Genomic DNA, 55,219 nt, shown 5'->3' with positions numbered 1-55,219 from the left:
ACTATTTATGAAAAATAAAAAATAAAATGGAAGAAACATGTCTGTCATGACTGACTATCTGTCAAAAGTGATTACTTTTGTGCCTTCTTTATGTCATGCACCAGTCGACCCAAAATGCCACTGTGATGTCGAATCGCCAGCCAGTAATACCACTCAATCATCTGTAGGTGTATTTTGAGTGATTCTTTTGTTCTATTACCTCTCAGGCGCCATATTTGTTGTTTGTATGACTGCCATGCCCGCTCTATGTGCTGGGTATGGGCTCCAGTTTGTGGGTTCACAAAATTCTGCTTATGGCAAACACTAAATTGTTTGTACCCATACTGGGCAAGGCGGTCCTTGTAAGCGCGCCACTCATCAGAGACAATGTTGGCATTCCTCCTGACATGCCTTCGGATTTGGCGCAAGAGGGTTGTCCCGCGGCGGTTCCTCACTAGTTTCAGGATGGGTGTCCTAGATTCCTCCTCCACTTCCAACATCCCAAAGACCCAGGTGTGAGAACGCCTCCAAGTGTTGCCGCAACGGCCACGATGATACTACAAACAAAAAAACAAAACAAATACAATGTGACATAATGTTCTTTGTTGTTTTGACTATGTGGTTATGTAACCCTCATACTCCTTTAAGAAATACTAATGTCGTGCAAAACATTGCAATTTGATCTGATATCAGATGTGACGGGACAATCAATATAGATATAATGTATGTGCTGATTAAGATCATTGCATTGAATAGTGGTTGTTGTGATTATTTATTCCATTAGAACGGGCCTGAACTGAAGCTGTGGAAACCTACTTAATATGTGACACCTCCCCCTCCTACGCTGCCACTCCCATCTCGGCGCGCCTTGGTCTACCAAACTAGGGTCCATTGTATCGAAAGTATCGTCCCATGTAATTTCATTTAGGATGGTAATCATTTTGCACCAAAATGGAAAAGGAAAGTAGGATGGGGTGGGTTGTGAACAAACACACTATCTACTGCACCTTTCGTTTGTGAGCAAATTTGCTTTCATCAATCGCAACAAATCGATGGCGACCTCCAATCCTCATCCCTCTCTTCCTGAGGCGTTTGACGGCAGCCACGCAAACCTGTGAAGACAGAAGTAAAAAATCAATATACTACAACGTAATTGAAAAATCTTTTCCAAGTATGTTAAATTGAAGTACAGTACTTATGAATGGAGTTCTATGTGTATTATACGTAATTCTTTTTTTTTAATGTATCAGCTATCAGCCACTGAATAAGTAAAATATAGTGTTAATTCTGTACTGTAAGTCTTGTGGTCTGTGACTTGTTTGAATCAATATTGCATCATTCACCAACCTCTCTGAGTTTTTGGGTCATTCTGGACAATGTCCTTGAGCTTGCTGCTATACCATCACAGATCATGTCCAGTTGTTTCAACCGCAAACCTTGTGCAAACCTTAAGAAAAGTAAATTATATTGAAGACATGCTGTGAACTAATACATAGGTAATTAAGTAATATACACATGGGGCTGAAACAGGGAGCACATCCCAAAATTTTCAATCTTTCTTGACATTCAAATTCAGCATGGTTTTGAAATTTCAAAATAAAGTTGGTTTAGTTGGAAATTAAGGTGCAGACTCTTCTGGCCCGCAGCCTAATTGCTAAAGCAGATATTTAAGTTTTTAGTTACAGTATACTACACACTATTCCTCTCAGGAAGAGCAAAGCATTTAGAATATACTTGGTAGTCTGAAAATTCATGACCTGATCCAGCAAAATGAGTCACAGTGACCCAAATTTCAAAATTGAGATTTTGGTATCAATAGAAAGGGGAGAAAGTAGGCTTTAAAATGATACCCTAGTCAAAGTCATACATTGGATAGTTTTTAAGATATGACGATTTTAATTATGGTCTTCCACTCACTGCTTTGCGTTCAAACAATTTAGAACGTTTCATTCCGTGAATCTGGCGTCTGTTCCGTACCATGTGATTACACGTACCTTGTAGAGGCACCATTCAATGACCCTCGGAAGGCAGAATGTAACTATTCAGATGATGTTTACAGCTCGTCTCTATCATAAACGGTTCAGAAGATATTTCATGTTTTGTAAAACATCTGCAAGCGTTAGCATGCTACTACGTTCGGTTTAGCATCGCTGCTACCGCTCAGCTTAGCATCTGGTCCCGTACTACGTTATTACACGTGGCTACCCTTGTCATAAATGCACCATTCAAAGACCCCCGGAAAGCAGAGAATCTCACGATTCAGATGCAGTTTACAGCTCGTCTCTATCAGATTCAGAAGTTATTTAGCCTAATGTTGTGCTCCTCTGTAGAGGGTTAAAAGTTGTAAGTCAACTTTAATCGTCATTTACGTGCCTTTCCTCAATTATCTGGACTATGAAACTTTGGGAGATTGTTTTTGAATGTCATTTCTTTGAAATTAGCAAAACATGCATTAACAACACAGAACCAGATAACAGAGTCACAGCGCACATATTAATTTCGTGCCTACCTGTGTATGAATTCGAGCCATTTTGCCAAAGGAATGTGGGATTTCGAGAATATTGTTCCATGTCGTACTGCCAGTGGGTGGTTTTTATGAAGATTGCAGACCCTAAAGAAGGAAAAATTATCACCAATTATAGCCTTGACTAGTCAGTAACGTTACTGATTATGATATTTTAATAGAGCCCATCTTACCTGCGAAATCCATCGCTGCATCTAGATTTCTTCAGATGCATCTTGCCATTGCATCTTGCGCAGGTTATATTGCTTTTCAATAGTCCCCATTTACACATCCATTTCACAGTTTTTCTTTTGTTTTCTGTAGTGTCGGGGCGCCGACTGTTTCTTAAAAGTCCTCGTAATAATCTTGTCATCGTGCTTTACTGCCTCGATGTCTCCTCTCTACCCACAGCAGCACAGAATAGCACTTACAATTGGGCGGCAATCTTGAATTTACCGTAATTACACCAATACTGTCGTAATGTCAATTGTTGAAGAAATTTTAGAAAGTGACACGATAACAAGCCATGCATCATTTGAATAATTTCCTCTTTTGCTTCTCTTATCTGGATGCATAGTTTGTTTTAAAGTTGTACATGAATGCGTTAAGTCTTCAGTGCACTGCACTGCAGGTATTGGTCTATTACCTGCTTTACGGTAACAGCAACACTAACGTTACTCAGCAGAAGTTCCAGACGGTTCCACAGGACGCTTGTTGAAGACGACAAGAGGGAAAAGAACTACTACGACTAAAGCGAAGTTCGAAAGAGAGGTAATTCAAACGAAGCATATTATAACTTATTTTTTTGTAAATACACGTATATCTCTGGCAGCTGTCTTCCTTGGTCAGTATTTGGTAGTTCATTGCTCACTATGTTAACGTTAGCTAACATTAGCTAGGTAAGGACAGGGCCTGAATTTCTGCGTGGGGTGTAACTTATTTAAGCAATATCACACGAGAGGGAGTGCTGTTGTACTGTATATCAGCACGGCTGTGATTCGGTCGTAGGCACGAGGCCGCAGGCCGAGTGCCGCAGATAATCACACCGTGTTGATATACAGTACAACAGCACGACCTCGAGTGTGATATTGCTTTTATACAACAGTGCTACGAGCACATTTTATTAGTTAACAGTAATAAGAAACAAGAGATTATGATTTGTTTGTTTAGTAATCATTTATTCGGCTCCGCCAACACAAATAGTTCCGCAACTGAAGGGAGACAAGGCTGTTGCCAGGCAACACATATACAGTACATAAACATTCCTAGACACAAGCTCGCTACTCTGTGTCAGAGCGATATCAGCACACCTGGTTTGCGCTGATGTATCCAGGCCTCTTTCCTTCCCTTCGTCCTCCTCCGAGTCTGATGATGACCATTCATAGTTCAAATCAAATGTTATTTTTGGAAATATGTCCATCTTTACCGTGCAAAGTTTGCCACAATCTAAGATAGGCTATTTAACAGCTGATGTAACGTTAGCTAATAACGGTTATTAGAACGCCCGTACAGCGGAGTGATTATGTCTGTAAAAAGTCGCAGTGCTGTTATACTGTATATCAGCACTCATGGAACGTCTCTTGTCCAATCAAATTGCTCGGTTGGGACCGGTCGGAACTACCTGTTGTATAATGTGCAGTTGTGAGTAAATGTTGCCGTGCTGCGTTTTATCAACTGATGTTACAAAACGTCTCTCATTCAGCAGTCCTGAAGAGAGAACTTCCAGTTAGCTAGAATGCAAACTTATCCCATTTTATAGCCTATTCTAGATTTTAAGAGAGGTTGCGAGATGTAAATGGCTTGCTTTAAACCGTTTGATTTGGTTTTACATGGAGTGGTCGTGTTTTTTCCCTTTTTTTTATGCTGGTCTAGATGGAAACTCGTGGCAAGACGAGAGGTGAAGGGAGCAGCAAGACTGAAAGACCATCCAACCCTAACCTGTGTTCCTCTATGACTGGTGAGTTTAAAAACATTAGAAATCATTGAATAAATAAATAGTTTTCCAATAATTTTGAAGCCTTGTACTGTATGAGGCATGTACAGTAGGTACTACTTCGTTGTGGCCGAGTTCACGCGAGAATCACGCATATACTGAGCTTCGAACTCATACTAGCGGATGATTCTGCTTACTGAGGGAGTTCCTCTACCAGGGGAGCTATACATCAGTCATAATGCTCTCATGTGTCTTATTGATCACCGACCCGCTGCCCCAGCTGACACACATCAGCGCCTGGCCATACGTGCTGCTGTTGTGTCTTCAACCTAAAAACTGAAATTTATAAATGTTTTCGTTGAGTAAAAATCCTCGCTGAATTATGGAACTGATAAGAATCATTTCTTAAATGCTTGTATGGACGTTGAAACTTCTGTAGGCTGTGCGTAATTGTTTCTGCCTCCGCTTAGCCGTGGCTGCAGCGAGTGAGCGAGGAAAATCACAACCTCAGATGTCTTTAGGGTATCAGATATTATTATAGGCTATTCTTATATTTAAGCAACATCCAGTCAGGCCGTGATATAGGCTCACGGGGGCGGACTGGGACAATAATTCAGGTCGGCAATTTTACCAATTAACAAATGTTCCTTAAAAAATAACTAATGTCCATATTTTAGCTCTACTGTAAAACAAAGAAAGCACAATTGATTATCCAAGGTCACCCAGATAATTGAGGTATCCCACCGCTGTGAAACAGTCAGTCTGAATCAATCTGATACGGTTTAGCAGTCCCCCTCTCCATTCACTCTACCTGTAGCCTAAAACAGCGCCACTCTCCATTGCAGCTACATTGCGGTCAAATGTAGAATTGTCCCAAAATCGTTTGAGCTGCAATTTAGTACTATGCTTCCACCTAGTGGCTACAGTTGTCACTTACATTTCACGCGTTGCGTGAATCTCGCTCCCCGCGAGTGAAATGGCCACTTTGAAGTAGTACCTACTGTATGTATAAAAGTGGTATCACCTTGGCAGCTCATACACTTTTGTGTGTTCCATATAATAAACATTACATACATGATCCCAGTTTCTTCAATACTATGGATAACAATAGGCAACGTCTTGTAATGGTTTTAGGCTAGATAAATTGATTTACATGACTTAGGCCAAAAGACAGAGGGATTTGGAGTAATGCATCTCAACATTTTGGGTTATCTTTAAATTCCTAGCTAGGAGATTTGACTACATGTCATTCTGTTGGTAGTGCCACCTCAGGATGATCAATCTGAAGATGAGATTGGCATGCAACCGAAGACCAAAAAGGCCACAGTTGGTTCTTCCCTGAAGGAATCACGTAAGTCTTGTGCATACTATGGAAGTTTGTGCAAGTAAAACAGTAATGCGTCTCTAAATTTATGGGGAAAATTTCATATTCAGCCTGAAGCCCAATTAGGAGTTTGACTAATGTTGTTTCTGTGTCTGTTGGTAGTAAAAATTCAGGATTCTCTATCTGAAGATGAAGTTGGCAGGCAGCCGAAGACCAAAAAGGCCGCAGTTGGTTCTTCCCAGAAGGAATCACGTAAGTCTTGTGCATACTATGGAAGTTTGTGTAAGTAAAACAGTAATGCGTCTCTAAATCTATGGGGAAAATGTCATATTCAGCCTGAAGCCCAATTAGGAGTTTGACTAATGTTGTTTCTGTGTCTGTTGGTAGTAAAAATTCAGGATTCTCTATCTGAAGATGAAGTTGGCAGGCAGCCGAAGACCAAAAAGGCCGCAGTTGGTTCTTCCCAGAAGGAATCACGTAAGTCTGTATAGAGGGTATGCACATGACGTCACGGTCGCTGTGGAACGCGCACTGAGTGGCAAAGGTGAGTGGCAGACGTGGTAAAATTTTAAATCAATGAAAGAAACGGGGCGATTTTCTCCGAGCCCATACAAGTCTGACATGTCTGACTTTGTCAGCATGTACAGCAGGCATGAGCTAACTGTACTGCAAAAAATCTTGAGGATACGTCTCACTGTGACCGAGTTACATTCAAGAACCTGCTTCAATGAGTAGCCTATAAAGTAAATTCACTCCAGCGGTATTTTCCGATCGATCAGCTGTGTTTACAGTTTCAGGTGGGGGGGGCGCTGGTACGGATCACTGTTGAGTCCTTCTGACCTCAGTTTGGTTTGATACTACACATTTTACCTGGTTTCTCTGTGTCCACCGCTATCCTTCACCACGTTAGGGAGGTTTGTTTTGCCACTCAGTCCGAACGATTCGGGGCGTTGCCCAGGGCAACGTGACGTAAAGTCATACCCTCTATTGTGCATAATATGGAAGTTTGTGTGAGTGAAACAGTAACGCGTCTCTAAATTTATGGGTGAAATTTCATATTCAGCCTGAAGCCCAGTTAGGAGTTTGACTAAATGTTGTTTCTGTGTCTGTTGGTAGTAAAAATTCAGGATTCTCTATCTGAAGATGAAGTTGGCAGGCAGCCGAAGACCAAAAAGGCCAAACGTCGCAGTTCCCCAAAAAAATTATGTAAGTGAAAAGTTATTAAAGACAATACCTTCCCCTAGTCTAGACTAGCAGACTAGCATGGTGAAATGTTGTCTGTCTGTCTTTCACTGTCAGTGTATAGTCAAAGATAGAATAGGGAGAATTACCAGAATACCGCCATCTATTGATCAAGATAGGCAACAACAACATAAAAATAATTCCTGCTGTCGGTTGCCAGACTGTTGCTAGGTAAAACACACCATTGCTATGGACGCTGCTCTGATCAGAAGACACAGAGGAGGAGAACTATGCAGAATATTTACCTTGTGTTTCGTTTTTACCTTCATATAACAGCTTTGGATGACTTGTAACTTGTTACAGGGAGAGTGGAGGCTCCTTCCACATTGTCGCTGAAAACCAAATTTGCGCTCAGAGTCTCTGGTGTCACAGCTCTCGTCTCGGTGAAAAAAAAAAGCTCTCGTCTCGGTGTCATTGCGAGTCTGTGACATAAATAACCTGTAAACCCTGTTTATGACACTACACAAACACAGGTAAAGTGAAAAAGGAGACCGCACACTAGTAGTCTGCTCCCGTGACAGTCACTCACATGTGATGTTTCGGGCCTTGGCCCTTCATTAAACATCAGACATGTCTGATGAAGGGCCAAGGCCCAAAACGTCACATGTGAGTGACATTAAACTGTCACAGGAGCAGACTACTAGTGTGCGGTCTCCGTTTTTACTTTACCTGTTCCTTTCTTGGTGGTCCAGCACCTAGTTTCTGAGAGATTGTTGGGGATGTGGGTCCGTGTACATTTCGTTAGTTTGATTTTTCCTTCAAAACGAACTGTCAGAAAACGAAAGTAATCCGTGTATCATTCGTTCATTCTACTTTCGATTGGAAATCAAAAATCAAATAAACGAAAAAGTGACAGCTTATTTTGTTTTTGAATCCAACACAAAAAACAAAAACATGTCTGGTTTTTCATATTTCAATTTTAGGCTCAGATCAAAAATACGAAATTGAAAAACGGGGAGCAGGACTGATTTTGATTTTAATATTTAATTGGTCGGGTTTACATGACCCGGAAGTTTGGCGATATCAAAGAGACGCAGTCACAAAGATCATTCATAGTGGCAGTGAACATCCAAGGAGCTGGAGGGTTAAACATCAGTTCAGCGACAAGTTAAAAAAAACTCACTGTAGCCTATATTCGTGCAGGAGCGGAAACACAGCCGTTGCGCATGCAGGGGAATGAACGGACCGTTCATGCCTGGTGTACATCCCAGTGCCCCGTCGTGCAGGAGGAATATCTCCGTACACCGGGCATGAATGTCCGTTCATTCCCCTGCATGCGCAACGGCTGTGTCTCCGCTCCTGCACGAATATAGGCTACAGTGAGTTTTTTTTTAACAAGCAAATCATACTGTCTACTCTGTACAGTAATAAAGAGTGTACAGTGTCCGGTCTTGTCGCTGAACTGATGGTTTACCCTCCAGCTCCACGGATGGTCGCTGTCACTATTGATGTTTTGGACTGCATCTCTCTTGATATCGCCAAACTTCCGGGTCACGTAAACCCGACCAATTAAATATTAAAATCAAATTCAGTCCTACTGCCTGTTTTTTCATTTCGTATTCTTGATCTGAGCCTAAAATTGAAATATGAAAAACCAGACATTTTTTCGTTTTTTGTGTTGGATTCAAAAACAAAAAACAAAATAAGCTGTCACTTTTTCGTTTTTGATTTTTGATTTCCAATCGAAAATAGAATGAATGAATGATACACGGATTACCGATTCAATCGTTTTCGGACAGTTCGGTTTGAAGGAAAAATCAAACTAACGAAACGTACACTGACCGATGTGCGTGTCTATCTCTATTTTCACTACACAAATACAGACATTGTAACATGTGATAATCCATCACTCCACCGATTGATTACTAAAAAGGCTTCGTTGAAAGCAAGCGACCAGGAGCAGGCTCAGGAAAACAGCGGAGAAGTGAGCCACAATGGCGGCTCCTGGCCAGTACGATGTAAACAGAATGTCTCTAACAGAAAGTTATTGTCGAACCCAGTAAATCTTTTTCAAATAATGAATTCAGAGTAAATCAATTTTTTTAATGGAAAAGCAATACTTTTATTCTGCATCCCTCTAAATGCTCTGTAGGTATTTTAAAATAATATGGCTTTTAATAAAGATTATCCATATTCAACCTATAACCTCTATTATTTAACCATGTTTAGGAAAGGCTTTCTAAACTTTTTCTGTTTATTTTAACATTTATTCTCTCTCAAATTATGCAGTGTCACCAACGGGAGCATTATTAATCACAAAATTGAAAGAGGAGAACAAATTGGCTAAAATGAAAATACAACACCTGGAGGAGCGGGTGAAGCACCTGGAACAGGCTAACATCGATCTGAAAAAGGACAAAGATTTTCTGCTTGGTAGATTTGACGAGAAGCCAGGTACAATTCACACACTTCAAAGACCATAGCATACAGTAAATGTATACATAATATATGTATATATATTGTGTGTGTGTGTGTGTGTGTGTGTGTGTGTGTGTGTGTGTGTGTATACAGTATGTCATATATACACACACACACACAGTATATTATTTACTTTGCTTACTCTATAGTCTCTCGACATGTTCATTTCCACAGGTCCTTCTCACAAGAGTGTAAAAAAAGAAGTCATCTTTACCTCATCTACCTCCTCTGAAACACCCTCAGCCTCATCCTCTGATGGGTCATTCTTCTCAGAGGAAGAAGAGGTTAAGGTAAAGGAGAACAAGAAGAAGAGGAAGACCAAGAAGCCAATGAAAACCTTAGAGCCACACAGTCGCTCAAGGAGTAAGTGGAGCTATTGGCTTAACAGGTTTTGCTCTTAAAGAGGAATCCCATTCATTTTTCAGTCAAAGAATCTATGGGGGTAACACAACTGCAGGGGTGAAAAGTAATGAGTTACATTTACTCTAGTTACTGTAATTGAGTAGTTTTTTTGTGTACAATAACTTGAGTAAATATTGTTGGAAGAAATTTACTTAGTTACATTTTAAATAGCTTCAGTTACAAAGTAAACAATTCATTCAGATCCATTCAGATCCAACTACACCAAAGTACACCCCCCCCCCCCCCTTGGGAGCAGACAGGAAAGACACTAAAGAAGCAAGTGTGTCTGAGTGTGTGAGGGAGTGAGGGAGAGATTTTTAGGCTATCTATTTTTATCTTTATTTTATTTTTTTATCCCTGTGGAACTGAAATTGGTATCGAGTATTGAAAATTTTCCTGAATATGAAATGAATGTTCGAATGGCTCTGGGCAACTGCACCCAGTGAGCAAAAATGTTCTAGATCACGTCTTTTAGACGTCATTTAAGGACATCCAAGACGTCTAAAAGACGTCCTCTGGGGAGCCAGAATGAAAGTTTTTTATACGTCTTTTCTGGACGTTGTATAGACGTTTATATAGCATTTATTGACTAATTCTGGCTGTCAGTGAACGTCCAGATCATAGCCAGTATGAACATCTATTCCCAACTAATTCTGGATGTTAGTGGATGTCTAGATTATGGCCTGACTATTGACATGGCCAGGCCATGATCTGGACGTCCATTGACAGCCAGAATTAGTCGATAAATGACGTTGAGAAAAGACGTCCAGTCAGGCCATAATCTAGACATCCACTGACATCCAGAATTAGTTGAGAATAGATGTTCATACTGGCTATGATCTGGACGTCCATTGACAGCCAGAATTAGTTGATAAACGCTATATAAACGTCTATACAACGTCCAGAAAAGACGTATAAAAAACTTTCATTCTGGCTCCCCAGAGGACGTCTTTTAGACGTCTTGGATGTCCTTAAATGACGTCTAAAAGACGTGATCTAGAACATTTTTGCTCACTGGGCAGTGTCAGAAGGTCAGAATCAAAAAGATGGTGCCAGGAGGAGCTAAAAAAAAATGAACTAAGTAACTTTTACTCTGAGTACATTTTAAATGAGCTACTTTTTACTTTTACTTGAGTAGATTTTTACACCAGTACTTTTACTTTTACTTGAGTAAAATTTCATCTAAGTAACTACTTTTACTTGAGTAGATTTTCTTTGTACTCTTTCCACCCCTGCACAACTGTAGCTGAAACCTGACCTAATTGTTCATCAACATTATCCTCTTGTTTGAGGTGTCTGTGTACTAAGTAGTAGTAAAAAAAGAACAAGAACATTTGGCACTACATAAATCAAGTCACAGCTAAAGCTTACTTCATGGAGCATATAGCATAAAACTGAAACTTAAGGCCATACTCTCCATTACGTCAGCTTTAGCTGCCTGACCATAACTCAGTGTATGTTGCACCAAAGGTTGTCCTTGACTAAGGATTTTCATAGTCGAGTCTGATTTGTCAGATTTTGCCCTCAGTCGACTAATCGTTGATTCATGATGTTTATTGATTCATGATCTCATTTGCATTTCTTTCTGCTACAGAAAAAAAGAAGAAAAGAATAAACAAATACTTCAGTCTCATTATAATATAAGAAAACATAAATTCTGTGTAAAATCAGATGTTCAGCACTGCAGCAGGGAGCACCCCTATATATTCAGAATCCTTTTTCCCCCCCCACAACCACATTTTGCGACTATTTGACGAGGTTCAGTCGAATCAGACTTCTCCGAATCGAATCGTTGAATAGTTGCCTATTTGAATAGTATTCAAATAAATAAATATGAATAAATAATAGTATTCAAATAAATTTTCTTCTTTTTCCTATGGACCACATGTGATGAGCTTGAACAATGGGGCTTAGGTCTAACACCAAACGTCTCCTTTAAGGAAATCAATCATAACTAATTCAAATTTTGTCATCTTCTCTTCCAAGTGACAACCATTGATGGCGTGGTGCGGCGCTACAAGAGGGCTCTCAAGAGCTTCAAAAAAACTGGATCCATGAAGCGAGCCTTTGAGCATTTGGGGGTGGACCGGAACACTATTGCAAGGACCGCCCCAATCGCTGAGGTCAACATCATTTTCCCAGACATATTTGAGGGTTTGAGTAAAGATAGCCATGACAAAATGTCCATCTTCACAGAGAGGTGCAGGGAAGCCATAACAGCAGAAATGGCGAGCACACTGACGCACAAAAAAAATGCAGGTGAACTACTGCCGATCACTTACAAAATGACCTAGTCATTAGACAATTAGTCAATAGTTTTTATTGTTGTTCATGTTTTGTTAAGAAACTTTTTCCAGTATTTGTGTTTGCTTGTTTTGTAGCAATGTTGCAGTTATTGCAGGCCCAGAAGTCACAATGTATGCCAGCAAAAGCTGGTTAAGTTTGATTTGAGTCATTAGACCTCTAGATTTTGAGTTAAGTTTGATATTGTTGATAGCTACTGGTCAGGAGCAGCAAAGCATTCTGTAAGGGTGATCAAAAGCAGCTTTTACCCATTAGTTCAAGTAAAAATGGTGAGGGAAATACATGCAACATGTTCATGGTCAGTAATCATGACATGAGTGTTGAGTAGAAGAAGTTTCTAAGCACATTGTAACGTGTATAGTATAATGTTGTGACCTTGTGTCGTGATAATGATGATGATAGCCAGTTCATATGTTCATGAGAAAATAAAATTGTCAATGATGTTATAATAAAAACATTGTTATAATGATGTCATGACAGTCAGTTTATCCTTCATGATATGTTAATGACAGATCAAAATGCTACCACTTTACTTTAGGTCAAAGAATTTTGTCATTACATTGTCATAATAATGTCATGACAGTCAGTTTATCCTTCATGATATGTTAATGACAGATCACAAAATGCTACCACTTTAATTGAGGTCAAAGAATTTCTTCATTACATTGTCATAATGATGTCATGACAGTCAGTTTATCCTTCATGATATGTTAATGACATCACAAAATGCTACCACTTTACTTTAGGTCAAAGAATGTTGTCATTACGTTGTCATAATGATGTCATGACAGTCAGTTTATCCTTCATGATATGTTAATGACAGATCAAAATGCTACCACTTTACTTTAGGTCAAAGAATTTTGTCATTACATTGTCATAATAATGTCATGACAGTCAGTTTATCCTTCATGATATGTTAATGACAGATCACAAAATGCTACCACTTTAATTGAGGTCAAAGAATTTCTTCATTACATTGTCATAATGATGTCATGACAGTCAGTTTATCCTTCATGATATGTTAATGACATCACAAAATGCTACCACTTTACTTTAGGTCAAAGAATGTTGTCATTACGTTGTCATAATGATGTCATGACAGTCAGTTTATCCTTCATGATATGTTAATGACAGATCAAAATGCTACCACTTTACTTAAGGTCAAAGAATTTCTTCATTACATTGTCATAATAATGTCATGACAGTCAGTTTTTGGTATTCTGTCAAACATCAATAACCAAGTGCTAGAATTGGTCTTTAACCTTGCACAGCTAATTATAATAATCATTGTCAACTTGCCATAAACACAAAAACAGATGCATATTTCGTTAATGTCAGGTTGTCGTGACAGAGACATTTTCTAATAATGTCACTTTGAATAATGTCACGTTGTCATAATAAGGACATCTCAAACAAATTTAATGTCAAGTTGTCATGACAAAGACATTTTCTAATAATGTCACTTTGAATAATGTCACGTTGTCATAATAAGGACATCTCAAACAAATTTAATGTCAAGTTGTCATGACAAAGACAAATTCTGGTTATGTCACCTTGATTAATGTCAAGTTGTCATAATGAAGACAACCAAAATAATGTCAACTTGTCATTACCAAATCGAATGACACTTAATGACAACAGTCATAAACGTTTAATGACATTGTCATAATGTTTATGACATGTTTATGACTGTGTCATGTCACTCTTATGACTGTGTCATGTCACTCTTATGACGGTACCTTCAAGTAAAGTGTTACCAGAAGTTGTGCGCTCGCAGCAGGACACATAATTTAACTTAATGTGGCCATGAATAAATTAATTGTTTCGCATGTTATGTGTTGGCTAAATGCAAATCTTGAGTAGGTCTACTCTGTTTTCTCACATTTAAAAAGGTCTTTGTACAGAGACAACATGAGATTTGCTTGTAGCTACAGCACCTAAAAAACCCACTGTAACCTATTTTCATATGCACACCCAGCCTCGGTTTCAATAAAACACACACTGGCATTTTATAAATGCGATCAGTGAAATATATGAAAACAATATAAAACACAGTTTAAAACAACAGTTGTTGTTGCTCTAAAGCTTCATATTTAAAAGCAGCTCAATGTAGAGCCGTCAGAAATTAAAATCAGCCTCCTCTTGTCATATTTGCAGCAACACTGTTGCTTCAGGCTGTGATCAGGCTTTTTTGTATTGCTCATACTCTCTCCATTAAAACAACCTGCTCCTCTTGGCTGAAATCAGCCCGTTGTCGCTCCATTTAGTGAGGAAGTGAGCCTCCTTCGCAGTACAGGCCTAAGGTCAGACTCCTAATATATGGTTAAACCTTTGAACATATAAAACAACTTTTGAACAGTTTCATCTTTATCATTTTGGTCTATTTTATGGAAAATTAATGCCATCACTTAACTGGGTTGTGCTATTGTCTAAATTGTGCACATTTGTCATTGGGTCAACATGGTATCATGTTTCCCACATGAAACTTTTTTCAGAGGAAACATCCAAGGGTCCTGTTGGTGCAAGAACTATCCAAACCGTCTGATGAGAGGGAAGATGAATCACCAATCCCTTCATCTCAACCTGCTTTAAAACAAGCCAGGCTGATACAGAGCAAGTGCTTTAATTTAAGTCCTGCTTCAAATTTGCATTAACTGTTGAAGGTGTTGTGTGAAAGTTAACAGATACGTTAAGATGATGAAGAACATTACAGTAAGTGTACTGTATCCAGCTGTTCTAACAGTAAAAAAAAAAAAAAAGTTACAGAAGTTCAGTCTGGTTGAGTCTTTTATTATGTTGTTTTTATATAGTCTTAAGTACTGCTGAAAGGTTTATCACACTATGGGTCTTAAAATGTGAATATGGTTAACAGTTGAGAGATTTCATTCAAAATTAAGAAAAGTAATCAAAATGTAATCAAATGTAATTAGTAACATTACTTTGAGAAATAAATTGAAATAGTTACACTACTATTACATTTTCAACAGGGTAACTTATAATTGTAACCAACTACATTTCCAAAGTAATCTTCCCAACACTGCGTGTCGACTGACAGCGAGCATGCAACATCATTCTCTCCTGCATTGTGACTCATAATATCTCTACAATGGAAGGGTTACTCATTCACAGCCCCAAGGAGATGGCCCTGACCTTCCACTGGCAGCACTGCAACCTGGTGGACGCTCAATGAAAGACACTCTAGTGAACCATTATTATACTTAGGATGTTTTGATCAATAAAACCCTAGCATGCTGACAAAACAGTTTTGTGTTTGCCATTTTTTTCATCCAGTGAGATATTTAAATAGCCCAAAGCGCTAGTTATCGCCAGCACCAGCAAATTCTGCAATGCTGGTCTTTGTATTGTGTGTTAATGCAGATAAGAGAATATGAGACATATACAAACTGATTTCAACTTCACAACTTTTTCACAGGTCTGTGTTAATGAAATGTTGTTTTACTTTGACTAACGGATGGAAGACTATCAAAAGACTGCAAATCCAAATATCTGAATTGTTTTTTTTACAACCAGGGCAAAACCAACAAGATCAAATTGATCTGGGATAGCAGCAAAAGTGACACAGAAATCTAGATTAATCTGATCTGGATTAAAAGTTTTGAAATACTGGGCCCAGAGGCTTCTCTGTTGTCAAAACTATAGCTGATGGGTTCCGAGATTATTGAAGACATGGTACCTCGAAAAAGTATTTTTTCACAGCATACATTTTGATTTGTCAATTTAAAAACTAAAAAACATAAGCACATTTTATTATTTCTACCTGCTTTCCCTAAGCCTTTGATGATCTAAAAAGGTAAAACACAATAAACACAGAATGGTGTGGCTTCTCATGTTTAATTTTTTGGAATAAAGTTGTAGTAATAAAATATTTTATACTAACAATGAAACGAAAATAACCATTTGTCATGTGAAAGATGTCACTGTAGTTACTAAATCAAAGAGAATAATCACCGGTCTCTATTTCCCATCAGCTTAAGAAGATTTTTATTGTATTTTTGCACATTGTTGGTGGGAGGAAAGGCACATATTCAATAATAACCCGTTTGCTGATAAAATGTTGTTCTTTCGCAGATTCATTGATGACATCATTATGGTATTCACAGGTAGTGAGGATGAGCTTGAGGCATTTAATGTTTTTGTGAATGAAACCTATCCTAACTTAAAATTTACTATGGAATACAGTCTTGAAACCATTCATTTCTTGGATCTTCTCATCTCAGTGAATGAGAACAGGAGTTTGGATACATCGATCTATCGTAAAAGCACTGACAGAAATACAGTTTTACATGCTGAAAGTTTCCACCCTGATCACCTCATCAACAACATCCCTTATGGACAATTTATCAGGTTGAGAAGAATTTGTAACAACGAAGGGGACTATCACGCTAAGGCACAAGAAATGGCTGAACGATTTCTACAGAGGGGATATGATAAATCTATGATTTACAGTGCTATGGCAAAAGCCAACAGAAGAGATAGAGAAGAATTATTAAATCCTGCTACGACACAGTACGAAAACGTAAATGTAAATACCACGACCTATGTTTCTGAGTATTCCACAGTATCGAGACAAGTCAAACAGATCATCACTAAACACTGGAAACTACTTGAATGTGACCCCAGTTTGAATCATCTATCCTCGTCCAGACCACGCTTTTGCCATAAGAGAGGTAGAAACATAAGGGACATGGTGGTCAGTTCTATGTACATGGAACCCACACAAACCAATTGGCTGTCCCAGCAAGTTTATGGCAACTATAGATGTGGCAAATGTGCGCATTGCGCCAACACATGTGATACTAAATCATTTAATCATCCCCACTCAGGAAAGAAATACAAAATAAAAGAATTTATTAATTGCCTTTCCACCCATGTTGTTTATGTGTTGATCTGCCCCTGTGGGCTTATGTATGTTGGCCAAACGAAACGCAACTTAAAATTGCGCATAGCAGAACATAAAGCAGCCATCAGAAATAACAACCTGGATTACGCCATCGCCAAACACTACCAAGATAAAAATCACGGCTCTGCTGCCTCCCTCAGGTTCATTGGCATTGAAAAAATAAAACCTAACCCAAGAGGAGGTAACATTATAAAACAACTACTGAGAAGAGAGGCGTTAACGAACTCTCCACTGTCGAGCCATATGGTATGAATGACTCACAGGACTTGAGCTGTTTTCTTTGAACTTGATTGTTACATTTATTGTTGTGGTGTGATACATTGTACCCGCTGGGTGATTGTGATTACGTTGCGCCACTCATAAGCTGGGTGATTGTGATTACGTTGCGCCACTCATAACTTGGCTTTCTATTATATTATTGTATTCTATTGTATGTGATGGGTGTATTGCTTCCCTTTTTGATTTATTTGAGTGTTGCTATATTGTACATATACATCATATGATAATCACGAGTGTTTTTTAAAACTTTGTTGCCATCTGTTGATGGTTTGGGTCATGTGACCGAAGGTATATGAACACACCCAGCAACGCCAGAGGCGAACCTGACGACGCTGAAAGCGAAACGCGTTGTTCATAATAAAAGTACATCAGCAGAGTCTTATCAGTGTGCGGTGGCCGTCTTTTTCTAAGGATGTGTAGGAGGTTTGGATGGATGGGTCAAATAAACCCATGACTTTCACACAGGAGACCACTGTTTTTGTCATGTGAAACCAGGTCAATGTTGACTTATTTTACTTTAGTTTGTTAACTTAAGTACTTGACTAAGGCCACATATGCAAGTTACATAACAAGTATACATATTTTACTAAAGCGCACTAATTTTAAGCCAAACCACAATATTTTCCCTAAACCTAATTAAGTAGTTGTTTGGCATATCAAACCTAATACATATGTAAGCCTACATTGGAAGTTTATTTCCATTAGATTTCCTGTGAACACTTACTATTTCGTTTGAAAAGTTTGAATGTCACAAGTGCAAACTGACATGCCATTCCAACCAAATCTGATGATACAGGGTTACCTAGAGCATCATAGTCTAGGTCAGGGCTATTCAATTGGCAGCCGCCGGGCCGGATCCGGCCCACAAAGTAATATTTACTGGCCCTTTTAGTGGAAAAAAAATGCTGGCCGTATAGTGGCCGATATGAGCTGCCCTCTCATCTCCACGCAGCACAGTGTAGGATTACTGTGGCCGCTCCACAAGGTGCGCGGCCACAGCAATCCTCACTGCGCTCCCGCTACTTCTTCATGTACTTTACGTGCTTGATGATGTTCTGATAAGCTCTGCCTCATTGAACCATCACAATGTTGCTTTCTACTTTGAAAACTTGGAAAGTTGACACTATTTTGATAAGCTGTTGCACTCTTCAGACTCGTGGTGTGAGCGGAACCGGACTGGTACTTTTATAATAAAAATGCCGCTGTGTGTCTCCGTCCAAAATCCACTGCGCCCGCACTGCCTGCTCGCACAGATCCGCTCATGCTCACATGCGCTGATGCAGGTCGAGTGTCTACCAGAAATATATGCAGAGACAGCGCTCCTTCAAAACAACATCAAGCCATGCGTGTGTAGTATTAGGACGTGATGACACATGTACAACCGGCAATTGGGCCGGGGCCCGTTTGAGCTGGAGCAGTGTGAGTGTAAAGCAGCGGGGGACCCCCTGTGGGGGGGGCAATCGTGCTGAGGCACGATACGGATCGCGCCCTTAGGCAGCCTTTGTTAATTCAATAAGGTTTGTTTTTTGATTGTTTTAACAATGTAACACAATTGTGGGTAGATTCAGAATAATAGAGGGCAGTCATTTTCATCATTTTGAACTCTGCCTCTCCTGGGACAAAGTGGGAATGATCCATGCACATATTGTAGAAGATAAGAGCCAATAATTGGACATTTTCACATGATCACAACATTTGATCATTCATTCAGTATGATAGTGTTGTTGACACCCCTGTTTGATCTTCTTTCACTGTTTGTTGCCTTTCTGTTCCATCTTTCATAAATTAGGCGTTATCTAGCCATTTGCTGTCCCTTGTCGTCAACACGTGATTTTGAAACAATCTGCACTATTAAAACTGAAAAGAGAGAGATTATAAGTGTAAAGGAGGAACTGGGGATATTTGTGAAGAGGGTAACCAACAGCTCTGAAATAAACAGTTTCCCTCTGACTGTTCCAGTAATTATTGGCCCAGTTTCCTCCTTGGAGAAAACCAGTGGAAAGCTGTAGTTGTACTGGGTATCACACAGGTGTAGATGAGTGTTTACCGAACGAAAGTTCAGAAAAAAAGGTTTCTGGAAAACGCCATGGAACTCAACAATTACCTGGGTAAATAACGCCTTCACAAATATACTGCCTGATAGCTACCAGTATGTAGGGTTGTGCATGAGGCGCATGAAAGATTGAGCTGACTCATTCAGCGCCATTATTACTCTCAGCACTAATGTAGACTACCATCATGTGTAGAAAAACACTGCTGTGTGATGAAGAAAGGTTTGTCACAGCTGCAAAATAGTTTGCTTTCTCCTCGTCTTTTCTATGGACTTGGTTAACCCCTCCTCCTCTCACAGTGCAATCACTCTCACTGAAATGGCCTCCTTTGTTTTTTTCTTTTTTCTTTCACCATCTTCATCAAAGCCTCCAGATGCCACTTTCCATCACCTCTATTCAACTCTGTTCACTCTTTGTATGTTCAATTTAATATTCAAGGAAGCTGGTATTGTACTGTAGTGTACCAATCAGTCAAGAGATGACAAAAAAACAGCATCAGTGTTAGTTCAGACAAACCACGAACTCAAGCCTGCCACGAACCAAAGTCTGTCCAGCTACATCACCTAAGAGCACCTCGTGTCAAGTGAGCAGTTGATTCCCTTCTACACATTCAACTGGTAAATCTCATACAGCATGCCTTATTTAAGCTGATTTAGCCTGCCTACCTTTAATGGTTCCTCTGCAAGCCACTTCACTATCCACCTCCAACCCAGCTCCTCCTTTTCAAGTTGTCTCTAACTTAATCAATGTAATTTATGTTGTCTTTGATGCTAGCTCTGTTCTGTACACTTTAGGGTTCTTACTTCTGCTGCTGCTGCTCTCTCCGCCATGGGCTTTCCATGTGGGCACATGGAGGACAAGGAGGTTTGCTCTTCCCGTGGAAGGGCAGGGAGGTCCCGCAACAGAACCATACCACCAATATATTATTATTGAAATGTATTATTCTAAATGGAAAATAAAGTTTTATTTTATACTATGTGGTAGTGATGTCCAAATGAAGCTTCGTGAAGCATTTTCTTTATTTTCTGAGCCCAATAGATGGCGCTCTCTGTTCAACAAAGGGTTGAAGGCCGATATATTTCCATTGCTTTCAACCCTTTGTTGAACAGAGAGCGCCATCTATTGGGCTCAGAAAATAAAGAAAATGCTTCACGAAGCTTCATTTGGACATCACTACTATGTGGTGCTGACTGAATAATGGATGACATTACATTAGAATGACAAATTGACAAAGTGAAACAGTCCCAAGTGCAAATCTCTCATCATTCCTTTGGTCCTCCTGCTTGGCTTGCTTGTTCTTCTTTGCCTAAAGCAACTCTCAAACTTACTCAACCTCCAATATTACACCAAATGCCATACAGGTGACTTAAAGGGGCCGTATTATGCTATTTTTTTAAAAGTTAATATACATTGTAACATGTATTTCGGAGTGGATCATACTCTTATTTTCACCCACTTTTCAACGGGTGATTCTGACGGGGTGTAGCCATATGCTAATGAGATGACCCCTGACCCCGTTCCTCCTGAGGAAATGTTTATGTCTCTCCGGCCCGTGCTGTCCATGTCTAGCTTGTTGCCAGGTTTATGATTCTGCGCTACAAACAAACAGCGGTCCTGCCATATCCTGCAGAAGTTGACACCACGGATGCAGGAGGATGTTTCTGAATGGTTAGTTAACATGCAGCAGCGCTAGCCACAATGACGCTAATGCTCTATAAGTACATTTACATTTACATTTACATTTAGGTCATTTAGCAGACGCTTTTGTCCAAAGCGACTTACAATAAGTACATTTGTCAAAAGAAGGAAACAAAGAAACCACGACGTATCATTGCCGATGCAGTAAGAGCTAAAAATAGAACAAGTGCTAGGTCCTCATCTGAGTAAAGTAGTACTTCAAGAGTAACAGTGCTACGATCCGAGTTTTTTTTTTTTTTTTGCGGGGGGGGGGGGGGGGGGGGGTCGAGGGAGGGTGTTAGTGGGTCATGCTATGTAGAGTCGAGGTGAAGTCTGAACAGGTGAGTCTTGAGCCTTTTTCGGAAGATGGCAAATGACTCTGCTGTCCTGACATTGGTCGGGAGTTCGTTCCACCACTGAGGCACCAGAACAGAGAAGAGTCTGGACTTTGCTGAGCGACATTTGTTTGATTTCAGCGATGGTGGTACCAGCCGGCCAGCTGAAGTAGAGGAGCGGAGTGCTCGCTTCGGGGCATGAGGTTTGACCAGTGTTTGAAGGTAGGCAGGTGCCGTTCCATTGATGGCCCTGAAGGCCAGTGTCATCGTCTTGAATTGGATGCGTGCTGCAACAGGGAGCCAGTGGAGGTCACGGAGGAGGGGGGTCACGTGGGAGAATTTGGGTAGATTGAAGATAAGGCGTGCTGCAGCGTTCTGGATACGCTGCAATGGTTTAATCGCATAGGCCGGGAGTCCGGCCAGGAGAGAGTTGCAGTAGTCAAGGCGGGAGATGACCAGTGCTTGGACCAAGAGCTGCGTTGCATCCTTTGTGAGGAAGGTCCGAATCCTGCGGATATTGTAGAGGGCAAATCTGCAGGATCGGGCCACAGCAGTGATGTTGGGGGTGCAGGATAGTTGGTCATCGAGGATTACACCCAGGTTCCTCGCAGTTGAGGAAGGAAATACTGTGATGCCCTCAACAGTGACCGACAGGTCCATGTGAGGGCAGTCTTTCCCTGGGATGAAGAGGAGTTCGGTTTTATTCAGGTTAAGCTTGAGGTGATGTGCAGTTGTCCAGACAGAGATGTCAGCCAGACAGTCCGAGATGCGAGTTGCAATGTGAGCGTCAGAGGACGGGGGAAAAGAGAGGAACAGCTGGGTGTCATCAGCGTAGCAATGGTAGGAGAATCCATGCGATGTGATAACAGAACCTAGTGATCTGGTGTATAGTGAGAACAGAAGCGGTCCTAATACTGAGCCTTGAGGGACACCCGTGTCCAGAGAGCAGGGTTTGGACATAGAGCCATTCCATGTGACCTGAAAGGTGCGGTTTGTCAGGTATGATGTAAACCAGGTGAGAGCAGAGTCGGTTATGCCAAGTTCAGCCAGAGTGGAGAGGAGAATTTGGTGGTTGACTGTGTCGAATGCAGCAGATAGGTCAAGGAGAATGAGAACGGAGGAGTTGGATGATGTTTTGGCGTCTCGCAGGGACTCGGTCACAGTGAGGAGGGCCGTCTCAGTGGAGTGGGCAGTCCTGAATCCTGATTGGTTAGGGTCTAGGAGGTTCTTCCGCAAGAGATAGGATGACAGTTGGTTGTAGGCAGCACGTTCCAAGGTTTTAGAGAGGAATGAAAGAAGAGATACAGGTCTGTAGCTTTGGATAACTAATAAGTAACGTATCTGTGAGCTATTTTGGCAACAAACAATATCAAAAGTAGTGCCGTGTTGTTGACAGTTCACAGTTGCATGTTTTCCAAATTGGGATGTAACATTATATTTAAACGGATGAAAATCCAATGAAAACAGTGTCCTGTATGAGGGCCCTTTGTTTCCATCACATTAACGGGATTAAAAACCTGATCCTCTACAAGACAAGGAACAGGATTTGGTCAGTATCATGTCGTCCTCCAGAATTATGTACTGGATTTTGAATTATATGCTGTGTGCTCTGTTTGATAAACGCTCCATCTCAACATTATGTGCTAAATTTACTGTTACAAAATTCAAACATGACATTTACTGCTCATCCACCTCAACTTGTCAGCAAAGTACGTCAGGTTACCATATTAACAAGATTTATGTTGTTGAAATGCTCAAATGATGTAGTATATTCGTTTAGGTGGCCATGTGGGAATTGTGCAACAACGCCTTAAGACACCGAACATGTCTGCTGCATGGAGACACCACAGGTAATGTTACTGTTTGCTACACCAAGTTGTCTGTTGAGATTATTATTCACATAACATGACGATGATCATGATTGACACTAGGTAACAAGATGGATGCAGCAGCTGGAGGAGGAAGAGGCTTGCATGGTGGAACATCCTGGTTGGAACCGTCTGCCTGAATGTTCTCTCTCAAAAACGCATTAAATATATATACAGCTGGTTATGGTGCTGTCAGGTGTTTATCAATTGTGTTTTATAAAAGTAAATTCCTCTATGCAAAATATTGTGCAGTCCTTCTGACCGTTACTTCAGTAATATTAACCATAACACATTTTACATTTACTGTAAATACTTTATTGTCAAATTAATCAGCAGTTGAAGTTCACAGTTATCTCAGGACACTTCACACATTGAGCAGGACGAGAACACACTCATGATTTTCAGAGGCAATACATTTTCACAATAACGCCCTCGTCATATACACAACATCACTGCCAACCAGGGGCCCGTTTCAGAAAGCAGGTTCAACAAACTCTGAACCTAACCCTGAACTCTGAGTTGACCAACTCTGAGATGGGCAACACTGAGTTTTCTGTTTCAGAACAGCAGTTTTTAATTAGTTCAATCAACTCTGAGTATGTAAACTCTGAGTTACGCGCGTGCCTGCCGACTTTACAAAGCCATCATCAATGGAGCTCAGATACTACGATTCACCATGGCAACCGGGAGAGCGTTATTAGATATTACTTCGTGTTTATGTAGAAAACGAGCTTATCCTGAGAAAGTGGAGCAACGCAACTGCAGCAAAGTAGAGATAGTTCGCACGGCAGACAATTACTGCCCGATATAATGTGTATAACTGTATGAAACAGTCTATTGATCTAAAGGTGATAATTCTTTATTTTCAACTTCATAGAGGGAGCAACGCTGCCTACAGTGCAGGCGACGGGGGTTTGACTCCCGTAGTTCACAAAGTAGTGCAATATATAAATAATTATTTTCATATAGGTGTAATCCCCCCAGGTACAAAAAGAAAGTGGCTTCAGGTGAAAATTAAGCATAAGAATATTGCGTAAATACGTAGACTAAGGCATATGATTTTAATCATATTTCACATATTAAACAGTAAACATAAGCATCTATTTCAACACAGAAATGTCTTTAAACATTTCATAAATCTCCTGTTCGCAAAAAATTCGAAAGAGCTCTGCAAAGAATGTCCGCGATATGAAATGTTGGAGAATATTGTTTAGATATGTGATTGGTAGGAAAGGTAATCAAAATTCTCTCCCGACCCAAAGCTGCTAGAATCACTTTTATTTGCATATCAATTAGGTTGACGAGGAAAGGACAGCACATTTTTTCAGAGTTGGTTCAGATTTCGGAAAAAGGCGGAGACATGTAGGGCGAAACGTAGGGTTTGTTGAAAAAAACCTGCCAGCGAGCAGGTTAGGTTCACGGAGTATGTTGCCCGGGTAACTGACTCAGATTTACGCTGAACTGGCTTTGTGAAACCAAAAAAACAGAGTATCCCTCATCTCAGGGTTAACAAACTCAAGGTTTTCACTAAACCTGCTTTCTGAAACGCGCCCCTTGTCTATGCTCTAGGATGTTTTTAAACTGCTGCTACTGAAAACAATTAGAAGGCTTGATGTGAATCTGTGATGTCAAACCTTTTATTTCCCGTTATTGTGTAACCTCCTATTTCTCTGGCTACATATATAAACACAGAGGTGACACAGTGATACAATCATAAACACACACACACACACCATCATCATACAGTACAGAAAAGAGCCAACACAAACACTCACACTACATGTAAGTGATAAAAAATCGGCAGTTCTTCAGCACAGGCGCTATTTGTCACTTTGTATTTCAACGCCACTTGGTTTAATCTTGGCCTAAGGTGCTGAATGTATTAAATCCACGAGAATGTACTCTCACATGCTCTGCTGTTTTTCTCCAAAACAAAAGCAGATGGGCACTTTTCATATGTGTAGGCGAACCTCTCTACATGTATTTCACATTGTGGAAAAACAAGCCCAGAGCTCCCTGACAGTCGCTCCAGTAGCCAGTCACATTGGTAAAACATGTTTTTAATCTCAACATTCCTTGGTATGGCGGCTCAAAATAACATCAGTAAAAGACTAAATTATATGCATTTTCTTCAAATAGCTCTCTTTTTCTTCACAAGCTGCATACAGTAATTAACATTGAGTAAAAATAGTATGTGTTGCAAGCAGGGTTGGAATTTCGTCATTTTAGGGGCAAGGGCATTTGGCCTTCACACACAAAGGCCATTGAGTAAAATGAGATGGTTTTACCTTTCAGATTAATACCATAACATCCTAAATTCATAACAAAACAAGTATGTATTAAAATATTTTAACACCAATATCAAGTTAATGTTACATTGGATTTTTTTTAAATAACATCTTACAAAGGAATTATTACTTGAGAGCAATAAAACATTCTGTATATATATATATATATATATATATATATATATATATATATATATATGCACGAGCACATGTGGGTACACGGGTACGCAATGTGGACATGACGTAGACTTTAATCGTTAGGCAGTCCCTCTCATTATTGCTCAGTGTTTAACGCAGATCTCCCCCCGCTATCAAGACGTTTTATGACTGAAAATACTGTTGATGACTGTGTAGGTACTTTTATAATAAAAATGCAGCCGTGTGCTAGGGATGCACGATATTATCGGCAAGGTATCGGTATCGGCCGATATTGACATTAAAACGTATTATCGGTTATCGGCTAACACGCCGATATATTAAACCGATAAATAAAGACGGCTGCTTCCTTGATTAAATCAGATTAAATGCCCGAGGGCGCAAGGATTGCGTGCGCATCGCGACACGTCTATTATGTTTGTGTAGGACTCAATAACCACACCGTGTAGCTCCGTTCGTGTCGCTTTACTCAACTGCTGCACACCTTACATTTTACGACACTCCGTACATTAACGCTGTAAGCCTTAAAGGCACAGTAACCTGTCACTCACAGTGCATAACATAACAGAGTCCAACAGGACCCAATACTGAACGTTTTCAGACATAACAACTACTTCAACTTGCAGCAGAGCGAGGGAGAAGTTTAAAATGTCAGCAGTGTGTACGTTTTTTAAGGTGTCGGAAACGGATAGCAAAGTTTGTATTTGCAATGATTGTTCAGCGTCGGTGATGTGAGGAGGAGCCAACACGCATTCTTTTAACACGTAAGTCGCAGTCGGCAACATTTGTTTGATCATATTCACTGAAGCCGACACTATACGGCGAGTCAGAGTTAACGCCAATCGCCCCTCAGGTGGAGACTGATTGTCCCACTGTGCACGGAGCAGGGAACGCACACGCACGCTCGCCTACGCTGAACCTTTCCGCGGTGTGTGAGCCTCCGCAGGTGAGGCGGGGGTGTAATCAGCTGAGCGGGGCAGGAAGGCATTGTGTGTGCACGCTGAGTCGACGGAAGCTTCATGAAGAAGCGGCCAAGAAACGGGTTTGCTCAGCTGATCTGTGAGCGTGAGCGTGCAGGGATGTTATTCATAAAAATGCACTGTTAAAATAGTTCAGTTAAAAGGGTGTGTTAAATAGATTATGAGGTAATTATTTGGTAGAATATAAGTAAAACTGTGATGCTGTGTGCTGTAAAACCTGTTAAAACATGTAGTTTAAATAATTGTACTAGTGTACTCCATGCCGTTTATCGATGAGAGAAGACACGGGCCCGTTCACAGAATCTGGTTCACGCACACTGACGAGCACTCGATGGGAGGGAGCGGAGGAGCTCGGTGGTAGAGGGGAGGCGCGTGACTGTTGTAAACATTCAAAATGTGACTCGATCTGCCAGACTTGCCGACTGCACTTTTATTGTCCATTTGAAGAACCGTCATCCGTTACAAGTTTGTATATATTTATATATATATCGGTATCGGTATCGATTATCGGCCAAATGAATTATAAAATATCGGCATATCGGATATCGGCAAAAAATCCAATATCGTGCATCCCTACTGTGTGCTTTCACTGTCCGCTTGCTCAGCTCCACTCGGCTGGCTGTAATTAAGCTGATGAACGGTTGATGTTTTTCTTGGATGTGATGTTGATAATTCACCAGCGCGGCTTGCGAAGTTGCGCAAGTTGTATTTTGGAACAATCACAGCAGAGCAATCGCTCTGATCCACAGACACGGGACTAGCCTACTGTGCACACTAGGGTGGCTGTAATTCCATAAAAGCCCACCTCGTGTCACTAGCGTTGTTTACACCCAGTTTTCACTGGGCATCGAGGCCAAAGTGCGGCCATGGCCGTTGTGAAATTTCCACTGGTTGCAAGCACTAGTTCTACTTAGAAAACTGCAGACAAAATATTTCTGTGACCTGATGTCTCATTTCCAGGGTGTCTAATATCAAGGCTCTGGCAGTGGCCCTCGGCATCGTAATACCAACATACTAGGCACCTTTTAGTGTCCAAACGATTTCAACTAACTATTGCAAACCATTGTTATCATTATTATATGCTAAGAAAAAAAACAGACCTAATATTAGAAACAATAAGTCTGCTTAAGGTGGGAGGGGGGGTTGTAGAATGGGACCACCAAACAAGTCTTTTACTCGGGGGACTGATGTCCGAATCCCAAGTGAAACCTGGGCGGTCAATCTAAAACAGTGTGCACTGTTTTGCTACAGTTTCTGGGTTGAATCATGGTCGTTAGACCCATTGTTTGACTATTTAAAATCATACACACATATTTTGGCATGAAATTGCACTTGGCCTTTATGTCAATGTATTTTGGCATTAAAGGGGCCCTATTATGCTATTTTTCCACAAGTTAATATAAGTTATTGATGTCTCCAAACCTGGTCTTTGAATTCCTCAACTGGAAAAAACCCACTTTTTCAAACGGGTGATTCTGTCGGGGTGTAGCCTTATGCTAATGAGATGACCCCTGACCCCGCTCCTACTGAGGAAGTGGTTGTGTCTCTCCACCCCGTGCTGTCCGCGTCCAGCTTGTTGCCATGGTTATGGTTCTACGCTACAAACTAACAGCGGTGCAGCCGTACCGCTTCGAACCGGACTCCGACCCAGAACCAGGACCAGCTCCTGTAGAAGTTCTACGCCGCGGACGCAGCAGGACGTTTCTGAATGGTTAGTTAACATGTCTGTGTAACGTTTTGGACGGTAACTCGATGTGTGTTAGCGTAGCTAGCGCTAGCCACAATGACGCTAATGCTGCATTCTTCGCTCTATAAGTAACGTATCTGTGAGCTATTTTCGGCAACAATTAATATCGTTAGTAGTGCCGTGTTGTTGACAGTTCACTGTTGCATGTTTTCCAAATGGGGACGCAACATTATATTTAAACGGATGAAAACCCGATGAAAACAGCGTCCTGTACCTATGCGGGCAGTTTGTTTACATCACATTAATGGGATTAAAAACTTGATCCTCTACACATACAAGGAACGGGATTTGGTCAGTATCATGTCGTCCTCCAGAATTATGTGCTGAATTGTGAATTATAGGCTGTGTGCTGTGTTTTATAAACGTGATTGTGCTCCATCTCAACATTACGTGCTAAACTTACTGTTACAAAATTCAAACATGAGGTTTACACCTCAGCTTGTCAGCAAAGTCCGTCAGGTTACCATATTAACAAGATTTGTTGTTGAAATGCTCAAATTCTGTACTATATTCATCTAGGTGACTAAGTGGGCCTTCAGACACCGAACACGTCTGCTGCATGGAGACACCACAGGTAATGTTACTGTCTGTTACACCAAGTTGTCTGTTGAGATTATTATTCATATAACATGACGATGATCATGATTCACACTAGGTAAGAAGACGGATGCAGCAGCTGGAGGAGGAAGAGGCTTGCATGGTGGGACATCCTGGTTGGAACTGTTGGGGTTGTAGCAGGAGCAGATTTGGTTATCAACAGTTAACTATCAATATCAATATGATTATCGGTATTAATAATTATATTTAATATATTATCATGATATAATCATGAATAAACGGGGCACCACCCTGGGATCAGGGAAAAGATAACCTAAAACTGTATTCAGTCTCAATATGAAGGTTTTATACTCACATGCCAATCATCGTGATCATTGGCATAGGAGTACAAAACCAATCGAACAATTAAAAAGGCGTGAAATTCAAGCACTAGCCTTCACAACCTGCTGTTATCCAGTGACATATACACAACAAGCACAAGAGACCGCTAGTTATAATATAATAAGATTTATTAAAATCAGTAATAATGATCACAATCAATAACACTGCAATTAACAAAGCCTTATTACCTAACTACCTAACACACAAAGCTAAGCTTAAACAAAGGGAGATACACACGTGGAGTATGTGTGTGTGTGCGTGCGTGTGTGTGTGTGCGTGCGTGCGTGTCGAGAGAGAGAGAGAGAGAGAGAGAGGGAGAGAGAGGGAGAGATGGCTATGGGCGGCCACCGGATGGAGCTATTCCTCGCGTTCAGGGGCGGAGCCACTGAGGTTCGATGGGGTAGCGAGAGAGAGAGAGAGGTGGAGCTATTCCTCGCAGCGGTCAGGGGCGGAGCCACTGAGGTCTGACGGAGTAGCGAGAGAGAGAGAGAGAGAGAGCGATAGCCGTATGTAGCCACCAGATGTAGCTATGTCCCTAGCGCCCGCCGGGAACAGCTGGCTTAGGACACGTGTGTGCGGTGTGTGTGTGTGTTAGCGGGGCACAAACAAAGAGAGAGAGGATGCGCGAGCGATATTCGGAGGGACAGAAAGCGTGCCGTTATCACACGGGCTCGCGTGAATAAACTGGCGTTTATTCCGCGAGACCGGTCTTTTAACTGATAGTAGAGGCTTTCTGAGCTCGCGAATATGGCGGAGGTTAGTCGGAAACACTGTTACAGAAATCAACCCAGCGGCGATCACGATCAGCATTCAAATACAGCAGCACATGAACCAACGGACTCGGCGGTCCGCGATCAGAACTTAAAACACATTAACAAGAATTACAAGCATATCCTACACTATCACTTGTGTCTCTGCCCAGACTGATAGCCTCTTACTGGTATCGTTGCGTAAGACGATGACGGCGTTCCGTAACGGCGGTGGTTCGCGAGTCCCCGGCGTCAGCGGGGGACGTGATGAGTCGGCTTCGTCCAGACGAGAGCGGAGCGGGTTTCCTCTCGTTGATCAAACTCAAATAAAGAAAACAGTCCGTGTTTCTTTCTTCCACGGACGGCGATATAATCGCGGCTTGGCGATTTAGTCAGCTTACTTCAGACAGCGTCTGGTAGCTGGAAGGCAGGAACCGGCTTGGTTCCTCTTGTTGCAGCGGTGCGCTGCGGGAGGGGGTCGCCTCCCGTTGCAACGTGGTGTTGCGCCGGTTGTAGGAAGAGGCCAGAGTAGGAGTCGGAGTAAGAGTGAATAAGAGAGCGTTCTCCGGGCGGCTTCGGTTTATAAAGCTCAGGCCGCTCCAGGGGACCCCCTGGGGCGCCCGTTGTGACGTCACATTCCTCACCTGGGTGAGAAGTGAAACTAAAATGGCGGTGTAGTTTTTAATCCCCTTTGTCCCTTTGTCCTGGCCACATGTGTAGGCTTCTGTAGGCCGCATTGTGTAGTCCTAACGGTTAGGTCCCAACAGTCCCCCTTTTGGTCTGAAGGTTGAGGTGTGGGACGCAACCTTCGGAGCAACATAAGGGCCGAACCGTCCATGTATTCCTTGAAACATGTGGGAGTCCAAACAGTCTGTATATTCCATGGAAAAGAGGTTAAACAGTTCATTCAGGTTAAAGTCCATGACTTTGATGGAGGCATTGTCTGGGCAGAGATTGAGGCAAGGTCTGGGCAGAGATTTCTACGGTCTGGGCAGAGATTTCTAACCATCTATCCTATATCAAACATCTGTTAAGACACAACTTTCACAAACATCAACATTGTCATTACACTCAGGTAGTTTCAAACAGGACACACCCCAACTATGAAACGGAACGAAGGAGGAAAAGGAAAGTGAGGAAAAGGAGAAGGGGTTAGTGGTCGTTTGGTTTACTCCTGGAGAAGATTTAAGTTAGCCATATTTACTATGTTGTGGCTCAGGGCTGTAACGCTCCATGTAGCCAGAAACAGAGGAAATGTCAGAGGCGCTGTCATTATCTGAGTTGTCATGTTTGTACACTGCTGGTTCACGTGACTGAGACAGAATTTCGGAGTAGGGCTTCCTACAACATGACGATGATCATGATTCACACTAGGTAAGAAGACGGATGCAGCAGCTGGAGGAGGAAGAGGCTTGCATGGTGGGACATCCTGGTTGGAACTGTCTGTCTGAATGTTCCCTCTCCAAAACGCATGAAATATACAGCTGGTTATGGTGCTTTACACGTAAGAGGAATACAGCAGTCTGTTGTTTGGTTATCAATTGTGTTTTATAAAAATAAATCCCTCTATGCAACATATTATGCAGTCTTCCTGACCATTACTTCAGTAATATTAACCATGACACATTTTACAATTACTGTAAAGACTTTATTGTCAAATTAATCAGCAGTTGAAGTTCGCATTTATCTCAGAACACAAACGCAAACTGTTTGTGGCCGACTCTGCAGGGTCATATCAAGCTCTTCTGAAGTCAAGGAAGAGCTGCCCTCCAAAGTATCCTCCTCCTTTACCGGGTCCAGGCGAGCTCTCTGTGATGGTCTCCTTATTGGAGTGGTTGTGAAACAGGTCTGGAACCATGGCTGTGCCAACACCAAAGTCCTTGCAGGACACAGTAGCTGTAACAGAGTTGTATGGAGGAATGAAACCCATGATATCACATAATAGAAATACACATCTGCACGACTACTAGTAGTTGCTGTTAAACCTGATCTCAAGTAGGCTACATGTCAGGCTACACACCTTTACTTGGGTAAGGAGCCTGTAGTCCTCCTAGACAGGTGACTGCCAACAGTAGCTGTGGTGGGTCGCTGTGGGACGCTGATGTGAGCTGCTGCTCTGTAAGCAGACAGACAGTCAGACAGACAGACAGTCAGAGTTTACCACTACATCTGAAGTGTGGAACACATTACTATTTCACTATAACTGATGTTGTGACGCACCAATAGCTCGTAAATCCCTTCGTTAGCGGTTTGGTGACGTCGTCTTTGCATCGGCGTGTATAAACAAACAGATCAGCTGCTCTTGCTGCAGCATTCAAGCTACAAAACGTTCCCAAGCAAACTGATGTCTAGCGTTATTTTACAGGTTTGGGCCCCCGCAGTACTACGTATCGTTAACGGTCCTCAATATCAATACAATGGAAGCTTTTAACGCAACACGCCAATGCTAACTTTAGCGCAACACGCCAATGCTAACTTTAGCGCAACACGCCAATGCTAAGAAAGCAACGGTAAACTGTAACACGGCATTACACAATATTTAGAAACTTACCGCTTCAGTGTCTGTGGTTGGCTCTCGGACTGTCGGTACTGATCCAAACTTTAGCCTCAGGTTAGAGGCATATCCTGAGCTGTAGCGACCCATGTTGTCAGAGCTCCTGACGGTGAAGTGCGTCTCACACACAAACACACATTTACGGACGCGTGAGCGCACATTTCCATCGTAGATGTTCCGACGATGCCAGTAAATATCAGCAATTGGACTGCCAACTCGCTTTCCGTTGATTTTGGCATTTTGGTTCACTGGTTTGTATGTACATCACACTGACAGCCAACAGGTATGGGGATTATGTGGGCGGGACCACACAGGTGGAGCGATTCTAATGAGCCGAGATGTCCCATATAAGGCACAGCAAAATTCGGTGCTGACGTCATTTAGTGGACATTCTGCAAACCGTTCGTTTATCGGGAGGATTTCTTTCAAACTGAGAAAGTGAAATAGGGAGTAGAGTTCTCAACGGGCCTGAAAATTACAGCCCGACCCGACCCGGCCCGCGGGTTTTTAAACCCGAACCCGACGCAGCCCGACACACCAGCATGAATTGTCGGCCCGAACCCGACCCGAACCCGACCCCCCGCGCGCCTGCATTGCTTTCCTCATACACTTGTTATCACGATCAGACAGACAGCAGACGTGAATTCAAATGAAACTTTATTTAAAATTAAAAGATTTAACACAAACAACCGAAACTTTAAATAGCCTATATAAATAAATATGCCGTAAATAAATATTAAATTAAATCTTCACACAATATAAAAAGAACTCAAACACTTCAATCAGGCAACTATTTCACACCACACATCGTAAACACTAAAATGGACACACAATAGGCATCTAAGTGGAGGTTTATAAGGCATCGTGGAGGAACAGTAGTGCGTCCACAGTGGATGGACTGAGGCGCGTCCTCCTCTCCTCAATGGTACGGCCAGCCACACTGAACAGTCTCTCGCTGCTGCTGCTGCTGGCTGGCACACAGAGCACCTGCCGCGCCAACTGAGCCAGTTTAGGATACAATTTTTTTTTTTTTTTTTTTTTTAATGAAATGTGTTTTATAAAAAAAGGAAGCCCGAAGCCCGACCCGACCCCGCTCATTTGCATATTTTTTCGGCCCAGACCCGGCCCGAAACTTCGGGTCCCGTCGGGTTTGTCGGGCTGGGCCGACCCGTTGAGAACTCTAATAGGGAGATGGTGGTCTTTTCTGATACTGTGGGGACTTATTGACACCCCAGGGACCCATTTGGGTTGAAAAACATGGAAAAGTCGATTTTTCATAATAGGGCCCCTTTAAGTCAGACTTGGCATGCTATTATGAGTGTATGAGTGACAGCGAGAGGAAGTTAATAAACATAATTGTGCACTATCTGGTGTTCTCAACAGCAGGGGGCTTAAGGTGATGGAGAGTGTTACCACCTTGGCTTTCAGCACACACCCTGACACTCGGAGAGCACTATGAGCTCATTATCTGCACATATGCATGCACACACACACACACACACACACACACACACACACACACACACACACACACACACACACACACCACACAGCGTCTTCCACAATGGTGGCATTATACTGGTAACGTTGTACAGAGAATTAATGAGAACATTCTTCAAGTCTATAACCTTTACCTGAGAATGTGTGCATGTGTGTGTGTGTGTGTGTGCGCATATACCTCACCAGTGCCAGTCGTCCCAAGTGACAGGTGGAGAATAGTTTGTCATTCAGAAAGAAAAATAACAATAGGTGTTCACGGTTTGCCAGTAAATTGAATCTGTAGTGGAATATTTAGAAAAAAAGAAAGAAAAAGAATGCTTGTTCTGCTCCTTCCTTGTATTAACGCTGGTATTTGATGAACAGTGTTACTGCCTCATCAACTAGACCCACTGCAATGTAGTGTTGTGGAAAAATGAATCTGCCCAATAAAGATCAACAACCAGGATCAGCTTTTTCTCTGAGGTTTATTCCACTAAGTATTCTCATCTGCAGAGGAGGTTCACCCCTGCCTTCTGATGCAAAGGTTCAGAATCAGCAGGAACGACCCTGAGTCTAACAACAATCTCCCTTTTAAGGAGGAGGAACCATGGACAAAGGACGGATCATGTCCTATCTTACAAAGACAAGATGTACAGGCAAGGTCAAGATTTACAGAACACAGGTCCTGAAATTATCTTATGTCAATGTGGCACTCATGTTCATATCATCTACAAACAGGCATTCATTTTCGTCATAGCATAACAGTCAGATGAGGAGATGCGGATCGAGTCAGCCTGACAAATATTCTGATTATAAAGTACAAACATCCAAAATTCCCATTACAGTAGTAATGGAAATTGTCTGATTGACATACTGCAATCCGCTTTAGTATTTCAACAAGTAAAAGGTTTATTTTAGTTTTCCTCTCAATAAAGAGCAAAGCTGATGTTCAAGTAAAGCTTCAAGTCTAAAAGAAAATGATTTGAGGAAACAGTATGGCACAAGCTCCTCTGACTGTTTCCATCCATCCATCCATCGTCTACCGCTTTATCCTGTATTCAGGGTCGCTGGGGGGCTGGAGCCAATCCCAGCTGACATTGGGCGAAGGCAGGTTACACCCTGTACATTATGCCAGTCCATCGCAGGGCCAACATGTAGAGACAGACAACCATTCACGCTCAGGCTCACATTCACACCTATGGGCAATTTAGAGTCATCAATTAACCTATTCCCATCCTGCATGTCTTTGGACTGTGGTAGGAAGCCAGAGAACCTGGAGAGAACCCAGGCTCACACAGGGATAACATGCAAACTCCACACAGGAGGAACCCAGGATCCTCTTGCTGTGAGGCAACAGTGCTACCCACAACACCACCGTGCAGCCCTGTCTGTTTCCAAATGTAGATTATTGTTGTTTAATGACATGCATGTTGTTGGACATGCATGGTTTACACATTAAGTGAAAATAATTGATGTTCTCAATTATTTCTACACGACTCCCGCAGAGGACAGATAATGGTAAGGTGATTATTTCTCAGTGACTGCAGTTCTCAGTAGCACCACAAGAAGTCTTTTTTTATGTTCAAAGACTTATTAGAACTGAACACAATAAACACTGACACCTTTTAAAAGACCAAAACACAGAATGAACCTGACACATCATAATAAACACAAACACACAACACATCATCACAACATATATCAGCCGGCCTGACAACCAAAATAAATAACATTACATTAAACAATATAATAACATAGCATAATTAAAAAGAAGAGGAGACGCTTGTTCTAACTTAATATATACAAATTAATTTAATTAATATGTAAAAACACACCTACAGCCTCTCATTATGAAAAGCAAACACTTGAAATTCAACACTCAATGCTCTTTTTAATTAAATACAGACTTCTTACCAGCCTTCAGCTTAAATGCTTCCCACCTTTTTTTTATTTTTGCAATATATGCTTCCAGATTAAAGTGATGTTTGATAAGCATTCTAAATTAATTGATAGGGAATAAATCCTAGAAGCATTAAAATGAATATGTCCCTTAATATTCATAATATAACTGTTTTAAGTCGCACCTGCGCTAAGCTTCTTACACTTTGGGTGAGTTTGCTCGCATCTTCCCACCTTAACACCTCAACCCACCAATTAAGACATTTGGACTGTAGCATCAGCCAAATGAACAATCTGAGTCAGGGAGTTGCAACAGCCGTGGGGGGCCGCCATTGGTGCTCGAGGTCCTCCGGAGTGCTCCTCTCTGAAGGTTTTGTCATTCAAGACAGCTGAGGTCAGTCCAAGCAGCAAATTGAAGTGTGTGAACCAACCGCCCTGTCGGTGCACCTCTGTAGCGGGGCTCATTTCAGACCAAATCCCTCCTTTGTTTCCCAGAACTTAAGGAGTTCTTTCAGGTTGAGGGTTATACAGCTGGTTGCTTGGGGCAGGGAGGCCAAATTACATTGTTTTGCCCAGTTTATGCATTGGCCTGTAGTTTTTGTGTAGTTTGTGTGCATCAGTGAGGAGTGAGATTTTGGCCTTGCATTACTCACTCAAGTTTTATGGAAGGATCATTTGTGCTAGATGAGCTGGAGAAGGATGAGCTATATCTCCATGTAGACACCAACAAAAGTAAACATAGTAACATACTCTGTACTAATGTGATGTTCTATCGTAAAGCTCCTGGTGACCACAGCCGATGATTTTTGTATCCAATTCTGATTCAGTGACAACACCAGGAGAATCTCACAGCTGATGGGCCTTCGCATCGCAGCATCATGCAAATTTCTCACTCGAGTTGAAATAATTTAACTTATCATATAATTTCAACAGAAATATACAAATTGTGCATATTCGCCTCATTTGAGTCTTTGCATTGTCTTTGTATACTATAGTACTATACATCCTAAGTGGCTGGCTAACACTTGGGAGGAAAGTGCTTTAAGTGTACAATTTTAGTGTACATTTTGTGTCATAGGTCAAATTCGTGATCATGTTTTTTAGGCATGAACATGACTTATGACTACCTATTTAGAGTTGAGCTGAAACGGCATTTCAAGATTTTTTGTTTTCCATATCGTGACGTATTTTGAAGTGAAACAGGATAGGCAGATGGGACATGACGTGTGGAGGAATTTGATTGAAAAGATTAGCTCACCACTTTCTCCAGCTCTGTGCTACTAAAAGTTACAGATTGATTGATGGATGGATACCCTGACATTATTGGTTGAAATGTGTTGCTACTAGCCAATGTAAGCATGTAGGCGGGTGCATATATGAAAAAAAAACACCTAACCCCAAAATAATTCTAACAAAAGGTTTTTCAACTGTTTTTTGTAGTATTAGGTGTCCTTAATAACATACTAAATTTTGACAACTATAAAGGTGTCATTTTCAAGTTGGCGTCCAGGATGTGTAGGAAACCCTTAAAATAGCTTAGCTCCTTCAATATTTGACCTTATCAAGTAATCTTGGTATCTTACCCCATGTTTTCTGGGTCTATGAATCCATTGGACTTATCTAAATTGCAGTGACATGATCACATACTTGAACTACTGTAAATTACTGTAAGGTAACTTTGTTTGGGGTGAACCAGAGATCGATTTAGCCGGTCATGTAAGGGCGAGGACACATCAGACCAAAGATTGGGCATCGGAGAGTCTGGATAGGTTGGTGACATGAGTAACATGAGTTGAAATAATGCATAATAAGAGTAATAACTAGTAATGCTAACTAAACTAATGCTAACTAGTGGATTATGTGCAATGTAATGACAGCTAGCTGCTAGTTTGCTAACAACAAATAGATTAGGCTACAGACTAATCTGAGGGGATCCAAACTCACACACAGTTTTGATCAACATGTGATCAATGTATTGCACTTCCTTATCAGCTCAATTCATGTGCTGCCATTGCACAGTCATATGCAGACTTTACTGTACGCAATTATGGTAAAGCAACAGTTGTTTTTGATGGTTGTAGTAAGGATCCTTCCATCAAAGACAACACACATCAGAGACGTGGTGCAAACACTCATCCCATCGTTAGATTCAATGCAGAGACTTAGTTTGTGGGAAGAAAGGATGATTTCCTTTCCAGATCTTCCAACAAACAAGGTCTTATCAATCTTATGACCGTGGAGCTGAAGAAAAAGGGCTGCACTGTTATCAATGCATTAGCTGATGCAGATGTGGACATTGTCAAAGTTGCAGTCAAGGCCTCAGAACATCAGCCAACAACCTTGATAGGAGGATACAGACCTACTCATTCTTCTCCTCTACTATGCTGGGATAAACAACAGAGGCCTCTATTTTTGCTCACACAAGTCCAAAGCTAATAAAGTGTACAATAGTGAGATGAAACAAGTCTTGGGTAGTGACTTGTGTTCCCAGTTGCTGTTTATACACGCCTTCACAGGATGTGATACAACGTACCGCATTTTTAGTGTTAGCAAACAGACAGCATTCCAGAAACTTGTGAATGGGGACTCAACCATCCAGTCCTGTGCAAATGTGTTTCTGCTCCAACATCAAGCAAGGGATGTCATAGAGGAACATGGGACCAAGGCCATGGCAGTTTTGTTTGGCGGAAAGAGTAACGATTCACTTGCCTCTTTGTGGTACAACCTTTTTATCAAGAAAATTGTTACCGCCAAATCATTTGTTGCTCAAGAACGTCTGCCTCCAACTGAGTCCTCAACCAAATACTACTGCCAAAGAGTTTACTTCCAGATCATGGTGTGGATTGGAAAGGAAGCTGACATGAACACAGTGGATTGGGGATGGAAACTGGTGGAGAACCGGTTCCTGCCAGTTATGACCAGCACGACTGCTGCCCCAGAAGACCTGCAGATGATCCACTGCAATTGCACAACTGCCTGCCGATCACAACGTTGCAGTTGCAGGGCATATGGACTACCTTGTATGCCTGCTTGTGGACCATACCAACTTGAGAATTCTGAGAATCACAATAATCCACCTCTATGGGAAGAAGAGTGTGACGACTAATGGTAAATATATATCAGGCATGAAAACGGGTCAGGGGTGAAAAAGGTGAGAAGGGCGCGCAGACGGGCGCGCGGACGGACACTGTAGGGCGCCTGCGAATATAATAAATATGCATGCCAGCCTGTCACTTAGTCTAACATTTACAATAAATATATGAGGCACAATGTGGTAAGGGCACCAACATGGCTTAATGCATTCTTCCATCATGATTGACAGACAAGATTTTTTTGGGGGGGCAAATAAACCAACCTAAGAGTTTTCTACCATTATTGAAACAAACCATCAACCTGAAATGCAATTTGCGATTGCAGACAGAGCATGCCAGAAAAAAATATGTTTGATTTAGAATCAAAGTTTCCCTTTTCCAATTTCACAGTAGCCAAATGAGTTGAGTGGATGTAATAATAAGCCAAGCACAGGTTCTGAAAAAATATTGTATTAAGAAGTTAAACAATAACAACAACACTATACATTTTTACATTTCATCATATTTCATCATCATATTTTCTTTTTTTTTGCTTGGAGCACCAGTGTCTCCATGGCCCGCTTTCGCTGTGTTGCCACATGTCTCAGCCTTGCCCGCTTCTCTCCTTCAGCAGTCTGTTTCTTGGCTTGCTGAGCACTGCCAGTTTCTTCAGAGCCATACTTGCTCTGCTGCTGCTGCTGTTCCTTCTTGTTCACCTTCTGCTGGTGTTTATATGTGGCTGCTGCAGAGTTAATGTTCTTGCACATTGTTCTGTCCACCTCCCCAAACTTCACGTCCTCCCTTCTAAAGAGCTGCATGGCTGTCTTCTCCCTTGACTGCAGGGTGTACTTGACTGTCTGGATCGCATTAAATGTTTCTACATTCATGTTGCCACTCCTTTGGTCAATCACATCATTCATTAGACTAAACGAAGACTCAACTCTTGGTCCATGAAAGATGGAGAGGCAACATTTAACCAGCGCACTCAAGGAGGGGTACTTATCTGGCTTGTCAAAGACATGACCCCACCATTCCACGATGCTCTCACCCTCCTTGAAACTGGGGATGGTCAGGTCAACATTGAACCGCACAAGTTCTCTCTGGATGTCCTGGTCTGCTGGCAAAAGGTGCTTCAGCATACCACTCAGTCTGCAAAGAAATGGATGAGAATTTGAAATCAATGCAAGAATCCCAAAGCACCTGGTAATATGGCAAAACAACTTTAAATGTTATTTTTACCTCTTCAACTGGATGGTTGCCTGTGAGTGGCCTCTCAGAAGAGGGTCCAGAGCAGACAGGGCTGTCAGAGTCGGACTGGCCAAGGGGAGCTTCTTCTGGAGGTACACTGCAGTGGTGACGTAGGCTTTCCTGACGTCTGCTAGGAACGGCACCAACAACTGACACAAAACACCAAAGACCATTATTTGAAGTCTCAAAAACAATTGAGAAAAAGGCCGATGGACGGACCACTTCCCCTTCAGCCTTGTCAGTCCTCCTCTCACATCAGGACCTGGAAATACAAGTAATATTAGAAAGAAGCACTATAACCAGTGTTTCTTTTCTGTGATTTACCGTTAGCTATTCAAGCTCGAAGCTAACTTCAGTAACAATATCTAGTTAAAAGTAGTGTTAGCTAATAATTTTCCACCGGGAGCTTTAGCTGGCTAGCAGCTAACGTTGTGTTCGCTCACTGTGTTCAATGACTCCATTCGTCAAGCTGCAGTTAACGATAAGTAAGCCTATGCCAACAGAGCTCCTGGCTAACTTAGATATAGGCTACGAGAAAATATAAAAATTATTGAAACTATCACTCACCAAATTCTTCTAGCTTCTGGCGGTCTGCACTCCGACTCCTCAACGGGCACGCTCAGGTCAGGCGGCACGAGCGAAGCGAACTGCTGCTTGGCTTCCGCGTGCACGCGCTGGCGCGCTCACCCCCCCAAAAAAAAAAATTATCATCGAATCTACACGATTCACGTAGGTCACCTGTTTTGGCTTCAAAACGGCGAATTTCGCCGAAAGGTGAGTGATTTTCATGCATGATATATAAAAGGGCAAGAAAAATATATAAAAATATAAAAAAACACAAAGACATGAAAGGGGTTAGCGGTACAGAGCCTTCACGTAGCAGCCCTGTTTTGACTAATTTTACAGTACCACAAAGTTCTAATTAATTTATTCTTTGTTGGAATTGAAAGAATGGTTATGAACCACAGAAACCACCAATACAAGGCAAAACGATATGAGGGAAATTGTACTTATTTTTCACATTACCTGGTTCACATCATACCTGACAAATTGCACCTTTCAGGTCACATGGAATGGCTCTATTCCAAACCCTTTTCTCTGGACACGGGTGTCCCTCAAGGCTCAGGATGAGGACCGCTTCTGTTCTCACTATACACCAGATCACTAGGATCTGTAATCACATCACATGGATTCTCTTACCATTGCTACGCAAATGACACCCAGTTATTCCTCTCTTTTCCCCCAACCTCTGACACTCACATTGCAACACGCATCTCGGAATGTCTGGCAGACATCTCTGTCTGGACAACTGCACATCACTTCAAGCTTAACCTGAATAAAACCGAACTCCTCTTCATCCCGGGGAAAGACTGCCCTTGCATGGACCTGTCGGTCACTGGCGAGGGCATCACAGTATTGCCTTCCTCAACTGCAAGGAACCTGGGTGTAATCCTCGATGACCAACTATCCTGCACCCCCAACATCACTGCTGTGGCCCGATCCTGCAGATTTGCCCTCTACAATATCCGCAGGATTCTGACTTTCCTCACAAAGGATGCAACGCAACTCCTGGTCCAAGCACTGGTCATCTCCTGCCTTGACTACTGCAACTCTCTCCTGGCCGGACTCCCGGCCTCTGTGACTAAACCATTGCAGTGTATCCAGAACGCTTCAGCACGCCTTGTCTTCAATCTACCCAAATTCTCCCATGTGACCCCCCTCCTCCGTGACCTCCACTGGCTTCCTGTTGCAGCACGCATCCAATTCAAGATGATGGCACTGGCCTTCAAGGCCATCAATGAAACAGCATCCATCTACCTTCAAACACTGGTCAAACCACCCGCCCCGACGCGAGCACTTCCCTCCTCTACATCAGCTGGCCGGCTGGTACCACCATCGCTGAAATCAAACAAATGTCGCTCAGCTTCTCTGTTCTGGCGCCTCAGTGGTGGAACGAACTCCTGACCAAACACCCTTACCTATAGCACTTTGATCATAGCACTATTGTTCTTAAGGTATGTTTGCTGAACAACTACTACTTTACTCAGATGAGGATCTAACACTATTTTTAGCTCTTACTTTATTGGCAATGATATGTTGTGGTTTCTTTGTTTCTTTTTTTTGACAAATGTACTTATTGTAAGTCGCTTTGGACAAAACCGTCTGCTAAATGACCTAAATGTAAATGTAATAAATATGCTTGTAAACAATCACTTTAATATATAATTGTACTTGTAATCACTTCCCAGCAAACACGGACGGACCCGGACGTGTCCGAGAGAGACAGATTGGGTCGTGATGATGTCCAATCACAACTAGTCCGATCAGGCCCAGAATATGACCATATCACAACCAATTACTTAGGCACAAAAGGACAATAAGTCCGATCACGACTGGGCTTGAACGTACTTGTTCGTCCGCGCGTACAGTAATTGTTGTGATATGGTCATATTCTCGGCCTGATCTGACTAGTTGTGATTGGACGGCATCACGACCCAATCTGGCTCTCAGGCATACAAAAACTTTTTAGGTGAAGAAAGTGCGTTTTTTATTTATTTAAAAAAAAAAATTATACACAGACACACACACACATTGATACAATGAACGGACAAACAACCATCAAAAAATTATATACATAAGAAAGTGGGAGTGATCTGACCTACGACCCAGCACGTGACGCATTTGTCCAACACGCAGTCACGCACCAGAGCAGCTCGGCACGCGCAGCGGTGGTAGCACAGCAGAGAGTAAAGTAAGTAACCTTTTCATGTTCTCGGAGTTGTAGTAAAATATTGTAACTGTCGGGCACACCGTCCGTAGAGAGGCTGCAAGTTCCTAAATATTGGTGTTTTGAATCAAACTAGCACGTGAACTACCATTTTCTCACCGAATTAACTAGGCCGCAAAGGCCTGCTGCTAGCTGCTAACAGTATTTCAGCGCACTCGGTATAGAGCCGGGAGGAATTTATTGCAGTTCAAATTGGGTCCCTCCAGAGCGATAGATATAACATCGCTCTGGGTCCCTCCTCTCGGGTTCAACTTTGTGGCCTCCTGCACCTGACAGAAGCAGTTGTCAGGACCGCAAACCGCAATATCGGCAGGCTTAGCATCCGCTGCTAACACTCGCTAGCATCCGGGACAGCAGCAGCAGCCTGAGTTTTTTCTCAGTCGATGTGAGGGTCTAAGGACAGAGGATGTTGTTACGATGCCATGTAAAGCCCTTTGAGACAAACTGTTTGTAAAATCGGGCTATACAAATAAAATTGCCTTGCCTTGCCTTCTTGAAGTTGAGAAAAAGCAAAAGCGAAACGCTTTGCTACTTCAGGCACTCTGCCTGAGCCAAGGAATTCTTTTAAAAGCCTTAGGGCATGGGTGCCCAACCGGTCGATCGCGATGGACTGGTAGATCGCGGACTAATTCTCAGTCGATCGCGAGAAGTAGCCTTGACAACGGTAAATAAAACTCTTGTAATCAATCCACGCTTTAATCTTTTTTTTTTTTTTCTTTTTTTTTTACAGTCTATGGCTTTAATAGTATTTTTCTCATGGCTGCGCCAGCGCCACACCCCCTCTCCGTTTTGGCTGTCAGGTCAGGTCACCAGCGTGCTGCCAGACGCTCGCTAGTACGGTAGTTAGCGCTGCAGCTAAAACGAAGGAGGATGGCAGACGCAAAAAGATGGAAAACTTACAATTTTCACCCGGAGTGGGAAGATGATTACTTTTTTGTCTACTCAAACTCAAGGCCCATCTGTCTCATCTGCAAAGCCAGCGTGGCCATACCAAAGAAGGGCAATCTGGAACGACATTTCAAGACAGTACACAAAAGCTATGAGACGGATTTTCCTGCTAAAACACCGCTACGCTCTCGGAAAGTGCGGGAATTGAAGAGTCAGCTTGCCGCACAGCAGTCTGTTTTTACCAGACCAAACACAAGGGTAAGGCTGCAACAACGGCATCTTATCGAGTTAGTCATGTTCTTGCGAAACACAAGAAGTCGTTCAAGGACGGCGAAGTTGTTAAGGAAGCCTTTATTGAGGCTGCTGATGCACTTTTTGGCGAGTTTAAAAACAAAACAGAGATCGTTACCGCCATCAAGGACATGCAGTTATCACGGAATACTGTCACACGACGCTGCGAGGGAATGGCAGAGGATGTTGAATCACAGCTGAAGATGGACATCGATGCATGTGAGTGTTTCTCCCTCCAGTTCGACGAATCAACTGACGTGGTGGATGTGGCACAATTATGTGTTTTCATCAGAATGGTTTTTGAAGACATGCGTGCAAAAGAAGAGCTACTCACGATTTTGCCACTGAAAGGACACACAAGAGGTGAAGATATTTTCAACACTTTCATGGACTTTGTTAAAAAGAACAAACTGCCCCTCTTCAAGCTCATCTCCATTACAACTGATGGTGCACCAGCTATGGTAGGCCGAACTAATGGGTTCATTGCATTGTGCAAACAGAGTGAATCTTTCCCAGACATCCTTAATTATCATTGTATTATCCATCAGCAAGCATTGTGTGGGAAGATTTTAAACATGAAAGAAGTGATGGATGTTGCTATGAAGATAGTGTGCTCTGTTCGGGCCAGGAGTCTACAGAGAAGGTTATTCCGCACTCACCTGGAGGAGACAGGCGCAGAACACATCGACCTGCTGCTTCACACAGACGTGAGATGGCTCAGCAGAGGTAAATTCTTGGCAAGGTTCACAGAGTTGTTACCTGAAATTAAAGACTTTCTGAAGCTTTCAAAGCACACAGAATATGCACAGCTGGAGGACTCCCAGTGGCTTTTGGACTTGTCATTCCTGACAGATATCACTGAAATGCTCAATGATTTGAATCTAGAGCTCCAGGGTCAGGATAAACATGTGATCAACATGATCAGTTCGGTGAACACATTCAAAAGCAAGCTGCAGCTGCTTTCAAATAGGCTGCAACGCTGTGACCTGCGAAACTTTCCTCACATGCAAGCAGAACTTCAGCGTCAGGGCAAAAACTCTGCACAGCTTGATGGAGCCCGTTATGAAAAGCAAGTTCAGAGCATCCTGTCAGAATTTGAGAGGCGTTTTACTGACTTTGCATCCATTGAGCCTGTTGCCAGTTATCTGTGTTTTCCTTTTTTGGAGGATATTGATGTGGATTCCATTGCTTCAAAAGTAGCATCACTGTTTCACCTGGAAACCTGTGCAGTTGAGAGTGAGATTCTCACACTGCAAAGTGACATTGAGATCAAATCCAGGGCAACACCTGGCACAAAAGGAGACTTCTGGCACCTACTCCTGGAACAAAAGTATCCCAACCTCAGAAGATGTGCCTTCAACCTGACAGCACTTTTTGGATCAACCTATTTGTGTGAGGCTGCCTTCTCTCACATGAAGATCATCAAGTCCAAGTACAGGTCCACAATGACAGATGACCACCTTATGGCCTGCCTGAGACTTGCAACCAGCTCCTACTGCCCTGACTATGAGAAACTAGCTTCCTCTTCCCAGTGCCAGAGGTCACACTAAGGTAGAAAAATGTATTAATTGTCATCTGGATGTGTCGATTTCTTATGTGCATTGTAAATAAATATGTCACTGCAAACACTATGGATGACTGTGTGAACAAGTAGATCTCAACAGACTAGAACATTTTAAAGTAGATCTTGGTTTAAAAAAGGTTGGGCACCCCTGCCTTAGGGCATATCTCAATGAGATAAAGGCTTTTTTAAAGACTTCCCTGGCCCAGTCAGAGTGCCTGAAGTAAGTGTTTAGCTTTTGCTTTTTTTAAATAATTTCTTATTCATTTAGATTTTATATGAAAACTAAAGTGTGAAGATCTTGCACTAAGAGTTTGAAGTTTTTGTTATTTGTGTTAATAACTATCTTTTTTTCCTTGCAGGATCACAAAAGACAAGAGGTAGGTCGTCATAACATGGATCGCAACTATAACCGTGACTGGAAACGGTCTAACAAGCGGCTCAGAGTTTTTATTGAGGAAGATGATGATAACATTGACACACTTGACAGTGACACATCAGGAGAGGGTGAGGAGGGTGAGGAGGCACCAGAGGGCGCTACCACTAGTGAAAGCAATTTACCAACAAGCGAGACATCACCTAGTGCTGCAGAAGTGGTTGATACTACAGCTGAGAACAATGATGTAAATCCAGTCCAGTCTGATGATGACATCGTTTATGACTATGGCCTCAATGAGCACATTCACTCAAGTGACTCTGAACCAGAACTTCTTGGTGCAGGTGCTGCTCCAGGAGTGGAAGTGCCAACGTTAGACCAAGAGCTGGCCAAGTGGGCTGTTGAAACAAGGCAAACCGATCATGCCATTAATTCACTCCTTGGCATTCTTAGAGGACATGGGCATAACCTTCCCAAAGATAAGCGTACACTTCTTGCTACCCCACGCCAAGTTGAAGTAAAGGACAAATGCAATGGTCAGTACATTTATTACGGAGTGGAAGAAGGAGTTACCCGCTATCTGTCTGTATGCCCCGAGTTTACAGGAGATATAGAACTTTTTGTCAACATAGATGGGACTCCCCTTTTCAAATCTAGCAGAACAGAACTGTGGCCAATACTTGCCAAATTCCATGACTCCCAGCCATTTCTAGTAGGACTGTTTTGTGGTGTAGGAAAACCAAAGCCTGTTGCAGAATATCTGCTAGACTTGGTTGAAGAGCTGAAGCACCTGCAGACCAATGGCATTATGTATGGTGGCGTAATGCACCGATTCACCTTGAGGGGATTTGTGTGTGATGCACCTGCCAGGGCCTTCCTGAAAAACATAAAGGGCCACAACGCTACTGAGGGCTGTGAGCGTTGTGTGGAAAAAGCAGTAAGATCAAATAACAAACAAACATTCCTGTCCACAGCCACTCATGAATCTAGGACTGATCTTGGGCTCAGTCAACTTCAGTACTCAGAGCACCAACACGGCCCATCTCCTTTATTTGATGCTGGCATACTCTGTATTCAACAGTTTCCTCTGGATTATATGCACCTTATATGCCTTGGAGTGACGAAGAGATTGCTTCATTTTTTGTTACATGGCCCTGATGTCTGCAGGCTTAGACCAAGAGCGCGAGAACAGCTATCTGAAAGACTGGTAATGCTGCGGGGTGCCATGCCAGCTGAGTTTGCCAGACAGCCACGTTCTCTCAAGGAACTCAACCGATGGAAGGCAACAGAGCTACGGCAGTTCATTCTCTACACTGGGTCTGTTGTTCTCGAGGGTGTAGTTGATGATGCTTACTATGAACATTTTTTTACTCTCTCAGTAGCCACTTCCATTCTCCTGGAGTCTGACAATTCAAAGAGACAGACCTACATGTCCTATGCCAAGGAGCTTATGGAGCACTTTGTCAGAAACAGTGCAGAGCTGTACAGCAATGACTTCCCTGTGTACAATGTACATTCGTTGAGGCATGTGGCAGACGATGCAGCATATTTTGGCAGTTCATTGAATGACATCTCCTGCTTCCCCTTTGAAAACCACCTTCAGAGCCTGAAAAAAATGGTCAGGAAGAGCTGCAACCCAATTGCACAGATAACCAAGAGAGTGGCCGAAAGACAGCATGTTCAGAGTGACATACTGCGCCCCAAATACAAAGGTCACTTTGTTTCAACAAAACCACCGAATTTCTGCTTCTTCCTTAAGAACGAGGACTTTGTCTTCATCCGAGAAAACAGACAGGAAGGCACAGTTGTTGTAGACCTGATTTCACAGGACAGTGCAGAGGACCTGTTTAAAAGACCGTGCGACTCCAAGACGATCGATGTGGCATACATAAAACACAGCGTTTTGAATGGAGCTACTAGACAGTTATTACACAAAAATGATCTTTACCGGAAGTGTGTCTGTCTTCCACATTTGGAGGGTTATGCTGTCTTCCCCCTTCTCCATAATATGGAACAATGAAGCAACACAAAAAGTAAGATGATGCATTGATCAAATAATATGACTGGTATCAGTATATTAACAAATAATAACTAATATAGTAACACAAATACACTTACTTGCTTTCCTACTAACCCTACTAACCCCCACTAACCACAGAGGGTGACAATGAGAATGGCCAGTTTGTTAACTGTAACTGTCAAAGTCATGAGTCCCTCACTTATTCTTTGACATCTTGGGGAACAATTAACAAATGTATGTGCATGTGTGAACATGATTGTACTTTGACTGTAACATGAATGCTTAAATCTGGTGCACTGTTAATTAATTTCTCTCTACTCAACTTTCTTTACAGATGACGCAGAAAGAACACAGTTCAGGTTTATGCACTCAAACACACATGCTTCTTCTAGTTTTAATTTGAATTATACTTGCAGTATATAAATAAAAACATTTAATGTCACTGCAGGAAAGAGAACCAAATTCCCTAAAAAGGATCCAGACTTTGAGTATGGTTAGTATGACTTATTGAATAATAGTTTATGTAGGCTTCACATTTTTTGCACAGATTTGATTGCATTATAAATGAACCTAATATATTCAATGGTTGTGTGCCCTAGAACTTAAAGACGATGATGACCGTGTAAAAAGAGGGACAAGTAAGTACATTGTGTATATGGGGCTGCATTTGATGTTGTGTAGCACTTAAGCTTACTGTAGTATTGTTTTACCTTTTTCTTAAAGGAAAATTGACGGCTTTTCCTCCGCCACCGAAAAAATTTTGCTCCACAAAACAGGATGACACTGATCCCAAAGGTGAGTGTGTAAATCCAGTTTCTGGGATGATCAGGATTTATTATTTTTCTCAAATAACTTAGAGTAAATCACCATGTTGTCATTGTTTGTTTCCTACAGTTTTCCTAATGCCATGACATCATTACCTGTGTTCTATGATCATAGCTGCGTTTCCACTGCAGGAGTTCCTGGAACTGAACTTCTACAGGAACCGTCCTCTCACTCGGGCCTCTCGGTGGCTGTGTCTCCACTGCAGACAAGGACCAGCAGGGCTCTCTGGCGACGTGAAACCGTTTCGATCATCGCACTTTTTTCCCCAAGACACTTGGGGAAAAAAGCTGTGTTTTGTAATTGCCGTCTCGATCATCATGTAATCCCCTATTGCACAGGGGGAGTTGGGTGATACTAAAGGTGTTGGTTGCTGACAATAAATAGGTTTTTAGTTCGATGACACAACTTTTGTCTAGATACCTCAAAAGCTGGAGCCTCCACTTTAAAAAAGTTATCCAAACAAACAGCAGGAAAGAAGACCCCAGGTAAGCAGTTTACGTTGGTCTGTTTCATGACACCACAATAATCCATTCCTTACATTAAAATAAAAATATCAGTTATCCAGAATCCATTAATGAAAATGTACACTTTATCTATAGTAGAAGAAACGGAGAGCTCATCTGATGATCATCCAGCTGTGGCTCAAAGGAAAGGTATGTTTTTAAATAGTTACACAACAGTAAAGAGAATTGGTCCTATAGTGTAATGTTAAAGTTAGTTCAATTGCCAGGAAGAGTTATGGTTGATTTCCCCAAAAAATTCCTGTTTGATGAGATATCTCTGTCTGTCTAGATACCTCAAAAGCTGGAGACTCCACTTTAAAAAAGTTATCCAAACAAACAGCAGGAAAGAAGACCCCAGGTAAGCAGTTTACGTTGGTCTGTTTCATGACACCACAATAATCCTTACAATAAAATAAATGTCAGTTATTCGAAATCAATTAATGGAAATTGACATGTTATCTTTAGTAGAAGAAACAGAGAGCTCATCTGATGATCATCCAGCTGTGGCTCCAAAGAAAGGTACCGGTATGTTTTTAATTAGTTACACAACAGTTCTGTCCATGCTTTTACACACAGTGCTCAGTAAAATGTATGAAAGACAGCTGCAAAGTTACTGACTCAGTATGTTTACATGCACAGCTTAATCAAGCTATGCTCATAGCTTTTTGAGCATAGCATTTGAGCATCTTGTTGATGTTCTGTCTTTGTCTCAATTTACATGCAACAGAGAAAATCGAGTAACTGACGGGTGTCCGCCCCCAAGGCAGCGATATGCGTTGGTTCAGCAGGTTAATACGGCCCCCCGTCCTGTTGACTTTTCTGTCACCTCGTAAAAAAACTAAATATAAACAACTTCATAAACTTAATAAATTCTCAACTACAGTTCCCGACCAGACACACCAGTCTTTCTCTCTCTCTCTCTCTCTCTCTCCTCTTTTTATAAAACACATCTCTCGCTGGTCGCACTGTGAAATGCACTGAATCTGCACTGACCCCGGGTTTTTTCTTTACTTGGCCGGTAGAACTCTGACGTTAGTAGGACAACAGGGTTTACATGCACTTCAGTTTTCCAGTTATAGTCAGATAAAGGCAATAATTTGGTTTTCAAGTATCATGTAAACGTACTGACTGCTGCACTTATTGCATAGCTCTGTATTCGTGAGGACACACAAGTGTCATAGTGGATGAAAAAAAAGGACTACATCTGGTTCATTATAACATAAAGATTAAGATTTAAGTTATATTAATGATATATGTATTGAAAGAAGAAAAATGTTTCTATTCAGATGCTGATACCTATTCCACTGAAAGCAGTGATATAGAGTTGCTGCCGGCTGCTCCAGTGCCTCAAGTGACACCATGTAAGTTTCACATGATGGCCTCTCACTTGTTGAAGTTGTTCAACTGTCAATTATGCTTTGTCAAAATAAAGGAAAGTTTGAGTAATGTAAGTAGTATGTAAGAATTAGCATGTAGGTTTCTGTAGAAGGGTAAACCTTTTCAGTGTTCCATTAAAAGTATTTCAGTGATCGCGATGGCAAGATGGTGTACATGCTAAAGCTATACTTTTCATTTAACTCCAAAGTCTCATGCAATAAAAGTAATATTTCTGAAAATATAATGTAATTAATTACTTTTCATATTGTGCTTATACTATAGTGAGAAGATCCCCAAGGAAAAGGTCAAGCCCGCAGCCAATCACTTCCACCACACCAAGGAAGAGGTCAGCAGTTGGCTTGCATCGGAGAACATCTCCTGGGAAGAGGGGGAGCCAGAGGCCACCGTCCCTTGGTTCTGCAAAAAAATCACCCAAGAAGATGCCAGGTAAGCCTAAAAAATATGCACCATCAAAATTCTTAACCACATTGTCTTTATTCTGAAAAGTTGCAATGTTTTTATAATTGCTGTTTTATTCCTCTCCTTTCAACTAAATCAAGCACCAGCCTTCCCAATGTCTCAGGAAAGTAAGTATAGCCATGCATATGTAAGTTGAACTGTATAAAAATGTAATGTTTTTGAAGTTATTGCATCAATAACAAGATCTCCTTCCATCTGTTTTCTGTTCCATCCTTATATTGTACTCCTCCTATATAATCCTTATATTGTAGTGCTAACAACTAAAACACTGAATTTACTGTATTTCCTCAAATCATAGCCGGGTCCTTCATTTACACAACTGCCCAATAGCCTTTATTTCTAAATCCCTATGTTTCTTTTTACACATTAGTGACTAATCTCAACTTCAGTAGGTCATCTTAATCTTTCTCATGGCCTAGGTCTCTGTCTCCGTTGTGCACGCCGTAGCACTGAATTCACTCCCATTCAGGTCGATCAGAGCATATTCACAGTGTGTACTGCGGTCTGAGTAGAGACATGTTGTCCTGCGGTGTAGGGGTTGCATGACTTCAGATTTTTTAAAGTCGACTCTAATGTTATGGAAGTCGAGTCGAATTCGACTAGTCGCTGATGACGTCATTCATATTTTTCCCATCATAACTAAAGTCACAGGAGGAGGGAAAAGCTTTGCAACAATCTGTATTCACTGACAGACCGCTCATGCACAGAAATTAGTCCACAGAACAGCAGCTTTATAAACAACAAGCTGTAAATCAGTTTATTTTTTTGTAACATACACACTCACAAGTGCAAAAGAAAATACTGTAGCTACTGTATAGGGAGGAAAACGACACACAGGCCTCGTCACCATCACAGTCCTGCTCAGTCACAGTTTCACTCATAGTTTTTGTTTTTCCTGGTTGGTTGTTGCTGTTGTTCGTTGTTGTTGTGCGCGACGTAAAGCTGTCGAATAAGCGGAGTTTGTTTTTTTTAATTGCCGGCAGCCCGGACACACTGCCCGCGGAAGCGCAGCGCCTCACATGCGCTTGGCTGGTCTCAGGCAGCAGCTTCTCCTATTCTTTCCGCGCCGGTCAAACATCGACCCGTCTGTAGGCTACTCGGTTTTCCAGGTCTGTCTCTAGCGCTGTATGTATGGATGTGTGTCTTGTGTGCAGACGCATCTGACAAATATTTACGGACAGGCAAACTTAATCTTAATTTATTTTATTTTGAAAATTGACCGTATTCTCTCGCCTTTTCGTATTTTTTTCATTCAGCGAACTCAGCTGTTGTTTCAAGCCGCTACTGTCACATGAAATATGAAATAGGTTAAAGACGATAATTGTAGTTGTAATAAGATACATTGTCTTTTCAGAATTTCAACGTAAAGTTTTAAAAAAGCTCCTGGATATAGAGGACATCGTGAAGGAGCTTCGGGGCCAAACGGTGTCCTCGATATCCCTACATAGAATGGACTCTGTCAGGGAGTTCTTGGAGTTGGAGGACAAAGTGGAGTCCAACACAACTTTTAAGGACCAATTGGTATTGCCATTTATCAACACACTTTTATTTCTTTTTGGTCCAAGCAAATTGTAAATAATTTGAATAATGTTGAGGATGTCTCTTAAAGGAACATCAACTGACTTTAAACATTGATATACACAGACTTCCTATCTGGCCAGTGTTGGAGGGAAATCATTGACGGACTGTGTCCACAAGGTTTTAGATCGGTATGTACAAATGAACAGATCAAGCATGGAAAATGTCTGCTATCTATCTTAACCACCCAAAATGTAACAGACAGATGACTGACATTTTCAGTGAATAAGCTGGAAGACGCAGACTGGTGCAGGTCAACACTGACACAGCAGAAAACTTCAAACCATTGATAATACATTTTTTTTTTAATGCAAACTGAATGAACACAATGCTACATGAAAAGTCATTTTTACCATCATTTTCCCAGTTATGCCTCTTGTTCTGAGTTTGATATTGTTTGTCTTTCTTCTATTTCAGATTGTTCACCAACAGCCTGATGGCAGGCCTCAACATGAGGGGGACTGGAACAAAGATGGGCTTCCAGCCGACACTTCACGTTGTTGTCCTAGGTAATTACAACATTGTTATTAATATTTTTTTCCTGAGAATGTATGTTTTCAAAGTCTGACAGTCTGATTGATTTTGTATTACAGATGCTATCAAACGGTGGGACAAGACAGCGACAGAAACTGCCGTCAGTGCTGTGGTGGCAGATTATCTTAAACATGCACCAGGGAGGACTGGTGGGGGTGGTTACAATAAGCTTAACCCGGCTAACAAGGTGGCCTTTGACACGCCATAATGGCAGTTTGGTAAAAGATTTTATCATACCTGACCACACAAACGGAGGACTCGAGGTTACAGGGGTTGTTTTCATAGGCCTGGCCAACGGGGGAGAGACCTACACCTGCAGGTGACAGTCCTTGTGGTCACCTGACTCAGGCCTTGTTGTTCATTCACCGTTTGTTTCTTTTTTAAAACAAACATGTGACCTGTTTCCTGTTCAAACATGAGACCCGTTTCCAGTGTTCATAAAGTGTATTTGTGTGTATCACACTCTGCTTCCATGTTTAGTCGTTCACATTATTTTTGTTAAATTTAAAAATAAATTGTTCTAGCTATAGTTTGGTGTTTGATTTGTGTCTGAAATATTTGAAGCTTAATTTGCAAAAGTAGATAATTTTAGAATCTTCTTTTTTTATTTTTTATTTACATAAGGTGATATCAGTCAAACCAAAGTTGAGTGACTTTGAGATGTAACAAAACAGACATATCTCAAAAAAATGAAGTTTTATTGAAAACACTATGCAAAGAATAATTACAAAGCCTCAGCTCGTTTTTTTCAAAATGGCACTTATCTGCTTTTGCAAATGAACTCTTCATGTATACTTTTCTTTATTTATACTTTTTTTTATTGTAATGAAACACTATCTTGTAAAGTCAATGTTGTGATCACATATTGCCTGCTTAAATTTATGATTTTCTATGCAGAATTAAAATTTTGATTTGGCACTTTTCTCTCGCTCTGGTTGCGAGACGGCTTTTCAGCAACGTTCAGTAATGGGCCAGATCACAGCTGAATCGGGGACATTTGGACGTCATTTCCAGGACGCGGCCACAAGACGTCCTCTCGACGACATAAACTGGACGGGTATGTGGTCGGCTTAGGGTCATTAAAGGAACTTAGGGCAGGATCAAGAAATAAGACTCAACAGTGACACGACGGCCGTTAGGGTAACTGCAGCCATCTGCCAAGCCGGCGCGGGAGCGCGCATGAACTCTTTAGTGCAGCTGATGCTGTGACACGGTTATTTATTTACTCGCTGTTCACGTGACTGTTTACTACAAGACCTCCGCATATGAGAGGCCGTTTAGGAAATAATTCATATTTGCTCTCACATGTTATATCATACTGTCTTACAAACACTACTATAGTCACGCACATATACTACTATAGTTACACACAGTTACTATCATACTCTCTCACAAACACTACTATAGTCACACACACATACTACTATAGTTACACACACTTACTGTCATACTCTCTCACAAACACTACTGTGACGACCCCGCCTACTTCATCATATGACCCTTCATCGAGGTGATCAGCTGATACCATCTGATGCCATCAGCTGGATCTGGAGCACCTGGGCCCGGTGCTCCAACCGGATAAAGGGCAGCTGATTGCTTGTTGTTGGCGCTCTTCTTTTTTGCTCTTCACAGGCGTCCGCACCTTTTTGGTT

General features: G+C 41.7%; 2 protein-coding genes and 1 long non-coding RNA gene across 3 annotated transcripts; 2 read left to right on the top strand and 1 right to left on the bottom strand.

Annotated features, from left to right (window-relative positions):
* The first annotated feature begins 28,235 nt into the window (after positions 1-28,235).
* LOC311015585 lies at positions 28,236-31,609 on the top strand. Its single transcript, XR_014597369.1, has 3 exons — positions 28,236-28,371; positions 28,927-28,981; positions 31,470-31,609. It is a non-coding gene; the product is annotated as an uncharacterized lncRNA (long non-coding RNA).
* Positions 31,610-31,830: 221 nt separating this feature from the next.
* On the bottom strand, positions 31,831-32,786 carry LOC311010492 (uncharacterized protein; the record flags this gene model as incomplete). Its single annotated transcript, XM_084005007.1, has 3 exons — positions 32,647-32,786; positions 32,116-32,206; positions 31,831-31,991 (listed from the first exon to the last, which is right to left on the bottom strand). Exons 1-3 carry the CDS (start codon positions 32,737-32,739, stop codon positions 31,831-31,833), a joined length of 345 nt encoding a protein of 114 aa, XP_083861133.1. The 5' UTR covers positions 32,740-32,786.
* Positions 32,787-46,240: 13,454 nt separating this feature from the next.
* Positions 46,241-50,215, top strand: LOC311010483 (uncharacterized protein; the record flags this gene model as incomplete). Its single annotated transcript, XM_084004995.1, has 10 exons — positions 46,241-46,254; positions 48,605-48,629; positions 48,719-48,763; positions 48,870-48,908; positions 48,994-49,065; positions 49,512-49,580; positions 49,695-49,748; positions 49,888-49,956; positions 50,064-50,117; positions 50,175-50,215. Exons 2-10 carry the CDS (start codon positions 48,605-48,607, stop codon positions 50,213-50,215), a joined length of 468 nt encoding a protein of 155 aa, XP_083861121.1. The 5' UTR covers positions 46,241-46,254.
* Positions 50,216-55,219: the final 5,004 nt, after the last annotated feature.

Source organism: Eutrigla gurnardus (genome assembly GCF_963514095.1).
Source record: "Eutrigla gurnardus genome assembly, chromosome: 1".
NCBI classification, from domain to species: Eukaryota; Metazoa; Chordata; class Actinopteri; order Perciformes; family Triglidae; genus Eutrigla; species Eutrigla gurnardus.
The sequence above is the reverse complement of the archived record's forward strand: the minus strand, read 5'-3'. Positions and strand labels throughout refer to the sequence as shown.